The 58,259-nt window shown below is 37.3% G+C and overlaps 6 protein-coding genes and 1 long non-coding RNA gene across 8 annotated transcripts; 4 read left to right on the top strand and 3 right to left on the bottom strand.

Moving 5' to 3' along the window:
* The first annotated feature begins 3,202 nt into the window (after window positions 1–3,202).
* LOC125488742 lies at window positions 3,203–3,826 on the top strand. The gene is made up of 2 exons (XR_007266456.1): window positions 3,203–3,265; window positions 3,389–3,826. It is a non-coding gene; the product is annotated as an uncharacterized LOC125488742 (long non-coding RNA).
* Window positions 3,827–10,987: 7,161 nt separating this feature from the next.
* LOC105381664 (zinc finger protein 271) lies at window positions 10,988–21,948 on the top strand. Its single transcript, XM_048622117.1, has 9 exons — window positions 10,988–11,927; window positions 12,258–12,341; window positions 13,082–13,158; window positions 13,490–13,583; window positions 14,933–15,039; window positions 15,921–16,066; window positions 18,521–18,633; window positions 19,205–20,575; window positions 20,828–21,948. Exons 2-9 carry the CDS (start codon window positions 12,263–12,265, stop codon window positions 21,430–21,432), a joined length of 2,592 nt encoding a protein of 863 aa, XP_048478074.1. The 5' UTR covers window positions 10,988–11,927; window positions 12,258–12,262; the 3' UTR covers window positions 21,433–21,948.
* Window positions 21,949–25,580: 3,632 nt separating this feature from the next.
* Window positions 25,581–31,425, bottom strand: LOC105380570. The gene is made up of 4 exons (XM_011550155.3): window positions 28,544–31,425; window positions 27,746–27,908; window positions 27,100–27,220; window positions 25,581–26,629 (listed from the first exon to the last, which is right to left on the bottom strand). Exons 1-4 carry the CDS (start codon window positions 29,710–29,712, stop codon window positions 26,406–26,408), a joined length of 1,677 nt encoding a protein of 558 aa, XP_011548457.3. The 5' UTR covers window positions 29,713–31,425; the 3' UTR covers window positions 25,581–26,405.
* Window positions 31,426–35,301: 3,876 nt separating this feature from the next.
* LOC125488632 (histone H3-like) lies at window positions 35,302–35,855 on the top strand. Its single transcript, XM_048621698.1, has one exon. The coding sequence runs from the start codon at window positions 35,308–35,310 to the stop codon at window positions 35,716–35,718; it is 411 nt and encodes a 136-aa protein (XP_048477655.1). The 5' UTR covers window positions 35,302–35,307; the 3' UTR covers window positions 35,719–35,855.
* A 1,204-nt stretch (window positions 35,856–37,059) lies between these two features.
* Window positions 37,060–37,510, bottom strand: LOC125488629 (histone H4). Its single transcript, XM_048621695.1, has one exon. It carries the CDS (start codon window positions 37,442–37,444, stop codon window positions 37,133–37,135), a length of 312 nt encoding a protein of 103 aa, XP_048477652.1. The 5' UTR covers window positions 37,445–37,510; the 3' UTR covers window positions 37,060–37,132.
* Window positions 37,511–39,211: 1,701 nt separating this feature from the next.
* LOC105380598 (late histone H2B.L4-like) lies at window positions 39,212–39,758 on the top strand. The gene has a single exon (XM_011550190.3). It carries the CDS (start codon window positions 39,224–39,226, stop codon window positions 39,617–39,619), a length of 396 nt encoding a protein of 131 aa, XP_011548492.1. The 5' UTR covers window positions 39,212–39,223; the 3' UTR covers window positions 39,620–39,758.
* Window positions 39,759–41,735: 1,977 nt separating this feature from the next.
* LOC125490106 (steroidogenic acute regulatory protein-like) lies at window positions 41,736–57,151 on the bottom strand. 2 transcript variants are annotated; one of them, XM_048628293.1, is made up of 7 exons: window positions 57,031–57,151; window positions 50,179–50,426; window positions 49,081–49,233; window positions 47,549–47,653; window positions 45,047–45,261; window positions 44,353–44,465; window positions 41,736–43,424 (listed from the first exon to the last, which is right to left on the bottom strand). In XM_048628293.1, the coding sequence occupies exons 2-7, from the start codon at window positions 50,398–50,400 to the stop codon at window positions 43,312–43,314; spliced, it is 921 nt and encodes a 306-aa protein (XP_048484250.1). In that variant the 5' UTR covers window positions 50,401–50,426; window positions 57,031–57,151; the 3' UTR covers window positions 41,736–43,311. The 2 variants fall into 2 exon arrangements, with proteins under 2 accessions (XP_048484250.1, XP_048484290.1); XM_048628333.1 differs by having other exon boundaries at window positions 50,179–50,415; window positions 57,031–57,084.
* Window positions 57,152–58,259: the final 1,108 nt, after the last annotated feature.

Below are 58,259 nucleotides of genomic sequence, written 5' to 3'. Positions count from 1 at the left end.
TGCACATGCTGGTTTCGGCTTAGTATACCTACCTACCCTTTTTGCAACACCTTGTAGACGAAAGAGCATGAAAACTGAAGTTGTGAAGATGAGCAAAATTTAGATAAGTAATTGTTTTTCGCAGTATACATTTACCTACTATTTTTCATTTCTATATAGATCTGAAAATTCTGAAATGTACACATACATAGACATTCGTATACATACATAGTAGAAGAATTATATTCGACTGTCCTTACATAGCTAGGTATTTTAAAAAAGCTTGTACTTACAGTTATCTACCTACTAACTAGTTAACCTTTACCAACTAACAAAAAAACCAACTTACCAAATCTACTGCATGCAAAGCACTATTCTGAAAATGTTGACAATAAAAGTTTGCAAATGAGACGATAGAAGAAAACCTATACTTTATAATATAAGTTTTTGGAAACTATAAAAAACCTATTTATACCTATTTTTACATTAACCTACTCTGAATGAAGTGTCGATTTTTTTTCTGTTTAGTAATAAGATAATGTAGTTACCTACTTATAAAATGTTAATAAATGTAAATTGAGGCTTTCGATTTTAAATAAACTTTTTAAACATATTTCATTTATTTTTTTAACGTAAAACTTAAGGTAAACCCTAGTAAGTAAAATAAATCCATCGTAAATGTAGCCGATAAAAAGAAATTAGTTATACTTATGTAAACTTCAACCATTTTATCCAGTAAGTATAGGAATAGAGAGGCCTAAAGACATAGGGAAAATTATTATGCATGTGATTCAAATATTATTTTTAATAAATTTTGTTATTTCAAAATTATGCCTCCAACAATATTTTTGATTAAGTACCTACCTATAAAAAACCGACATAGCCAAAAGGATTGGCACGCTGAAGTGGCAATGGGCAGGCCACGTAGCCCGCAGAGCCGACGACCGCTGGAGTAGAAAGGTTCTGGAGTGGAGACCCCGTGTCGGCAAACGGCGTGTCGGTCGCCCCCCAACCCGTTGGTCTGATGATCTGCGGAAGGTAGCGGGAAGCCGCTGGATGCAGATGGCGGGTGACCGTTTGGGGTGGCGATCGTTAGGAGAGGCCTATGTCCAACAGTGGACTACAGAAGGCTGAGAGAGATAGAGACCTACCTATAATTTGTTTTTGAGCGAATAAAATAGTTATTGAAAAGTACAAAAAAAACTGCTGTATAAATTCAAATCTCTGTACCCTTAGCAGGAACATTTCATCGTTTCCGTATTTCATTACTACACGTTAACTTTGAACGTATTGAAATGGCAGCATAAGCCTTCGTCGTGTGCCGGTCGTTACAACGTTACCAGAGTTAAAATAAGGTTGTACCACACTGAGATTGTTAAGTTCAAAACCTTCATAATAATTTCAAAGTAAGCAGCGATTCCTTATAAACGCACTTTAACAATTGTCTATGGATGATAACTATGATTTGAACGCACATCCTAACTTTTTTTTTTGACATTTGTCATCTGTCAAATTATCAATCTATCTATTGACACTGACAGGTCGGCTTTCATAATTATTTGTTAAATGATGATGGGCACCAGTATATGGAAGCTGGGACCAGCACCAATATAAATGAGTGATACGTCGTCAAAAAGGTATTTTTTTGCAGAATATGAATAACGGAAGCGCTAGTCTTGATTTACTGTCCAATTAGAATAATCGTACCTTGAAAGTTTTTATATTTTATTTCTGTAATTTTAATGTTTTGGTTAGTTTTTCACATTCATTCTTAATTTTTATTACAAAATGATCATCATTCATATAATATTATATTTGTTTATTATCTCAGTAAATAAAACCAGTTAAAAGTAATTTCTCCAATTTCAATAATACGTGTTTACGTGTATTACGCCCTAACTGTCATCAGGAGAGAGAGTGCAATGCTATAGAAAAATACTTCCTTCTGACGAATATATTTCAAAATGGACAACTTATACGGATTTGTCGTCATAATACTTTTTTGCTCACTTGAAAAGAGCTATCCAACGATGTATGTCTCATCTTTATTGGACATAGGTCCCAAAACGCCCATTGTCATTTGTTTATTGTTTTATTGAATTCAACGCAGTGATATTTGCCTACGGATACCAACGCCAAGGCCCACGGATGGAGAGGTCGCCAGTGGTGCCTTAATAAGTGGAAGGAACTAGCCAAGCTCAATAGCGAAGGGACGGGACAAGGAGTGATAAGCAAAGGAGAAAATTAAACATGAAACATAACATTAAGGCCTAATTTCACACCATTCGGTTAGGTTAAAAATACCTCGGTTTGGTTACATTTTGGACCGTTAAAGTTAGTGAGTGTCCCACCATGCTAAATCACGGGGTTAACTCCCTTGATCGGGTGATAAACTTGATTGCTGCTGTGGGGTTCCGCTAAGACTTGGTTAAGACCGGTAACCAGGCAACGGGTTGTTTACTTGTCACTCATTCTGTCAAGATTCAAGATGGAAAAATGAACAGATCCTTTGATAAACAATATACGAACTAGATGTTGTGTGACATAAAAAATGAAGCGAAATACTGTCTGGGTTTTATATAATGTCAAACCGAGATAAAAGTTTTAATTTAATGTCCTAACCTAACTTGGAACCGCAATATAGAAACACAAATTGATGGCCCTACCTGGAAATCGAACCCGGGATCCCTGGGTGATGAAGCTGAGCTTCTACCACTAGACCACAGAAGTACATATAAGAAGTTAAACCTAATGACTTAATGAGAACTATTGAATTAAGTGAAAAATCTACTAACAAAATATTTTAAAATAAGACCTTACTTAGAAATGGAGGTGTTATTTGTTGAGTCCTTTCTATTGCACTGACACTCCATCTAGTTCGTTGTATTGTTTTTCAAAGGGCATGGCGTAATGATATTATTTTCAATGAAGGATGTCAAAAAACAACCTCGATAGAAATAGTAACCATGGCAACCTCAAAACCAAAAAGTTTGGTTGTTTGAGGTTGTTTGACATTATAGAGACATAGACACCAATTTCAATGAATATGACAGAATATTGAATGAAGTGTGAGTGAATGATTTACATAATGCTTGATTTATGAATGGTCTATTAGATTTTCGTCATGGGACTCATCCAATTAACAAGGGTAATAATCCTTAAACGCGTCGTCAGCAAATCCGTTATTGAGACTGTAACTAACAGAATCATGAGAAACCAGGTCTAAACATAAAAGGTTGTCATGACAGATTATCCCCTCGTCTCTCAATGATTTCCTAATACCTAGGTACTCTTTAAAAAGCATTAACTAGTTACCTTGAGATAAAGCATCGGCAGTACTCATGTTTCTTTGAAATAGTTAGTAGTTATATTCTTATTCTTAATGATGCAATTATCATTTGTTTTGCAGGTATGGAGTGATTATAAGAATAATACAAAGAGAAAATGCTCCCAAATTGCCTAAGGGGGCACAGTGAATGGTTGATGGTTCAGCCCTAAAATGGATATGTCAGATTGAAAGCTGCCGGTGAATGCTATATAATTGATGTGATGAGATATAGAATCAGCATGGAACATGTGCCTCGTACGAGGAGCCAGCCCAATCCAGCTATACCAGCGTATCCTGTACCCAGCATCACGGACCAGGCCACTGCCTGCAAGTGCACCCCCGTGAAGGCATAAATTATAAGTGTGCATTTTGATTGCTCGGTGAAGAATACATTTAGGAGAAAAGATAAATCATACATTTTGTTATACTATGCTGATGTTTGCAAATGTTACATGATACTACCTACTAAGATAAATATGTTTTTTTGTAAAATAAAGAATAAAAAACTGTTAAACAGAATGTAAATATTTTATTTATTTTGTGGTAATTTCATTTATCCAGAACTTTATACCCATTAGTAAGTGGGCCCAGAAAGTTGATGATTTATCATTAATGAAGTCTATTAATCCTGCCTACCAAGAGACTTATTACCTTTAGTTAGGTTAAGTGCCAATTTCTCCGTAGTCGCTTTGAGCATAACCAGGGAGTAGTAGTTGATTTTTGACACATCTTTCGTGAATTTTATATGGATATGACTTATAATTAATAAATCAATCCCTGTCAGTTAGATAACCGACTATGGAGACATTGGCACTAAAGTTTATGAATGAATGAATGAATGAATGAATATACTTTATTGACAGAAAAAATATGTAAAGTATACATAAGTTGAACAATTAAATAAAGAATTTACATTGTTACCTAAACTAGGCTCATCACCTGTGCTTTAGATAACAAGCTCTTCCTTTATAACTTAATGGTAGGCACTACAAAGAGTATTACAGTGTAGAATGAGTTTATAATATATACATTCATTAGAGAAAGTAATTAAAAACAAAAAACAAAAGTACTAATAATACATGGACTTACAGTAAAAACGTCCACATAAATTAAATTAATAAAGACTTACATTACTAAATAATATTTATCTGTTTATCTAATTTTCCAAATCGAAAAATCAAAACAATTTCAACACACCCAAACCATACCAAAAGTGACAAGATCAACCGCGGAGGGGGGAAGATAACAATTTTTCCGTTTCGTCATAATCGAGAGAAAATAACCATTTAATCAAAACACATTTCGCCTCAAAGGAATTACATTTGTAGATGAAGTGTAGCTTATAGTCAATAACTAACTGTCCTTAACTATTCTAGAGAGGGTAGAGTTCAAACACATCTAGACAGTAGCAATAATGGTATTTATTAATACAATTACACATAACTACAGTTAGGTACATTAGAATTTTACGAATTATAGCTTACAAAGCAAAACGTGAGTAAGTATAGGTGTTTGTGTACTGTGTTGCTACTTCTTACTGATATTGGTGCCATGGATGCCATGGATCTCATCCGTCACGATGGATTCTCGGCACTTCCAGTCTAGTAGGTATTCATCATGAGCTTCAATCACCACGTCATCACGGTCAGACACGCCAAAATTGAGGGCCACGTAATGCAACATACGGCACGCTGTACTTAATAGATTTTGCACACTGAACAGTTGTATAATGGTCTTGCTCCAAACAGCGCCATCGATTTTCCATCACACACATCACAACCCTACATTTCACATGAATTTTTGTAAATTTTGCCTCTGGGCTACCCTCCTCATCTACGTCTCTTGCTGCGTGTAATAAATACTAGTTTAGTTTAGTAGGGTATCTACGTGGTCGTAGCATATTGGTAATGAATAAAAAATACGAAAACCAAAAGAAATAAATGCTCTAACTTCCATTTTAAATAGTTGTCACTGAAAAATACTGAAACGTGATACACATAGAGAAAAAATAAATATTTGTGAATAGAGTACCATCTCGAGGACTTTTTTGTCATACTCTATACGTCATACTGAGCGCCAGCGCCATCTCTTTTTAATACACATCCTCATTGTACATACACATATACAGGGTGTTGCAATTTGCATATACAGGGTGTTGCAATTTGCAAATTTGCTGTATAGATATTGTATTGCGTAGGTTGGCATATTTCATTCGTTAGCTTAAAGATTGAAGTTAATAAAAGCAACTATCTGGTGTGTCACTTGTGAAATAAGGCAGTTTTGCCTTAGCATAGTTACTACATTCACACAACAGTTAGATTTATTAGCTTAATTAATGTAAAAACTAACAACAATAATACTTTAGATGCATGCAACAATAAATAAAAAATCAAATTATTATATAATATAAAATTTATTTAAATATTAAAAAAAAATTGATTTCAATAAATATTTACATAAAATATTAAAAAGTATTATAATTTCTTATTTTAATTTTGTATCTATTCTTTGTGGGGATGTTAGCAAGTACCAGCACCTGGCTCTCTCGAGTAGAACTTTTGTGCATATCTCCAAGGTCTAAACTACCTTCCTAAGCTTGGAACATTTACCACCACGGCCACGCTAGCCCACTGCGGGTTGGTGGTAGAGTTGGCAATAACTGCTGGTTAACGGTGATTTTAACAGTAAAGTTAATTGTTACATTTTGACTTTCGTTGCTTTTCGCGCATTACCTACGTTACGTTATGAATAGAGTTCACGACCCACTGACGAGTGTATTTTTCTGTATTTTTCGATGACGAGTCTCGTCTCGTGTTTCCGTATCGATCACCTGTTTTCAAAGCAGTTTCGTCTGGCACCGGTTTTATAATATTGCAATTCCCGTCTTTATCTATATAGAGATAAAGTTTATATGGATAGGATGCGTTACAACGGTCTCCCGTGACTTGTTTTGTTTCATGCAATTTCCGTTTTTATTGATACACAAGATAAAGTTTATATAATTTGTTATGGTAGCGAACAAGTGCCAGTGTCTTCGTCTGAACTACAATTTAGGGCCACTTGCAGAAATATATTAAATCTAGATTTAGTGTTAAATCTCGATTTAGGGCCACTTGAACAAACATTTAAATCTAGATTTAGTGTCAAATCTCGATTTAAGAAACGTCAATCCATATAAAATTTGACACTAAATTGAGATTTAACACAAAATCTAGATTTAATATGTTGGTGCAAGTGGCCCTTAGTGTCAAATTTTATATGGACTGACGTTTCTAAAATCGACATTTGACACTAAATCTACATTTAATATGTTGGTGCAAGGGGCCCTTAGTGTAAGTATTTTAACGTTACCGTCGCCAGTACCAGTCGTCTCGTGGCGTACTTGGCACGGGTTTAGTGACGAGTCTTCTTTTACCGGAATTGGGAAACGGTGCGTCCGTTCCAGGCAGTGAAACGGTATTTTGAAACGGTTCGTCTTTTTTAATTGCTTTCATCCTTCCTAACTAATATTAAAACTACCTACTGAACAGATTTGAATATATTATGCTGAAGCGATTGACATCAAGTAAATATTTAGTTAGTGTAAAACGTTTTCTCCTGAAACCAGAATTTCATCAAGAAAAGTATCTATTGTCAGTCGCGAGCTCCAGTGCATCTTCATCGCACCCGTACCCGGGGCATGAGAGCACAAGCGATAGCAAATGTTTTCCTAAATACCTATTTCGCTTGAATCGCGAAGGTATACTCTCCTCTTAAATTCAAAGAACTCATTGGTACATGTCAGCGCCGGGATTCGAACCAGCACCTCTAACGTGAGAAGCAGGCGCTTATCCGACTGAGCTACCGCCGTTTTTAAAATGTTTATGTTTATTATAATATTCTTGGTGATACATTTTCTTAGAGCGGATGTGACGTAAAATTTGTCGATATGTCAATCTCAGAATAATCTATGCCCATAGAAGTGAGCGTTGGCGCGACTGGCGAAAATCATTATACTGAGCTGTGAAAAGATACTGACGTCACACAAAGTTATGGGCATTTAGGGCGCCTTCAAATTAGTCGCTAAATGTCGCGCGGCTGCAGCGCTGCTGCAGCGCTGCAGCCGCGCTGCTGTCTAAATTCCATATAAATTATTAACGCGCGACTGCAGCGCTGCTGCGGCGCTGCAGTCGCGCATCTTTTAAATTACAAAATTTATATGGATTTTGACAGCCGCGCGACAATTAGCGACTAATTTGAAGGCGCCCTTACAGTGCCACAAACTTATCTGTTCCGGTGAGAGCTCACGTAAATGTCTAATATTTCTTCATTCTATACGATTTTATGTTTGCTCGTATTGTTAATTCGCTATTGCGGTGTTAATAATGGGTTTATTAACTTGTCATTCATATCAATGTCAATATATAATTCACTAGTAAGCAGGGGCGTATTTAAAGATTGCGCGCCCTGGGCTCCTGTAGTTTTCCGCCCCATCAAGAAATGAAAAAAAAAACAAAAAAAATAGGTAGGGTAAACCGTAGAGTGATTGCCCACTGACAGTGATTGCCAACTTTAAGATAGGGCCCCCTTTTATGATAGTTTACTTCATTATATTTTGACTGTGATTCACTATATGGCACTATTACTTATCTTTAAACCCAAAAAAAGAACAAGTGGCAAGACCGAAAAAATAATTAAAAAATATGGCGTGTTTTGTCAAGACAAGTATTCATGTTCTTCGAACAGGTAAATGTTTAAACCATTTAAAGTAAGGACGTCATCATTTTCGTGTGATTTTTCTGTGATTTTCATGTTTTGTAAAGGTTTTACCAAATCAGTATACTACTAATCTTTGTGTTTTTCAGTAATCATTTGCTATTGCCATATGTCAATGACTACAGTGATTGCCCGGGTAATTATTAATTAAAAGCATTATAATGTTGTTATTATAATTTACGGACGACCGAATGGCGTAGTGGTTAGTGACCCTGACTACTGAGCCGATGGTCCCGGGTTCGATTCCCGGCTGGGGCAGATATATGATTAAACACAGATATTTGTTCTCGGGTCTTGGATGTGCCCGTAAAATGGCAATAGGCCCGCCTCCTATTACATTGGGACTAACATAACACTCTGGCGAAAAGTGGGTGCAGCAATGCACCTCTGCCTACCCCGCAAGGGAGTACATTAGTACAAGGCGTGAGTGCGTGTTTTTTTTTATAATTTTTGAGATTTTTTTTATATTTTCAGTAGATGGGCAAACACTGTACCTTGGCTCGGTCAATAACTGTATTGCATGGGCAATTAGTTACTGTACTTTTATGATGTTTTTTTTTAACTAAGAATTTTTTATTAGTTTAGCGCATTACAACCACAAATGTATGCATAGTTAAGAGATAAATTCCTATTGTTAATAAAAAAATATCAAACTGGTTTATTATGAATAAATACCTATTTTTTTGACGTTATAGTGTTTGCAGTCCTTAAGTGGGCAATAGCTATATGGTTTACCCTACCTATAAAAAAAAATCTGAGCCCCAGAGCCTACCTATAGCGAAATTCGAAATCAAGTTGCAATTAATAAATACGTAACAAAATAAAACTAACTAAGCTTAGATACTAAGTAAATAAACCGCCCCGAGACATAACCGACGAAAATGTGCCCATGATGCTAGCGGCATTAACTCGCTGCAGAGATTCGCTGCAGAGCGGTTGTCATAGCCTCGACTCCTGAAGTGGCGACCGATCACCCTAACGAAGTCCCTTCCGTGTTCACCCCGGAACCCCGCAGTCTCCAACGCCAACGGGACAAAGATGTAGGTAGCCATCAACTGCCCATACTTATTGCATTTCTGCCTTGCAGCCGCCTCTGCAGCGGCACCAGCGGTTACTGCGGTTAGGCCTACATGGGATGGGGCAAATGTGCAGACGCACGTCGCATCCCATAGCACGGACCGGCCCCGCTCCCACGGAATCAAAGTGAGACCGTCCGGGCGCTTCCCGTCACTACGGCATAAACCCGGCGGTTCTAAAACCGTTGGAACGCCAGCCGTGACGAGAGCTCTACGGACGATGTCATTAATTGCTTGATGCCGGGAGAGCCTCCCCGCGCTGCGAACACAATGGAGGCCATGCTGGCCTGGCCGGTCCATTGTCGCTCCACAAACGCACGAGTGTGGCTCACAAATATCGCAGGCCAGGCACGCACGCCACCGCAACACGCAGAGAATCGTCATCTAGCAACGTCCCCATTTGCGGCGATGGCAATGCGTGCAGCCAAAGACCCGACTCCGGCTGCGACACCGCTCGCAGACGTGCGAGCTCCGCGCCTGTAGTCTGTGCGCATCCACCGTTTCCCGGCACATCTCCTCATCCCAATCCCGTTGGCATTGCGGTTGCTCTGGCACGGTGTCCTGCGTAAGGAATGTACAACTCGTCACCATTAAATGGTAGGATACGAGTGACTAGCTGTAACAGTCCCGACGAAGAGGCCAAAAAAGCCGGCAACTCAGTGTCCAGCAAACGACGGATGCCCAGACCACCGTGCCTAATTGGAAGCGCTGCTGCGATTACTGGAGGTCTGTCATATTGCTATTAATGATACCCCCCAAGAGATCCTTCAGTGTCTCATCATACATCGCTTATTCCACGCCATATAGCCATAAAGGTGATGTTCAAGTCATAAGTTAGCCGTGGAATGGACAAACGTGTCCGCAGAATCGCCAGAGCCACATGCGCCGAGAGCTGACCAAGGAGCGGTTTATAGTGTCCGCCAGTGCCCTCATTTTGGACAATAGGACACTCGGCTCCCCCTCTGGGAACACAGGTGCACCCAAAAGGGTAAAATGGGCCTTGTCCAGTTGCACAAAAAGTGGTGATAGATTTACATAGATAATGATATCTTCCAAACAAAAAAAAAACGTTTTTTCTGGATAGACGAGTACATTTTAGAACGTTTAGAAATAACTTGTGGGCGACTGAGTTTGGCAATTTTTTATTTCTTTAAAAAAAATACCGAGGCGGAAAAAAATTAGACTATTCCACCGGTTCAGAAAAGAACAAAGGCCGGCTTTCAAACTTTGAATTAAATTTCTTAAGACATGAAATCAACATCTGGAAAGATGGCTCAGGGCCGTTCTAGGCTTACGTCCTAAAATATTGTTCTGTACTTTTTTAATCCTCCAACCTAAAGACCTAGGGCGGCCTGCCAGCCGCCCCTGGGCCGCCCTTCGCCGCCTGCCGCCCCGGGCTGTAGCCCTTTTAGCCCTAGGGTAAATACGCCCCTGCTAGTAAGTAATGAGATATGGATCAATTTAGTTCGCTCTCACCGGAACAGAAAAGTTTGTCGCACTGTAAAGTGGTTGTGTCGGTTATAAATTTATAAATTCTTTAAAATACTTATCTTAAGATACTTTTTTTAGCGTTGATTTTTTTACTATAATAAAGCATACAGTCAAAAACTATTAAGTCCTGACATCAAAAAGTGCGATTTTGCTAAGACTTTTTATGATCATCAGTTATTTACTTAGTTTTACATACATTTTAAAAATAAAATACCGATTGATTATGGATTTTTAACGGATTGGTCCTTTAATCAATATAACAGATCGATTAAATACGATCTTAAACAATTAGTTAGGATCCACTTCCGTTTTCACGACTTTATAGTTGGACTGATGAGATATTTGAGCCGTTTTCCTTGACAGCTGTCAGTTGAGTTTTTGGACAAGCCGATAGATGTCGTAACAACATAGTGTACCGAACTGTCAAATATTGCACACTGAGAGCTAAGAGGTTCAGTATTAAACTCAGAATAAGAACTCACAACTTTTTAGTAGTAATAGTACTTCTATTTAGTCTAATTTACAAGTTCAGAATGTTTATTTTTCAAGCGTCGTTGCTGCAGAGAACGCATGAGGGCAGATATAGAATTTCCTCTGTGGAAATTAGATGTGAGCCAACACATTTGTGAGCTTACACAAAATCAGTGTTCTGAGGGTTTGACAGTTTAGTACAACTCAGATGAACTCAGACTTGACTCAGACTGACTCAGACAAAGCCATCTGTTTCTCCAATAATTTAAACTTTTTTTTAACAAACGCCTCGTTGGCGACCGAGCGATTGCGAAAGATCTAACGAGTTCGAGGAATTAATTCTGATTTCATTTTCGGGCTTACATATACCATGCTGCTCATGTAGGTTTCGGCTTATTTTACCCTTTTTGCAACACTCTGTAGTATAAATAAACGTTGGAGTGATGAAATGCGAAGATACTAATAGTTTTTTAAATCTGTCAAGAAATCTCTTTCGTCACGATAAGACTTATTGTGTCAGTTTTCAGGCACGATTAGTCCTTTCAGGCATGGTAGTTCCTTGTAAGACGTCCTTTAAATTCTTATTTGCAGGGCTGTAGAAAGAAGTTTAAACAAAAAAAAACCTTATTCGAAGGAGGCACAGCACTCTATGGTAAAGTACACAGAATAAAATATAAATATTTTTCCACGCGTGAGCAAAACCATAGAGAAAATAAAATACGAACGGCAAAACGGCGGGATTTTTTTGTCTTGTCTTTGAATTTGATAAATTTTGTTTCGTAATTTTTGTTGCAAGTTTTGCGAAAGAAATTAATTGCGTGCTTCAAGTAAGTAAAAAAAATGAATAAATAATGATATTAATAGATTATAGGTAGGAGTATGATGATAAAAGTATATAAAATGTTATACTCACGAAGTAACAAAGTCAAGTTAAGGTGGCCTCTTGTTCTTGATAGGCACTTTTAAAACTACTTACATGTTCTTGGACAACATTCGTTAATGAGTGTAACTGTAATGTTTACTTCTATGTACTTCGGTACCTCACCTTTTGATTACCTATTAGAAGAAGCTCGTCAATTAACTAACCTAGTTACTTCTCATTTACAGCTGCTATTTATCGTATCAACATGTCTGATACATTTTAAACTAAACTTCAGGTACAATGAGCCGCTTTAACCTCCGCAAGAAACCTCGGATAAGCTACTACGAACCGGACGAGCCCAACTTGGACGAGTACATTTGTAAGTTTTTCAATGTATTAAATATCTATTTACCGAAGAAACGGCTATCGTTAGGGTCGATGGGTTTTCCAGTAACTAAGTACCTAAGTATAGTTCACAAAATGGACAACCGTAGCGTGGGATACCCTCGGGGTTTTCCTACTCTACTGGGCCGGCAAAATTGGCTAAATTTCAATCCTCGTGATCTGATTTACAATAAAAATCGCTATAAAACCACTTTTGCAGAGAAAAGTTTTTTAAACAAATATTTTATTCAATAGAAACCTCTGGAAATTTTGTTTATTGTTACACCAGCACCACTAATCTGGGGGTGCGTGAGAAATAGGTAGGCCGCGTAAGTTGGTCCCGTAATGTATGATATGATACAATGACCCGCCGACGGGAACACTGATCGGTTTGCAACCCTGGACGGAAAAAGAGGGATGTTATAAGTTAAAATTGTCTGTGTATCTGTCAGTGGTAGCGTACGTACGTAACTAGCTCCCGAACGGGTGAACCGATTTACGTTTTACTTTTTACGGTCATAGGCTTTTATAGTAAGGTACTTAGTTACTTATTAATATTAGGTACCACTCGGTTCTTAGCCATGTTTCTTGAAGATCGGTTCAGCGGTTTAAAAGTTATGCGACTTTTTAACATTGGTTACTTTATTACACGACAGTCCTTCCAGATTTATTTTTATTTTATTTTGTAAGTTACAAAAACAGATTGTTATTAACCATTCTATATATTCATTAAAGATTGTTCGCGGTGCGGCGACTATGTGTACGAGTATTGCTCCATACACGGCGCGCTGCTGGTCGTGCCGGATGATAAGGTAATATACCTAATCTAAATCTATACAGGGTGTTGCAAACAGGGTATACTAAGCCGAAACCTACGTGTGCAGCATGGTATATCTAAGCCCGAAAATAAAATATTTATAGACTAAGTAGAATCAATGTTTAATAAGAGGCCTTATCGCTGATCTCTTACAGGCAACCTATTACGGAAAGTCAGTACCTAATTTAAAAATTAGAGGGCGGTCAGATGTTTTCAAGCATCTGACTAGGGTTAACGAATGCTGCCGATGCAGCAACATCTATATACCTACCTAACCTACTTATAATACCTTAATACAAACATACCTAATACTAGTTACTCACTAGGTGCCCCCGGACTGCCCCGCGCCGGCGTGGGTGCCGCGCGCCGCGCTCACCATCCCGAGCACCTTCCTGCACATCGCGCCCTCCACCATCCCGGGTTCGATCTATTGTACTTACTAACTAGGTGCCCCCGGACTGCCCCGCGCCGCGCTCACCATCCCGAGCACCTTCCTGCACATCGCGCCCTCCACCATCCCGGGTTCGATCTATTGTACTTACTCACTAGGTGCCCCCGGACTGCCCCGCGCCGCGCTCACCATCCCGAGCACCTTCCTGCACATCGCGCCCTCCACCATCCCGGGTTCGATCTATTGTACTTACTCACTAGGTGCCCCCGGACTGCCCCGCGCCGCGCTCACCATCCCGAGCACCTTCCTGCACATCGCGCCCTCCACCATCCCGGGTTCGATCTATTGTACTTACTAACTAGGTGCCCCCGGACTGCCCCGCGCCGCGCTCACCATCCCGAGCACCTTCCTGCACATCGCGCCCTCCACCATCCCGGGTTCGATCTATTGTACTTACTCACTAGGTGCCCCCGGACTGCCCCGCGCCGCGCTCACCATCCCGAGCACCTTCCTGCACATCGCGCCCTCCACCATCCCGGGTTCGATCTATTGTACTTACTCACTAGGTGCCCCGGACTGCCCCGCGCCGCGCTCACCATCCCGAGCACCTTCCTGCACATCGCGCCCTCCACCATCCCGGGTTCGATCTATTGTACTTACTCACTAGGTGCCCCCGGACTGCCCCGCGCCGCGCTCACCATCCCGAGCACCTTCCTGCACATCGCGCCCTCCACCATCCCGGGTTCGATCTACTTACACACATACCTACATAATAGACTCACGGGCAATGAAAAAGTTCCAGTGACAATAGCTAAAATTACCTACCTATATATAAACGGAAAAGCCTAGGATATAATGACGCCGCGCCGTCTGCAGTACTGAAGTACATTTAACAACGCACCAGAATACCAACTAGAAACGTAAATATTTTGATCAAATTCTTAATAAAATCTTTTAAAATTGGAGTATTTTGGGGTTGACATTTTGTACGAACTTTTCCATCGCTCATCATTCATGAGTGTAATATGATCACGACTGGAATATAATCCACGAAGGGGTAGTCTGAGGTGACTCGATCGTTTGTAAGCCTGCCACCCACTTTACATTTGCACTCACGTGATAGGTAGCGACTCACGAGCCGTGTTTTAGAATGAGTAGGTGCAATTCACAAACGGTACACATCTAGAAATCTAGATGTACAGGTTTCCCTCACAATGTTTTCCGTCACCGTAAGAGCACGTGGCATAAATCAAATTGTACTTGACTAACTACTAAGTACTTAAATTACTTGAATTGTATATAATTAATGTGCCTTTCGATTGAGAGACGATCATCATTACGCCACCACAGCTCTTTACAATCCTTGTGCTTTGTTCAGGCGCGGGTCTAGGCGTGTTCAGCTCGCTGACTCTGCCGGCGGGCGTGCGCTTCGGCCCGTACCGAGGCGCGCGCGCCGCCCTCCCCGCCTCCGACTACTGCTGGCAGGTATGACATAGTATTCTTTCTATGGTGGTCTAGTTATCTGGGGGGTCACTCTCTAAATCGACGAACGAACGAACAAGTATTGTCACGCAATCGGTACGGTTTCTATTCTATTCTCTGTGGGGGTGTAAGTACCTGCACCTGGCTCTCTCGAATGGAACCTTTGTGCATAGCCCCAAGGTCTAAACTGCCTTCCTAAGCTTGGATCATTTCCCACCACGCTGGTCCACTGCGGGTTGGTGGGTTCACATATCTAGATGTGCTGCTAAATCTAGATATGCAGGTAAGAAATAAATAAGAGCGATGGTATACATTGTACTTAAATTCAAAGAACTCATTGGTACATCTCTGGCGTGAGAAGCGGGCGTTTACCCGACTGAGCTACAATCGGTACGGTTAATGCAACAAGATAAAGTTGTGATTAGCGCAGCAGTTTTGTTTTGTCGGAGCGTTGCGCTAACCACGACCTTATCGAGTTGTATTAGGCTTACCGATTGCATGACAGCTCTTGTTCGTTCATTCGATTTTGGTAGTGACCCTCCTGCACCTCGCTTTCTTGAATGGAACTTTCGTCCCGGATGGCCCAAAGTCTAAACTGACTTCCTAAGCTTGGGCCATTTACGTATTGAAATCAAACGTACCTATCCCGTAACATATTTTACCTACAATAATGTTACCGAAGTTGTTTGCAAATTTTCAATGTTCAGGAAAAAAAAATGCTGCCCTATAAGGTTATAGTTACCAACTTGTGTTTTACGACTTAATAAAAGATGTAGAACAGAAGCTGTCCATAATGACGATCTGAGTCTTTAATACTTACCACATTTACAAAACCTTGCATGTTAACTCGCAGTAAAGCATTATGTCTACTATGTTCTCTACAGCTATACGACTCGCAGCGGCGTCCCACGGGCGTGGTGGACGCGTGGGACGCCTCCCGCTCCAACTGGATGCGCTTCGTCAACTGTTCGCGGCACTCGCTCGAGCAAAACCTGCTCGCCTTCCAGTACCAGGGAGAGATCTACTACAGGTGAATATTTAACTAATTACACTCTTTTTTATGGCTAATTAGAACCACATACAGTGGCGGATTTACCTATAGGCCAAAAAGGCCAGTGCCTAGGGCGGCAGATTGAGAGGGGCGGCAAATTTGGCAAATCTGGGGCACGGCAGTGCCCCAGCCAAGTCTCGAGCAAAACGGGCAGGGCCGTACCATCTTTTCTAGAAGCGATTCGCGGCAGTTTCGCACCTATATCTTCGATGTGGTTGTAGACAAAGCTAGTTTAGGTTTTCGGTGAAAAATAGTAGGCATTATAAGAAACTTAATTTCGAAATTAAATGCCAATTGAACTGATAGTTTTATAGTTTAGGAGTTACGGTCGATCAAAGTTACTCCATTTTGTCACTCACTAACTCACTGACCAACTGACAAAATGTTATGAAATCTCATAGAAGCCAAGTCCTAGTCAAATTATTTTGTAGTTATAAATCAACATTTAGTAATTTTATCATTAGTTTTCTTTATATTACAATTATAGTGTTTATCATGATGGCCACTACCGACTTACCGACTACACATGCTCTAATACAGTAATTAAGAATACTAATGTTTACGTATGCGGTTTGCGTAACCTAAAATGCCGTTTTATTTGTTTCATTGCCAAGGCACTGTAATTATAATATAAAGAAAACTATTGATAAAATTACTAAATGTTGATTTATAACTACAAAATAATTTGAATAGGACTTGGCTTCTATGAGATCTCATAACTTTTTACGATGGAAAGACTGTATCGAGAGACTTGGCTTTTTTTACATTTAATGTTTTGGTGGGATAGCTTTTTTTAGTTTTTTTTAAATAAATAATTATACGTGTACACAATCCATGTATAAATTACGATTATAAAATACGAAAACGATTAATTAACGCTTTGTAATATTTCGATTAAACCAGATTCTGGATCATAACATATCTTTGATTCTGCGAAAACAGAATTTAGAGCATATTATTATTTATCCAAACTTGGATAGCACTTCGCATAGCACACAGCTGCACTGGTCACAAATTGTTCAGGCTTTTATTGCTTAAAACGGGTTAAAACTACCTACGATCTACTTGAAGTTAAGAAAAGCTTAATGCTTCTTCTTCTTTTGTGCATAGAGTCAGAACTTATGAAAGATATTTCATACGAAAATATACTTAGTTAATTGATGATTAGCTATGCAAATTTAAAATCTCGAAAGAAAATAATGTAAAACTTATTTGATCTCATTGTCTTTTTTGTATTGTTTTTAAACTGTGAAGTGCAATATTTTTTTTTAACAAAAGCCATTTTTAATGACCACTCATTATTTTTAAGTTATGCCTTTCCCCATCGTATGATTAGTACATGCTGCTGTTTTTAACCTTCTACGCAAAAAGAGAGTGTTATAAGTTTGACGTGTCTGTCTCTGGCATCATAGCACCTGAACGAAAGAACCGATTTCAATATTCTTTTGTGTCACATCATCACATGTGTTCTACGGGAGAGTGTTCTTAGACAATATGTTTGCTGATAATCGATTGAGCCGTTTAAAAGTTATAGTGCCACAAACTTATCTGTTCCGGTGAGAGCGAACTAAATTAGTCCATATAATCTATGTCAATATGAAATTCATTTAGTAAGTAATGAGGTATGGACCAATTTAGTTCGCTCTCACCGGAACAGATAAGTTTGTGGCACTATACAGATGTTTTACGCTTTAAAGTGGGGTTTTTTTTTATTTGCCTGTCAAATTAAACTTGTTAACTATGTCAACATTATACTCTTTAGTAGGTTCATAGCGGGTTGCAAAAATTATCTAGTAGTCTGTCATTTAAGACAGAAATATCATTAAGTTCACTATCGTACTAATAACGGAATTAAACTAACGTATTGAATTTCAGAAGTCAGTAGGGGCGGCAAAATATGAATGGCCTACGGGCGGCAAATTTGTAAATCCGCCACTGACCACATAGGCTTTGTCGAAGAAGGCATAATTTTTTATCGTGTATTATGGGGAAGTCTAGATTGGCTAAAACAAATGGTATGGCCAATTATATACCTATTATTATGTATAATGGGTGTAGCAAATATCTATTCTGGAATCATAGGCCATCTACTTAGTGTTACGAAAATCTGCAAGATAATGTTTAACTACTTACTTACCTACATTTCCACCTGACAGCATGTAAAATCATCGTATTATTTGGTTCATGTAGAGAAGGTACAGCCGGCGACGGCTGATTATTTATGCCTACCTAAGTAAATGATTAAGTATACAGGTTCATAGCTAAATCAATATATGTACCTATTTTTTAAAACGATTGTAGAATCAGTCAGTGCAGTCGGCATTTGCAGTTGAATCAACCCATTTAAGAAATTCACCAACTTACCAATCATCGTCTATAAATCTATTCAAACTAAATAAGCAACCTACTTAATGTATGTAATGTCGTAACCAGGACAATGACAATAATCCCGCGCCACACGGAGCTGCTGGTGTACTACGGCAGCGAGTTCGCGCACCGCCTCGGCGTCGACGTGCGCCGGTACAACGCTCCACGCGCTGCCAGCGGTAAGGACTTACATACATACATACATATGCTCATGACTGTAATCCCCGAAGGGGTAGTCATAGGTCATAGGTAGTCATAGGTCACTCGCAAGCGTAAGGCACCCACTTTTCGTTGTACATTTGTACTCACGTATCGCTGTTTTTGAATGAGTACAATGCACTGAAGTTGTCGGGTAAGTGGGCAACCAACACAGTTAGAAAGCAGGGACCCATGGAGCAGTGAATCTAGCCACTGAAGCGAATGCCTCAGTAGTCTAGGAGAGTTGCCTAAAAAAGTTTCAATGGAGGAGCAAAACTATAGTTTTCTAATTTTAGTAAACTCTTTCCTGTAATGGTGCGTACAGACCGGCCCAACGAACGCCAACGAACGGGTTTCGTTAAGCTTCGTTGCTGCAATCTGCCCTGTATTATGTATGATAAATATCCATTGTTGGGCGTTCGTTGGCCCGGTCTGTACGCAGCTTAAGCGAAATGCTGGACTTTTACGTGTTTATTTGTAAGTACTTACATAATAAATACAATTAGTAGTACGTACTTACCTAGTTTAAACTAATTAGGATTGTTATTTTAGGGGCTGCGAACATAAATAAACAAACTAAGCCGGCAGAAAGTCCAGACGAAAAACCAAACAAAGAACAATCCCAAAATACACCTACACTCTCAAGGGATAAAACTTCTGAAATTGAAGTTGGTACGAATGAGAAATACACAAGTAATGCTGAAATGTATGCATCAATGAATGTTTGTAAAGAAAAGAGTATCAAACGAGGATTCTTTTGCGATGTGTGCAACCGAAGGTTCGTGTCTAAACTGATATTAATTAAACATATAGCAATACATAGCAATGTATCAAAATATACTTGCAATAAGTGCAATACTAGGTTTCATAGTGAAGTACTTTTGAATGAGCATTGTATTAAATGCCCATTAAACAAAAAAAATAATAACACTGGCCGAAAAAATAACACTTCAATAAATTTACATAAGAGTGAACATGCAAAAAATAAGAACCAAACAGACGAGAACTCCCACCAATTTACAGTGTGTGATAAGAGATTTTCTGAAAGTAACCATTTAGCGCGGCATATGCGAATTCATACAGGTGAGAAACCATTCCAATGTACCGTGTGTGATAAAAGATTTTCTCAAAATGCTCATTTATCTGGACATATGCGACTACATACAGGCGAGAAGCCTTACCAATGTACAGTGTGTGACAAACGATTTACTGACAGTGGTACTTTAGCTAAACATATGCGAATACATACAGGCGAAAAGCCATACCAATGTACCGTGTGTGACAAAAGATTTACGGAAAGTGGTAGTTTAGTGAAACATATGCGAATTCACACAGACGAGAAGCCTTACCAATGTACCGTGTGTGATAAAAGATTTTATGTAAGTAGTCATTTAGCTTACCATATAAGAATACATACAGGCGAGAAGCCTTACCAATGTACCGTATGTGATCAAAGATTTAATGGAAGTAGTAGTTTAGTGGCCCATATGCGAATACATACAGGCGAGAAACCATTCCAATGTACCGTGTGTGATCAAAGATTTACTCAAAGTGGTCATTTAGTTAGACATATGCGAATACATACAGGTGAAAAGCCTTACCAATGTACCGTGTGTGATGAAAGATTTAATGTTAGTGGTCATTTAGCTACACATATGCGAATACATACAGGCGAGAAACCATACCCATGTACCGTGTGTGATAAAAGATTTACTAAAAGTTGTAATTTAGTAACACATATGCGAATACATACAGGGGAGAAGCCTTACCAATGTACAGTGTGTGATCAAAGATTTACTCAAAGTTGTACTTTAGCTACACATATGCGAATACATACAGGCAAGAAGCCTTACCAATGTACCGTGTGTGATCAAAGATTTAATGTAAGTGGTAATTTAGCTACACATTTGCGAATACATACAGGCGAGAAGCCTTACCAATGTACCGTGTGTGAAAAAAGATTTTCTCAAAGTTTTGAATTAGCTAGTCATATGCGAATACATACAGGCGAGACACCATTCCAATGTACCGTGTGTGATAAAAGATTTACCCAAAGTAGTAGTTTAGCTAGACATATGCGAATACATACAGGCGAGAAACCATTCCAATGTACCGTGTGTGATAAAAGATTTGCTAAAAGTTGTAATTTAGTAACACATATGTGAATACATACAGGGGAGAAGCCTTACCAATGTACAGTGTGTGATCAAAGATTTACTCAAAGTTGTACTTTAGCTACACATATGCGAATACATACAGGCGAGAAACCATTCCAATGCACCGTGTGTGACAAAAGATTTACTGAAAGTGGAAAGTTAGTTACACATACGCGAATACATACAGGCGAGAAGCCTTACCAATGTACAGTGTGTGACAAAAGATTTACTGAAAGTGGAAAGTTAGTTACACATACGCGAATACATACAGGCGAGAAGCCTTACCAATGTACAGTGTGTGACAAAAGATTTACTGAAAGTGGAAAGTTAGTTACACATACGCGAATACATACAGGCGAGAAGCCTTACCAATGTACAGTGTGTGACAAAAGATTTACTAGAAGTTATGATTCAGCAAAACATATGCGAATACATACAGGCGAGAAGCCTTACCAATGTACCGTGTGTGATAAAAGATTTATTGAAAGTGGTAATTTAGCTACACATATGCGAATACATACAGGCGAGAAGCCTTACCAATGTACAGTGTGTGATCAAAGATTTACTCAAAATTGTACTTTAGCTAAACATATGCAAATACATATAGACGAGACGAAGCCCTAACAATGTACAGTGTGTACTCGTATTAAAGAATTTATTCATAGAATTCAACTAACTAGTCACAGGAGAACACATACTATTAAATAATTATATCTATGTTCTTGTACCTAGGTTAGCCCTTCCCCCGTCTTCTTAGCATGTCGAGTGTCGACGAAAAACTAATAAAATCACTAAAAAGTAAGCGTCCACCTATCGCTATCGTACGCAACGGACGCATCGCATTCGCATTCAGTATTCTTTGTACCTATAGAAATTCAGAGCATTGCAGTGATTGTTTCAGAGCTGTTGATGACTTTATACTCGTGTATGAGCCTACACAATACCTACAAACAAAAACCCGGAAATTGCTATCATAAATTCGTTGGTGCACAGTGTACCTATTTGTTTTCGCATATACTTAATTAAGTCTACCGTATGAATTAAAAATATAATTAAGTTTAAATTCATACGGCCATAGTGGCGATCGATGGCGAAGCATTTAATAAAGAAATAAATGATAGGTTCCGGGTTCGCTTACCAGCCGAGGCTGTGCCTAAGTAATACCTAGTAGAATTACCATATGCGAAAACTATTAAATGGCTCTTAGATGCATCATATAAATGTAAACTAGTTTAAGATAGCTGTAAGTTTTCCGAATACGATAAAAAAAAAAAAAAAAAAAAAAAAAAAAAAAAAGAATACAAAATGGAAAGGCATCTAGGTAATGTAACTAAAGGCATACAGGCAGTTGCAAAAAGGGTAAGTATACTAAGCCGAAACCTACATGTGCAGCATGGTATATCTAAGCCTGAAAATGTAGGTTTCGGCTTAGTATACCCTTTTTGCAACACTCTGTATATGTTTTAACATGAAACAGAATTTCGGTGGCTGTATGTTATGTGATAGAATATAATGTATATTATTATAGGGGATAAGTACCTTAGAACCTATAACAGTCCATGTTTTAATTATTTTCGGCTTGTAATAAAATAAGTACTTTTAACTAGGGCTGATTTTTCAATGGCCAGATAAATGCTATGTAAGGAATAAAATTGTTGCTGTCGCTGTCTAATACAGTAAACATTCAGACGCGACAGCATTATTATTTATATTATTTATAATTATTCCTCAGATAACTTTTATCTGACTATTGACAAATCAGCCCTAATAATACTAGGTTTAATTTATAATTCTATTTGTAGTTTGTTATGTAAATTTTGATAAGTACCTACTACCAGCCTTGTAGAGAGTGGGAGAACAAGACAACAAACTGTCCGTTGCTCCTCCTTATAAAGTGGTCGTGGCATGTGGTCAACCCGTGCCATAAAGATTTACTAGGTATAGCGTATTGCGTACTACCTATTTATAACATTGTACTTACCTAATTAATATGCATAATGTTATTTTAGAACAATTATTAATAAATAAAATCTTAGAAAATAAGAATCTGGGACGTTTTTTTTCATTCAGGTAGATTTGTTGATATGAAGCCCGTACAAAAGTCATACCCCCTTATTCATAAACTGTTTTGTCCCTCTCCGACAAAGAACAATTTGTTATTTGACAGAGAGGGACAAAACAGTATATTAGTTAAAACGTCTTGTAACTTTTCTATGAATAAGGGGGTTAATGTTTAATGCTAATTAACAGGCCGTTAATTAAAATTTGGTCAAATAATACCTGATAACTACATCTATGGTCAAAGAACAATAGTAAAGTAGAATCCATAAATATCTACACACAGTCATATATTTTACATATTTGTGCCGACATCTACAATAAATACCTACGGGCAAGCTTTGAACTCAAGATATAGATCCTACGAAAAGATATCGAGAACGACCCAAAGATGGCATAGAAGCGTGCAAGTCATACATCGCGGTATCAAAGAATTACAGTTAGTCAGTAATAGTCAGTATATACACATGTAGCCGTCAAGCTAAACCGCCCAGCTTGGTCGGAGAATCCTCCCTTTTCGATGGAGGAGTGACCATAACTACCCGATATTACCTTTGTATGTTACCAAAAATATATTTTATTTTACAGATATTTGTTCTCGGGTCTTGGATGTACCCGTAAAATGGCAATAGGCCCGCCCCCTATTACATTGGGAGTGGGACTAACATAACACTCTGGCGAAAAGTGGGTGCAGCAATGCACCTCTGCCTACCCCGCAAGGGAGTACATTAGTACAAGGCGTGAGTGCGTGTATTTTGACAAATTACTTGTAGTCCCGTCGCAATACGGTATTTAAGTAATTTATATTCTGGAGTTGCATTTTTTAACCGCATATTCTATTGAGTTTTGTTTTGATTCTTTAAAAAATTTAATGCGATTTTGTGCGATTTAAAAAATGGGGATTAATTACTTGGTAGGTACCTAGTTTAAGAAATAAAACACATAGAAGAACATGAAGTTAAAAGAGGTAAGTACCTATTGAAAGTTTTTATTTAATTCAACACAGTAATATATTATTTTCATTATACAATAAAAATCATACCTACATCATCTAATAACACACAAATAAACACTCACGTCTCGCCTTGTCGCCTTGTAAAGGTAGGCATATTTACTTTAATACACTCCCGGGCAATGAAAAAGTTCCATTCAAAAAATCAACAAATTACTCCTATACGAAAAAAACGAACTAAATTACGCCTTCTGCAATATGTAAGTACATTTATTGGTGCATCAAAATATTAGCAACTAAAAACGTAAACATTTTGTTCAAATATCCGAATCAATGTTTAAAAAAATTGAGGCTGTTTCGTGTCTGCATTTTGTAAGTGGCACTGTTTCTTTGCCCGTCAGTGTAATAATAGGTACCATACATCCACATTTTGCACGTTTATGTTATACCTGGATCTTTAATTCGACGGAATTCTGACATCTCAAAAGTGATGCTACTTAAAAAGCTCTTTACCGAAAAAAGGAAAAATTTGGATCCATTTCTGGGCAATAAAAAAATAAAATGACAGATAATGTATCGAATTCATATAAATTACTTTATTTTATTCTTTAGCTGGCATCACTTCCTACTAAATTCAGGGATAGTAAACCTTTTTAATCGATTTCAAAAAAAGATTCTCTATTCGGTACATACCTACTCGTATGTACTTATGTAAGATTATTGGAACTGCACAACAAACAAATATACTTGCAAAATTTTATAGATGTATGTATATTTATAATGTTTGTCCACGCATACCTCCGAAACGATTGAACCGATTGCCACAATTTTTTTTTTAATGGCTTACATTGAGCAGTCCAAGTTTCATCATAATCGGTTAGTATCAATAATGATTAGATATTCTATTCTATTCTCTTTGGGGATGTAAGTACCTGCACCTGGCTCTCTCGAGTGGAACCTTTGTGCATATCCCCAAGGTCTAAACTGCCTTCCTAAGCTTGGACCATTTCCCACCACGCTGGTCCACTGCGGGTTGGTGGGTTCACATATCTAGATGTGCTAAATCTAGATATGCAGTTTTCCTCACTATGTTTTCCTTCACCGTAAGAGCGATGGTATACATTGTACTTACGTTAAAAGAACTCATTGGTACATGTCAGCGCCGGGATTCGAACCCGCATCTCTTGCGTGAGAAGCGGGCGCTTACCCGACTGAGCTACCACCGCTCTTATTATTATTTAATAATCGATTAGATATTTTAATAATCAATTATATTTTTTCTTTATATATTAATTTATACTTTAATTAAGTATATTATTTTTGTGATGTAAAGGGACGTAATTATTATTCACCGTAGGTAAATCCCCTTTTAATTTGGAGCGCCGCACTTAATAAAATGGATAAATTCACTAACAAATAAAATGTATAGAGTAGTTTAGACTTAGATGTTCAAGGGGGTCACTCTCTAAATCGACGAACGAACGAACAAGAATTGTCACGCAATCGGCACGCTTAATACAACGAGATAGAGCCGAGCTCTTGTTCGTTCGTTCGTTTGATTTTGGTAGTGTAGTGGCCCTCCAGACTCGTATTGAAAAAAGGGCTCAGCAAAAAAAGGTTTGTGATCTCTGACATGTCAAAAGTAGATAACTGTCAGAATTCCGCCGAATTAAAGATCAAAGTATTATATATAGATTATAGATAGTTAAAATCAATAACTTAATTATAATACCTAATAAACATACGCTCAAAGTACCTAGACTTTGAGCGTATGTTTATTTGTTTTACACATATATTTTTTAGGTTAGTTATAAAATTCCTCTTCTTTACAATGTTTCTACGACTAAGAAGACCATGTAGGTATATTTTTAAGTACTTACAGAATGGATTAAGTGTATAATAACTCTAAATAACTATAATAACTGAAAAATTGTTTATGGGTTTTGCTCCATAAAACGACTCAAAACAGTTCCCAATCTAACTAGGTATGTATGACTCTAGTTCACGAGGGTTAAGTACTCTATATTGACGAAAAACGAACGAAAGAGTAATCGGCACGTTTAATACAACGAGATAGGGTCGAGGCTCACGCAGAAGCGCTCCAAACCTTAGATTTTCGTCATAAGAGAGTGACAATTGACACTTGTTACTCGTTGGTAAACACAATTGCTACACTAAGGGCCTGTTTCACAATGTCTGGATAATGGCTACCTATCGGTTAAAAGACATGCTGTCACTGTCTAAAAATATTGACAGAGTGTGACAGCTTTTAGCCGTATTTTAACCGACAGATAGCCATTATCCAGACATTGTGAAACAGGCCCTAAGCTTATTTATCACCGTCTTAGATTAAACAAATACGAACAAGATGATGTATCACATACAAAACCAAAGCAAAAACTCTCCGCATTTTGTTTATCAAACCCTTAAAAGTTCAAACTCATTATGGGGTATATATAGGGTCACAAATCTTCTGACCTAACTAATTCAAAATAAGAGATAAAATTGTTGTGTTAAGTATTTATCGATATGTTTCTTTTGACACTCTATCGACTTCGTATATTTTTAATCTAAGATAACCTAACCGCTAATACCACCTAGCATTAGCAACTCTATTATCCGGCGGTGGATGCTTGCAGCAGTAAGAAGTGACGACACCCAGCGACGCGACGGCCAGCGACAGGACGCTCAGACCGCAAACCGCTCCCGACGTCACGTCGCTCAGAGGGGTGCCTGGCCGCGGCTGTAGAGACAGCAGGAGTAGGAGCCCGCCAGCGCTCAGGATGGAGAATGTTGAGAGTAGTATGTAGCCTGTGGGGGAAATTTGAGGTTAGGAAAGTTAGGCGATTTTTGGGGATGCATCCATATACCTAGACTACCTAGAGGGATGTTAAATAAACAATGAAACCTGGATAAGTGGCACTTCAAGGTAACCTCATTGTTGTCCCACTTACGCTGCGTTGCAAAAAGTAACTTTACGCGAATGTCGGACTTATATGTATACTCGTACCTATTGCTGCCTTGCTTTGACAGTATTACGACAGAAAGATGTACAGTATTGTGTATAGATTTAATGCCGAAATTAGCTGAAAGTTTCTATCTGCAACTCGAAATTTTAGAGGTATTCCACTTACTCAGTGTCTCAGATATCGATTATGCCAGAGTTCATAAAGTTTTTCAACGTGTAATACTTACAAATATTTAAAAAAAAAATTGCCTATCTACATATTTTAGGGTAGGTATACAATACAGTTATAATTATAGGTTACAATATAACTTACCAGAGATATAATTCCTGTTCGGCAACAGCTGGTGCTTGCGCGACCTGAAGCCCAGCAGCCCCAGCAGAAGACACGTGAACCCCGACAACACTCCAAAGTCCAGGTAGTACACGCGGCCGATCTGGAAATTGTTGGAAATCTTACGTTAAGTTTTTGTTTGACAGTAGGTTGTGTGTGAAAAAAGAAGAGCACTCTTTCTATTCTATTCTATTATAATATTTTGGTAATATTCTAATGCGCTGATAAATTTACTTTAATATTGCAGAAGGCGTATTAATTTGGTTCTATCGTAACTAGAACTTTTTCATTGCTCGTCAGTGTATTTTTAGGTTTCAGTGCAAAAAAGGTAAGGGTACCTACATTGATTATAGATCCAGAAGGGCTACTACGGGGCGCATTTAAGACGTGACAAAAGTTTTGCATCGCTGTCACTCACATCGAGCAGCCGCAAGAGTGTGCGCGACGGAGAGCTTTTTTCACGTCTTATTAGCGCCCTGTGCTACAGGGCCAGGATGAGTCATCCCCTCAAAAATTTTTGTGCTCAATTCGTACCATATAACAGTAAACAAAATTCGAACAGTATTTTTATAGCTCTGCTTTTGTGTGTGACACTACATCCTGAGGACAAATCTGCTCTGATACTCACACTATACATCATGAAGAAGCTCAATCCAGAGGTCAGGGCTCCGCACAGGGTCATCATCAGCGCCGCAACAGCCAGGGTTGCCGTCGCGGCGCCACCGCCCTTCACTGTGGACCACGACTTGTAGGTGTCGTCCGAGTATGTGGATGCTACGGGAGCGGCAACCCTGGAAAATTGAGTTAGTTATCATCATCACGTTCCCACTGCTGGGGCACGGGTCCCCTTCCAATGAAATAAGGGTTTAGGCCTAGTCCACCACGATGGCCTAGTGCGGGTTGGTGGTGCGGCTGGTTTGGATATGTTTGGTATTTATTAACCCCCGAATTTATAGGACTAAAGCGTCATTCGGTATTGTACAAATCGGACCAAAATGTAAGGAGAAATGGCGTCGGCAATACCGATGAATGGACACACTTGTGTGAATTTCTATACATATTCTTTGTATAGAAATTCAATTCTTAATGCGATGCGACCGTTGCGTACGATGCCGAAAAGTGGATGCTTACTTTAACTGTCAGTTTACTAGAATGTTGAAAGTCAAAATTCCTTAGTCTTGGTTTATAGTATAGTATTCACCGGGAATCGAACCCACAAGTATCCGGTGCTCAAGTCAATAACATAACACTAACAAACAGCTATCCTTATCGGTGTGGGGAGAACCCGCTTAGAAATTTAATGTCGTTTGAATAATAAGGGTGGCGCATACCCAGCTGCCTATTATGGATGTACTCGATATCTAACTATAACTTTAATAAAAGTATACGAGTATAATAGAAATAAAGCAGGTTATTTTTAACTTACCTCGGAACGATAACAGCCGTAGATTTATCTGGTCTCTTGCTATCTCTTACTCTTCTATCGTAATCCCTTCGACTCTCCCGTTCTCTCCTATCCAAGTCCAAACTCCGATCATGACTCCTTTCTCTATAACTCCTGACGAAGATGTCACTCCTATCGTTTTCTTCAAGCTCATAGCTTAGTTTTTGCTGGGCTTTAGGGCTTATAGGTGATGTCGTCGCACTACCTCTAGACAATGTTAAGTTAGCGCAGCTTTTAGATGGTGTAACTCCATGAGTAGGTGTACTGGTTGCTAGTTTTTTCGGTGTGCTAACGTATCTCGGGCTATCTTTGCTTGGGGTCATTCTGACTGATGGCTGACTCGCGTAGCTTTTCAGTTTTCTTGGCGTTGATAATAACTCGTGCAGTTTTTGCGTTGCAATAAGATTCTTCTTGGACATCATGGGGGAAAATGTCACAGTTGGTCTTCTAGGTTCCGGATCATCGTCTTCTAGAGGCACTATCGCGTATCTCAACGTCTTGCCGTTAACAGTTTTCACAATCTCTGTCGGTATTTCTTTCATTTCATTCTCGTCAGGTCCATCAACGTTGTATTCATTAATCTCTTCCTCTTTTGCTTCTACTATCCGTTTCTTAGTCGGACAGTAATCTACTAAATCATCGAAATCATCTTTGATGACTTCGTACCTATGTTTTGAGTATCTACTATCTTCTAAGCCGTCATCGCTTTCAGCGTTCCGGTCGTATACTATTTGTTTTTGTTGTCTAAACTGTGCCATTTCTAAGTCTTCACTTCTTGTTCTGGATCTGAATGAGGATCTGACTGTGGGTCTCACGATCATAGAAGATTGTCTGTGGAATCCGCCCGAGTAAGTGTTATTCAGGCTGTATTTCGCAGGTTTCGGAGGTAAGGCTGGTGGGATGTCTTGGCTTCTGTATGCACCAGCTGGGGCCATTCTTAAAGGGTTATCTGATATATCTGTTCTGGTAATCCTGTTTCCTCTTTCGACAGTTTTCCGTGGAGAGTTGGCGCCAAGAGGTGGCATTCTTTGTCGATCGGGCGCGATGATTTTTGAAGTAATACATGGTGATTTCTGCGCGAAGACGACCTCTGATTGCGCGCAGAATGCCGGATTCGAATAGTATTTGTAGACGATTTTTGGCGAATCCATGGTTTATTTCTAAGGTATCTTTATGGGTTTTAAGCGTATCGTTTCCCCTTATTTTCCTTGTCGCTGCGCACTAAGGCATGTTTCCTGTTTCGTAAGGAGGGTGACCAGTAAGCATAACGGTCAAGGAACTAAGTATAGTCTTCTTAAGACCTAACTTTAAGAAAGTTTTCTTATTCTATGGTCAGCGCTTTGATTTCCGTGTTTGTTTCGTTTTTTACTAATAATTATTTTCTTAGAACACTAATAATAGCATAGAAATGAATAGAAATTTTCCGTTACACAACACACACACAATTACACACATATCACCAGAGCTGGCACTGCAGAAACTTAATTTAGATAAGTATAAGTTATTATACTTAATGAATAACACTAAAACAAATGAAACTAACACTCTAATAATAACTTAAAATACTGGCACAAAACTTAGTAGTTCCATGCGTCTCAACGGTCAACCGTCAACTGTTTGAAAATTCCATTTTCAAAATCGAGGGGTCGGAAATGGCGCGTGTGCACCCCGCTCGGCGCGTGCCCTTTGCATTCCAATTTCAAACCATTTTCAACTCTAATCCTTTTAACTAAAACGTCTATTTTATCTTAAACAGCGAATTCAATTGCTATCTCTTACTTATAGTCTGAAATGTTGTATGTGAGCGACAGTTGTTTAGAGATTTTAACCCCTATAGGGAGAACATAAAAAATATTTTGCTACGTGTTTATTGAAACTCAAACGACATCCACACAAAAAGTTTTTTGTGCAATTATTGAATGAACACCGGTGGAACGGAAAGACGAAGTATTATTATTATTTATAGGGTGAGAATTTAGGGACCAGTCATACAATGTAGGTACATACACGCTTTTATGATTTTTCCCCGGGTTCTATTCTCGACTAGAAATCTTCTGTTAGACTGGCAATAAGAACTCTAGGGATTACGTTGACGTTACCTTTTGACTGTTTTAGAAATATTATATTATTTTGCAATTACTGATGTAATTATTTAGTGGTAAGATTTATAAACAAGGCAGAGGACTGAAGTAGACGCTTTTTGGGTGGTACTACACAGGTCTGATGAAGACAATATTGATGAATTTTAACTTGGTCTTAAAACCACATTGATCCATCCATGCTAGTACAGTCAGGTACAATAAAAGCTTATCAGGTTTCTCTGCCCTGACTGTACCAGTATAGTGATCACCTGTCAAAGGGCACGAGACATGGCAGCTGCTATAGCTGTCTCTTTCACACACACGCAGTGCCATTTCCTATCTCTATCCAAGATAAAATGTAACTGCTGAGTCCGAAAAATGGATGTTATAAAGTTAGAAATGTATCTGTCTGGTTAAATTTTTCATACAAAAGAGTTCAACGAAAAGAAAGTTCTTGTTTAGTGCATTTATTATATGTATGCACTAAGGTAGTTATTGGTTAAATTATTTATGTAGGTGTTAGTTTCCTTCTGGTCTTTATCATAGCATAGGATTACCGCGAGAATTTTGTGATAAAAATTAGCTATAGATCGCTATCAGGGCAAAAAAATATATTTTTTAAACTGTCCTAAATTTTTCGACTAATCAAAAATTACCTACCTACTTAGGTAATAGTAAGTATACTTTTACTAAGTACGAAAAACACATTAAATTGTGAGATGTAGTTGACATCCATAAAAATACTGCTTTTACTGAAGTTTATCTTCGTTTATTGAAGACGAATTTTATGAAAACCTATAAGACTCCTGTATTATATACAGTATACACTCATGGGCAATAAAAAGGTTCCACTGAGAAAAGCACCAAATTATTTCTAAACGGCAAATACTAGCTTAATGAAGTCTTCTGCAACATTGAAGTACATTTAACAGAGCATCAGGATATTACCAACTAAAAACGGTTAAAATTTTGTTTCAATTTTAAATTAAATCTTTGACAAAATTGGGGCCGTATGGTGTCGGTATTTTTTGAGTGGAACATTTTCATTGCCCGGGAGTGTATTTGTGTCGTTGTGCGCGCCACCGCCGAGACCGCACGCGTACGTAACGGTCGCGCACAGCTGCGCAGGCGCACAGCTGTTTACAGGGGTCGCACACATGTGTGTGGGGTGAAGATAAGTGATAGTCTTCTCAGTGTGCCAGAAACGAAGAAGAGCTAGACTATAGTAGACTAGCTAGACTATCAGTATGCTGAAAGGATTGGCCAGACAGATTTTAGACTCAGTTGCTAACTGCCCATGTATATAAATGTAAATATTATGTGAACTGTACTTATAGAATGTATCTAAGTAGGTATGTATTATTTAAAATTTTCATACGCCTTCCTAATCTATTCTTCAAGCCAATTCCTACACCCAATAAATCGCTTCTTGCATTATTTGTACTACATAACATTATTATGTTTGTGTTTGGTTTTATCAACAAAGAAGTAGGTATTATATATTCTATTCCATTTCATGCACTGACAAATTTATTTATTTTTAAAACTGCTGCTCCTGCGGTCAATAGTTCACAACCCCTGCCCTTCTTTTGAAGCTTCAGTTTGTAAACACAGGGTGAGTTTCGAACTAGAGAATACACCAGCATATAGCCGCCATGTCTAATGTGACTCGTCAATCGATAGCATTGACCTTGCAGCTTGCCAATTTTGTGTTATCTCAGAACTGTTATCGGTCAAATTTAATAATCTATAAATAGGTACTTACTTCAATGATCTAGAAATATTGTAAGTATAAGTCAATGACTTAGGTATCTTCGCAGTTAGGTACGTAGTCGATCTTATAACAGTTATAACGTAGTGTTTTTTTAAAGTATATGTACTTATGCTGTAAATAGGTAAGTATCTATAGTACTTACCGAATAAGTATATTTATATATTATGATTTAAAGGTATGTAGGTACACCTATAACCATAAGGTAGGTACGTACGGTAAATAAAACAGGTATTTATTGAATTAATTCATTGTTGTGGTTTAATAAACCAACGTTCCGCCTCATCTACCCTCATAAATATCTTATATTTTACTTATTTAAGGTAAACAGAACCTAACATACAATACGGTAAACATTACACAATACACACATACCAACAAAAACTCATAAAATCGTAAGCATCATCTAAAGAAACACAGAAATATTTGCAGTCCCAACCGGGACTTTGTCAACCACCAAACGTTCACATCTTCATTATTCTGACGAATTCTTCACAGTTTTCTTCGGCAGCAAAACTGGATGAATCGCTGGCAGCACACCTCCTTGGGAGATGGTCACACCCGTCAGCATTTTGTTCAATTCCTCATCATTTCTTATAGCCATTAATATATGCCGTGGTACGACCCTGGTTTTCTTGTTTTCTCTTGCCGCGTCACTGGCTAGCTCCAATATTTCTGCAGCTAAGTATTCTAGCGTGGCAGCTAGATAAATAGGAGCGCCGGATCCTATCCTAGGCGCGTAGTTGCCTTTGCGTAGTATCTTGTGTATTCTCCCAACAGGAAAGTGTAGTCCAGCTCTTGATGACCTGGTCTTGTTCTTCTTTACTATTGCACCCTTTGATGAAGACATCGTTTGGTTTTGTTGGCTATTTTAAGTTACAAAGTTACGGAATTGAACGCGTTGTTATTTTTAGTCAGTGATTCAGAATGGCATGGTTATGTAGGGAATTTTAGGTGCGCGGTAAGTGAATAGTTAGGTGAGTGGGGCAATGCTGGCTTGTGATTGGTTGATGGGATTTGATTGATGAATCATGCAATGCGAATCGTGAGTCAGGTGTATGTAAAGTCTGACATACCTATTTTTTTTTTCTGTGTAAAATTCAGTTTGTTTTATATGACTATAGTGCCACAATCTTATCTGTTCCGGTGGTCAAAATGTGCAACAACGAGACGTCATTGTCAAACGTCATTTCATACTCTGTGCGTTATTTGAGTTGTCAATTTCTGCGAATAAGCTGACGCTACGTTATTTAATTTGTTTTGTGATTTTCTGGGTGAAATACTGCCAAAAACGCTGTAATGTGATGCAAGAAAAGTAGTACTATATATATTGGCTTTATGCAGGAAGAATAACGTATTCAGGCGCCTTTAATTCCGTTTGAAAAATTGGAAGAACGAGTTGCAGCGGCTACAGGTTAGTGTTGCCAAATATGACGAATAATTTTACCCAATTATACTCCATGTAATTTTATGAAATATTTTCCCGAGAGGCCCGTGCCCCAGCAGTGGGGACGGGATGGGTCGTGGTACTCGTGATGAAAAGTATATAATCTTTATTTTTCTTTGGTTACAGGTGTGAGGACGTGACATGATACTTTAAATCTTAGGCAATATACCAAGAAGAATTTCGCGCACCTGCAGCGATTTTAGACGAAATAATGATGATTTATGACATGTCATTGTTTTCCCAACTTATCAAGAGTTGGCTGAAAGAAATTGCTTTTTAGCAATTAGCCTTTGGAAGGAGACCCGTGCCCCAGCAGTGGGGACGTGATGGGTCGAGATGATGATGATGATGATGATGAATTAGCCTTTGCACACTGTCTGAATTTCTTTTAATTGTATGCTTTTGTTTCTTGTTACTTTAGAAAATGTAAAATAAAGTGTTCAAAAATAATACTTAATTAATAGTTTTTTTAAGTCTATCTATCTCGTTATTCTCACGACCCACATATATTACCTATACCATTGTAATCTAGATTTAATCTCCTATATCAGAAGCAGAACATAATCAGAACTAATTTTATTTCTGTTCGCCGTGGACAAATTTTCCATACAACAAATGTCGTTTGATATATTATATCCACTTTCATTTACTATCGACCCTATATTTTGATTTATCTATACTTATGAATGTATTAAATTTTGCCTATTTCTGGTTTAAAATTATAACAATAGGTAATAGCACAAATGCATTGTCGTTTAAACCAGAAATAGGCAAAATTTAATCGATGGCATCACTGGATTCCATGACAGCGACGTCGCCACCGGAACAGATAAGATTGTGGCACTATACTATGAATGAGGTTTACCTAATAGACAGATAAAATATGAATGCAGTGATAATATTATTAATAAGTTTGAAAAACTAATCTTGACCACATTAGGAGTATTGATTTGTATGAAATCTCTGAATTCTAACTGGTTCTAAACCAGAACTATCTATAGTCTACGTTTTATAATAAGAGGGTGAAAGTTTAACTTATTGTTTAACCTTCTAAAGATATTACACTTATCTTGTTAGGTAGTAACTATATTATGTATTTAGTTTAGACTTTTGCTCAAAAGTTCAAAATCTATTTGTATAAGTACTGAAATTAAGTAATTTAAATATTATGCCTCAATAAGTACCTTATAAAAATTCTCCAAGGATATTATAAACTTTTCAATGCTGGGTATATGGCAAAGAAAATAAACCTATGTTTCATGATAAATTCGCCAAGTGTAACTTAACTAACCTACCTACGCTACCTACAAACTACCACAAGTACCTACGCAAAACGTAAGGTCCTGGAGGGGATACCTCATAAACTATAAAAGCGGCCACGTGCGCTCATAAATCGTATTTAAAAGAGACATTATAGTTTAGTTTAACTTTAAGTTTGACAAGAAAAATGGCGCGAACCAAGCAAACCGCTAGAAAATCGACCGGCGGGAAAGCACCTCGGAAGCAGCTCGCTACAAAAGCAGCCAGAAAAAGCGCTCCGGCCACCGGCGGCGTAAAAAAACCACACAGATATCGTCCGGGAACCGTCGCTTTACGAGAAATCCGAAGATACCAAAAGAGCACAGAACTGTTGATACGCAAACTGCCGTTTCAACGTTTGGTTCGAGAGATAGCTCAGGATTTCAAAACGGATCTACGTTTTCAGAGTTCAGCGGTCATGGCGCTTCAAGAGGCTAGTGAAGCGTATTTAGTTGGGCTGTTTGAAGATACGAATCTTTGCGCGATTCACGCGAAAAGAGTCACGATAATGCCGAAAGATATCCAGTTGGCGAGAAGGGTTAGAGGCGAGAGAGCGTAGTTTACCGCCATTTTTTGATGACGCACCGATTATACGAAGCAGGCATGTAAATAGTGTGTTTAATATATCTAAGTTATTTATTAATGAATGAGGCACTTAGTGAACAGTAACCGACAAAGTCCTTTTCAGGACTGCAAGTTGTTCTTGTTTCTTCACTTTCAAACGATTGTTAGAAATTCAAGCTTCAAGATAGGTACCTATATTATTTGCATAAACACAGGTTAGTTACATTCATCTTATGTGTAGGTTAGGAGATGCCATGCTTTGCCATCAGGCGTAGGTACAAATAGAGAGGTATACAGGGTGGAGCTACAAAATCATTTTAAATATCAGACTAACTCCAAAATTACTTACGTCTGTTTCTCCAGTAATGAAAGTTAATTAAAGTAAAACAGTTCTTTTTGGTATGTTACTTTAGGTACATTTTGACTAGGTGTATGGGTGGATACTAAGTTCGTACTATAAGTCTCGTCAAAATTTCTCGCAGACTTTTTGTCAGTTTAGTATATACCTACACATAAACTACCGATAAATCTATAGGTATCGAACATTGCATGCTTAAAAGGGGATTCCACGAATATTTCGTCCATACTATTAATTCGTCCTGATTGTAGGTACTTAACCACTGGTTTACCTACACTACATGGGTTTCACATTGATAAGTTAGATTAGATAAATAAGGCCGGAACATAACTACATATAATATATTCAATAAAATAAATCGTATCAGAACATAAGAACCATTTTTTTCGGATAAATGCATTAATTAGTATACTTACAATACAATATGACTTTACAACACAACATAAATTACGTAATAAACTAAGAATAAGCACAATAGGCTTAGTATACCTAAGTAGTAGGTAAATCTAGATAAATATATACCTATAAATATGTAATATGGTCAGGACTAGTCAGGAGTAAAAAATCATGTCAAAGGAAATTATGGTAGGATTGATTATTGCTAGAACTTTTTTCGTTGAACTCTTTTGTATGGAAACTTTGTCGAGTCATTTTTTACTCTCTTATAAAAGAGGTGTTATAAATTTGACTTCTGCAGGAACAACGAGGATTTTTATCAAAAACGACGCAACAACCTTTAAACTTTTGTCTCTAAATCAATCATCATCATCAGCCCGTAATAATCCACTGATGAACATAAGCCTCTCCCAAGGAGGGCCACAAGACTATGTCCTCGGCTTTCGTCATCCAGAGGTCAGTCCAAGCTAAATCAATAGATGAGATAGTATAGGTACCTACCTACTAACCTACGCCAAATCAAATCGCTCTAGGTAAGTACCTAATTAGTCAAATCGTTTTAAGTCAAAGAAACAAACAAAATGCGGTCCTGAAAAGGACCTTGTCAACCAAAACAAATCAACAACAAATCTTTATTAACATTTATTCTATAAACCTAACCTCCAAAACCATAAAGCGTTCTTCCTTGCCTCTTCAACGCGTAAACTACATCCATAGCTGTGACGGTCTTCCTTTTAGCATGCTCCGTATACGTCACAGCATCTCTTATAACATTCTCCAGAAACACTTTTAAAACTCCTCTCGTTTCTTCATAGATTAAACCAGATATCCTTTTGACCCCTCCTCTTCTGGCCAATCTTCTGATGGCAGGTTTGGTAATGCCCTGGATGTTGTCTCGAAGTACTTTTCTGTGCCGCTTAGCACCACCTTTGCCTAAGCCTTTGCCTCCTTTGCCGCGGCCTGTCATTATTGCAGATGTAGTGTAGGTGTTTACTTCGCGAAGCGTGAATTGATAATGCGAGTGGGATCGCGAAATGTCGGTATTTATACCTTTTTGAGGCGGTCGGTGCAGTGGGTTTTATGCGAAGATTATATTGTTATGATATTTGTTTATTTTAATATTGTCGGTTCACTAACAACTATTTATTACTTGGTAGCCACTATTATAGAAACAGCGGGTCATTTAGAAGTGACCACTGTTAGGGCAGATATCTGGTTAATGCTGTTAGTGTTTTGAAGATAGTTTCTTGTTTTTAACTTAGTTTGAATCATAGAATAACGAGACTAGCAGACCTGTACTTCTTATTCTATGGTTTGAATTCTTCCAACGCATGTTAATTGAGATTTAATTTACGAGAGGCTTACCTACCATAAATGTACTGAGGTTAGGTGTAATTGTTTATTTTATAATAGAACACTTAGCAACGAGAATGATGTAACTGTTTTTGTTTTAATTAAGTAGTAATATAATGAAGTAATTATTTAGTTTATGTGGATTGTTACAGGTAGGTAGTAAGTATACATATTAGGTGCTATCACACTCACTACTTACTACTTAACATTTAATTTTGCAGAAATTAACATATTTTTATGAATTTGAGATTCTTATTTCCCCTAACTTTGTGGGGTGTAAGGGGTAAGCAAAACCAACCGTATCCGCTACCCAACTGTCATACTCACCTGCCCGTGGTGTACCCTGCTGATCAACAAACGAGGCTCTGACGACCGACCCGTGGCGGTATAACCACAACCATCTAACCTACGCGAAAATCCCGTGGCTGACGACGGGCAGCAGCGTCGTTGGCGCGAGGTGTAGGTTTCTGCGAACGTTAACGTCAGATTTGATAAGGTTCTGTAGAACATTGTAAAGACTTCAGAAATTATTATTTATAATTACTTATTCCTGGACCTTGGCTATTAAGTAAAAAAAAAACTCTAAACACGCAGTCCGTAAGTAGTCAATTAGGGTGCTTACATAGAGAATCGAGCTCCCTGTATCTACGTGTACCGGTAACCTGATTATGCGAAAGCGCTCACTCACGGAGCATTTCCCGGATTTTTAAATGTCGTGAGCGCTTTTGCATAATCAGGTTACCGGTACAGGTCGGTACAGGGAACCCGATAATCTATGTAAGCACCCTTACAGAACATGAACCTCCTCTAAGACTTGCTATAATCTCTACGCTAGGCGGGTTGGAGATATCTACAAACACAACCGAAGACCTAGACATAAATAGAGTTAGGTCTTTAGCATATTATTATATGGTCTTTATTATTATTATTTTAAAACGGCAAAAATTATCATTCTTCGAGGAAATTAATGCTGGTGCTGGGTTCTCAAAATAGATAGATAGATAGAATATTCTTTATTTGTACACAATAGATTATACAAAGCTTAAATATAAACACATAGGTACAAAAAAGGCGGTCTTATCACTAAAAGCGATTAATAAATAGAATAAACGCGATGGCAATTTTGTATTCACACTTTTTGGAAAAACGCTTTTTGAAAAGACGGTAGTACCTAGTACCCTAGTACTACCTAGTTAGAGCTAGCAACTTTAATGTAAAGAAAATCTAAATGAACAATGCGTCATCCTTCACATGCTTACTCGATTGTGATTGGTCGACGCCTTAACTACTCACGCGAACCGCCGCTCGCCGCGATACTAGAATAACAAACATAACTAGTGGGAACACACTCGTCTCCAGTTCACATTGAATATAAATAACCTCTACTACCACCATGGCGCCACCGAAAATGACCAAGAAACCACCGAAGGCTATAGAGAAACCAATCGAAAAACCCATCGCGAAATCCAAGAAAATGAAGAAAAAAAGTTTTCAGAGCTTCTCCATCTACATCTACAAGCTACTTCGAACAGTCACACCGGACAACATTCGCATATCACGAAAGTCTATGCTAATTATGAACAATTTTGTCAACGATATGCTGGAAAAAATTGCTTCGGAGGCGAGTAAACTGGTGTCCCATGGCAAGAAGAACACTTTGTCTAGCAGAGAAGTGCAGACAGCTGTAAGACTGCTTATTCCAGGGGAATTGGCTAAACACGCCAACTCTGAAGCTATGAAAGCTATCACGCTTTACCACAACAGCCAAGCGAGCCAAGCGAAGTCATGAGGAAGACAGAATGCCGACAATATGGAATTTTGTAAATAAAAACGTAGTTATTTAGACAGTAGGTATGAATGTTATATTGTTTTTGATTAGTAAATGATTATATTCTTTGACATTGTTCAGGTTCTTTAAGAACCGCAAATTTTTCATTGTTTCTTTGGCTGCTTACGAACGATTTTGTGGTCAACCATTTGTATTTTTTTTCATTAAATATCTACCCTCGTAATTATTGAGTCAAGTTTATTTTAATAGTGTTTGCAGTGATTACTAAGTTATAGTGTAATATTAAAAGTGATCATGTAATTTTGAGGGCTGAATGTTAGTGGTTAGTGACCCTGACTGCTATGCCGAAGGTCCCGGGTTCGATTCCCGGCTGGGGCAGATATTTATTTAAAGTCAGATATTTATATTTAGTATGTACCTATCTATCTATGTATTTGTGTAGATATATCAGCTGTCCGACACCCATAACACAGGTTCTGCCTAGCTTGGGGTCGGATGGCCGTGTGTGAGATGTCCCCACATATTTATTATTTATTTATTAATTTCATCATCATCATCATCACGACCCATTACGTCCCCACTGCTGGGGCACGGGTCTCCTTCCAATGAAGGAAGGGTTTAGGCCTAGTCCATTTATTAATTTATTCTCTTTTAATTTGCAAATCGCTGTTTACTAATAAACTAAATATACCCAGATATTATGCACCGCCCGTAACAACTATTTAGAGAAACAAATATATAAGTTGAATATAAAAAGTGATTTATTTCCCTCTTAACACTAAGACAATTCACTTACTTAGCGGTTAACAAGCCATGGTATAAAAAACCTATATTAAAATATGTTTATATACATTTTTATATGTTACAGATAAATACAGCACGTTAAATATAGTAGTAATATAAATTCTACTTATGTCAAAATAATACAATCCAATATTTGTTTCAGTGTTCACTTTTAAATTTTACTTTTTTACGTTTTTTTTAGAAATATGTTTTATTTAAATTAAATACAAAAAATACGGTGGTATTGAATTAATTATTTACTTTCATTGCACCTAAAGTCTCATATTTACAAGTATTTTGTGAATATTTATTACGGGTAAATATTAAAAATATTATGTACTTACTTACTTATGTATTTTGACTTTCAAGACACCATCATGAACACTTATCGTAAAATTTTACATTCAAATACATTATATACTCGTACTTACTTTAACTTATAGATATAATTCACACTTTTTTCGATGATCGCATTAGTTTAGTATAATATACATATACAATTATTTATACAGGATGGAAAATATATATGCCAACTTATATGTAACAGAGAGGATGTGTTGTGTTTGTGTACTATTACTGTTGTAGAAACTACACTCACGGGCAAAGAAACAGTTCCACTTACAAAATTCAGACACCAAATGGCTCCAATTTTTTTAAACATTGAATAGGAAGTTTGAACAAATTATATCTGTTTATAGTTAGTAATATTCTCATGCGTCGTTTAATGTAGTAAAATATTGCAAAAGGCGTAATTAACTTAATTTAATACGCTTCGGAGTAATTTGGTGATTTTCTGAATGGAACTTTTTCATTGCCCGTGAGTGTATTTTTAGAACAGCAAAAAAAAACCTCTTATACCAGGGCGTCTAGCACAGGTTTGATAGTTTGTGGAAGACTATAAAAGTTTACGTTTTCTCGCATACAAAGCGCCTCAAGCGGAAACTATTATGAAACTTTTGACAGATAATGTCAGAAGAAAACGTAGGTAAACTTATTTCGTTTTCATAAATTGCAAAACCCGTACTAGAGGGTCTGACTGAACTTTTTGAATGTAACAACAGATGTAGTTGATCAAATTATGACTTTTATCTTAACCATGTTAACTACAAGTTGCTGACATAAATTTCTGAATAACATAAAGTAAAAACTCACCTATATAAATCATTTGTAGTTTCAGTATTTGAACTATAGTAGTTATCTAGTAGATATTTTTGGATGAACAGTTTGTTTATGTAACAAAATTCCAGGCTCATTCCATTAAAAAAAATGTTATTCGCTCGCAATAAAAAAAAGTTCAAGGAATTAGGAATGTAAAAACTGGAAATAAATTAAGAAGTTTTAAATTATTTGTATTCAAGTCTGGGTATATAAACACTACAAATGCAATTGTTATAAAATATCATTAATCGAGACGTTATAATTGTTTGTCATACGGTCTACACATTAGCTCATGTTTTTTAAGGATCATATCAAAATGCACTGATCCACTAAACGTAAAAATATGCAATAAAAAACGAATTCATAGAAAGAAACTGTCAGTTTTCAAGAATCTTACAAGCGTCATCGTGATACTAGGATTTCGACTGTTTTTGACAGAGAGAGCCCCTTATCCGAACGGAGAGTAGTTTGTAAAAATTGACATTCATCAGAAAATGTTATATTTATACGATGAATAAAAACATTTGACTTTGTTTAGAGAGAAAGTCCAAATTCTGGTACTTACCACGATGACCCTTGTAAGTCTTGTGAACTGACTTCGTTATATGAATTTGGGTATCCTACCTATTTACTTATTATCTAATACACTTTTACATAAATCTTAATAAATCACATAGTTATAGTGAGTCTTAATTTCATTAAAGTGAGTTGCAGAGAGCGGCCGTTTTCTTGAACGTTGAGTTTAGTTTAAAAAAAACTATTATATTATTCTAAAAAAACTAAGTGAATCTGTAAAATCATTAAATAATGAATAAAATTGTTGTCTCAGTCGTCAATATCAAAATATGACTTTTAAATACAGTCAAACTATAAAGTCCTGACATCAAAGAGTGCGATTTTGCTAAGACTTTTTATGATCATCCTTACTTACATTTACATACATTTTAAAAATAAAATACCGATTGACTATGGATTTTTAACGGATTTATTCTTTAATAAATATAACAGATCGATTAAATACGATCTTAAACAATAAGTTAGGATCAACTTCCGTTTTCACGACTTTATAGTTGGATTGTACTATCCATTTCTTTCTGACATAGATGAAAATTAATCTATGAGCTCATAGATGGCTCAGATTTGTTATATCAATAAACAAACTGGAAAACTTACTGTTGATCTTTAACTGGTATAAAGAAACGTTCAACACAATGATGCCGCCGTCTGCACGCTGAGTGCAAGTTTTTACACCGTTCGAGCAGTGAAAAGTAAACGCAAAAAAATATTAAACGGTCAACATTGAAGTATAATGTACTAGTAATATTAGTTCAATGAGAGTCACCACATAGTTGTAAAAAGCACCATACTAAAGTGGAACTTATAATTTTGTTTGACAAGATACCGCTTTTTGAAGAAAAAAATATATAAAAATTACCTAACTATGTGAGTAAGTGAGTAATTCATTGAATTAATGTTCAGTTTGACTCGGTTCATCACGACCTATCACGTTCCTACTGCTGGGGCACGGGTCTCCTTCCAATGAAGGAAGGGTTAGGCCTAGTCCACCACGCTGGGCTAGTGCGGGTTGGTGGACCCCAACACAAGCAAGCTTGTGCTGAGAGAGTTGTCGGGTAAGTGGGCAACCCGACTGTTAGATGTTTCCAAGCTACCCAAAGGCCTCTGACTTTAAACTTTTTTTCTTACTTCTCAAAGCTCAAACAGTGACAAAACTCGCACTACAGCTAAGCTATCTACTTGACTAGTCCCTTAGCTTTGGCGTCGGCGACGTGTTTCCTCACGTGCACGATGTAGTCCAACATCACGGTCGCGAACGCCGTGTCTAGCACGAACTGGGGGATTTTACCTGAAAGCAAAGTAAAATAAAAACTTAGTGCCAATTTCTCCATAGTCGGTTAGAGCATAACCAGAAAAGAAACATAAGAAGAAGTGGTTGACTTTTGACACATCTGTCATGAATTTTATATTGTGATGACGTTTAATTTATAAATCAATCCCTGTCAGTTAGATAACTAACTATTGGCACTTAGTATTATTGTTTATAAAAAAAATTCACGGAAAGGTGGGTTTTGCGTCTTGCTGTGACGAAATTTAAAGATCGCGTTATAGCGAGCTATAGCAAGAGTAGTGGAGGATATAATCTGTCTAACTAACGTTAAAAACATAGGCACTAAAAGTAGCATAGCTCTTGAACGGCTAATCCGTTTTTGACAAAATATGGCTGAGAACCCTCTCTAAAACATCCGAAAAATCGAAACGAAAAGCGTTTTCAAAAGTCCTTGAATAAAACTCAGTTAAAAATGCACCCTCGACCCATTTTTACATCCCATGCTCTTTTTTAATATCAAAGAGTTTCTTTCACGGACGATTTCACAGACGACCGAATGGCGTAGTGGTTAGTGACCCTGACTACTGAGCCGATGGTCCCGGGTTCGATTCCCGGCTGGGGCAGATATTTGTTTAAACACAGATATTTGTTCTCAGGTCTTGGATGTGCCCGTAAAATGGCAATAGGCCCGCCCCCTATTACATTGGGACTAACATAACACTCTGGCGAAAAGTGGGTGCAGCAATGCACCTCTGCCTACCCCGCAAGGGAGTTCATTAGTACAAGGCGTGAGTGCGTGTTATTTTTATTTTTTTTCTTTCACATTTCCTTTAGACCTTTGTGAAATGGAGGTACAGTAATATGACTATCGACAATTTTATAATTCAATATAAGGCAGGGGCCTAGTTTGGGATCGGATGGCCGTGTGTGAGATGTCCCCACTCACCTTTTAGATCGCAGCACATGAGCCACTGGAAGACAGTTTTCTCTTCAAGTTTCCCCGAAGACGTCTTCACCATGGTGGGCTTGAGGCACCAGCAACCCACCTTGTTGTGGCCTCTGGTGGGGGAAATAATAAATATGTTAGTACAATGATGCTATGCTCTGGAGAAGTAAGGGCTTGTACACAAAACTGCGTTGCGACGTCGGACCTCAAACATCTGCGACTGTTTTGACAGTTTTTCATGGCAAATGCCGTAAACGTATCACTGGTAGGTCAAGACGATACTTTTATTTAGTCTATGCTTTTATGTATTTATTTAATATGGCAAATCAACAGTACATACTTTTATTTATATTGTAATCTTGCATTGAATTGTAATTTAATATGGAATTCCTCCCTATTCCAGCCAGATTCAGTATTCTACACTCGTAACGCTCAAGTGTTGTTAGGTCGCGCACCGTATCACCGTTTTGAATTCGTATCCGTAAGTCTTGACGGGTATGATAAGTATGTTAATCTAGGATGGAATGTGTATTTTTGTGATTTTAGAGTTGGTCCCATAATAAAAGTCGAAATGGATGACGGGGTGGGATTTTATCAGTGACACGTAGCAACGCGTGTCCAGTTGTCCCTTTGTGATGACTTGTCCCTCGCTGTCGACGGATATATCTATATCTACTACAGGCAGTATTCTCACCTGACCATATCCCTGTGCGGCGGGTACCCAGGAACGTCCACACTGGTGCCACTGCACATGTAGCAGTGCGGGTCCGCTTGTCCCTCTGGGATGACTTGTCCCTCGCTGTCGACGGGCGCGCACCGCCGCAGGATGACGAAGTCTCGTGGCGCTATGATGCCGCGGCCGCCGCCCGCAGTTACTTGGTAGGATAGGTCGATGCCGTCTGCTATTTGCTGGAAAGAAATGATAGTTAATTGTTAGTCAAATGTCGAGTTGAAGGAAGGAACGATAAGATCGCCATTTTTGTACATATGTGTTACTATTTCAGTTATGTATGTTTATTTTATATGTGTTTACTAATAAAGAATATTATATCTAACTTTAAGCTAATGTCGGCAGTTAATCTATATATCTCTTTCTGTCTGTATATTGTCAAACCTAGGCAGAATTACATACAAGGTCGGTACATTAGCGTAAAAACTAAGGGAAAAGGTGGAAAGGAGGGGTTTGTGGAGCGTAGCGAGGACGCTAATAGTCCGAGGGACTAAAGAGGTGATTTAAACACTGTGCTTTTCATTAACGACCCAAGAAAAATTGCTTATACATATTATGTGGACAGTGATGGCATGAGCCGGTCGAGGATCGAAGCCGGGACCATTGGCTCGCATCTAGCGTCCAGTCGTCCGGTCATTGGTTTATAACTTATATTTTCCTTATGGCAACAGCATCGACTCAATAATTACATGATAATGATAAGAAAGTACGGAAATTTTAGATAAATTATCAGTTTTTAATCTTCGACAGCGGTGACACACATTTTGACTTGTATCCGTTAATCCACCTAAGCTTTAATATGTTGCAATTTGTTGATTGATTGGAATTATCGTCTTTTTAATTAATACTCACTTATATTGTAAGTTGCCGATGTAAAATGTATTATCATTGCGTAATTAAACACTCACGCCCTTTACTAACTAGTTATGTAAGTAATTATCAAAATTATCTATGTATATTATACATAGGTATGGTATGACAGTAAGAACGCCCCATTTATTCATTTTCAAATCACCGCTGACAAAATTTGTGCATAAGTGCACCTCTGCCTACCTATAAAAAGAAATATGTGTATCTCCCCAGAAATTGATCTTGAGACTCATCGGTGGAAGATATAAATGAATCAAATAATATTTTTTGACAGACAATTTAATGACCCGTCAATGGATGTTTCAGCGTTGGGGTGGCCATTGTAGTTATTTGGTTGACTGCATAAGAACGGTTGTTCGGTGCATTTGCAACAATCCGGATAGCAATGGACAACATTTCATTTTCTTTACCCTATATTTTTATTAGTTATTCGGAAAGTTTATAGAAAATTAGTGGACCCGTATTTTTTTTATTTTGTATATACATAAACTTTGCATGTTATTTTTAACTTTAAAGTTAATTATTTTAAAACCGGAAGTGACGTCACATATTAGGCTCAACTTTTATTTTTGCCTATTGCCTGAGTCTCGAAAAAAAACATAAATGACACTGACAAGTGACATTTAAACTTTGTTTACATGCCAACCAACAAATGGGTCATTTTCAAATGACCTTGATATTTCTAATGATGGAAAGTAGGTACTTATCATGTAAAAAAATAAGCAGAAGCATTTTTTCAGCTGTGTAGGCGAAGGCATGCTCTGGGACATATTATATAGAGGTCATCTCTTAATAATAAATAAAAAAAATAGTCAGAAAATGTCAGAACAGAATTAATGAAAATGACCCAAATAAACAACAACGTCACGATAAAACGTCAACGTCAATCAAAAATGAAAGTGACAGTTACTTTGTTTTTAAATCTATAGGCTTTGATCATCAAAATGCATCGCACCTGATGCATGACGTCATCAGTAAATTTACTATTTTATGATTTTCTCGAAAATGATACATCAAAAAATACAAAAAAAAAATGTGGTCTTTAGAGCTAAATCTCGAAATGGTTTTCGATTTGTAGCAGCTTTAGTTTTTTGAAATGTTGTCCATTACGCCGCGTGTGCACCAGCATATCAATAATTAACATTGTTCACCATCAGTCCATTCTAGTTATAACATATTGAAGGGAAATAAACTATTATTAATTAATCAAGCATCTTATCATTTGAACTCTAGCACTTTAACGCCTACATGGTACAACGGTCAGTGTGGAGAGATTGAAGATATGACAGAGATTAGGGTAAAATTTATTTAGGGAAGAAGAATGGTCAGTAATATTATATTTTAGCCGCGTACTACCTCAACTCACTAGTTCTGGCAGAACCAGCGGTGTATAAATTTTTGTACAGCACATGCTGAGTCAGAGCCATTTTACTGACATAATACACACCACAATTATTGTTATTCCTCATGTCACTGTACCTATTGATGTTGTTTTGTATTTGTGATGTGTAATGTATTTTTTTAGTAAATAAACGATATGTCTATGTCTATGCCTATATCAGTTTCATTCATCACCTTAAGTTACATGCATCTTACCTTTATAAGGTCACTCTTCAATATGGTGGGGTTCCACTCGGGTAGCCTCGTGATATTGTTCTTGAACTCTTCGTACAGGAACTTCGCTGGACAATCCACTATGCCCTGAAATAAATAAGAAAACCATTTCAATACTAACACACTATGAAGAAAAATATCGAGGGGAAACCTGTAGATTCTAGATTCTAGATGTGTACATCACGACCCATCACCTCCCCACTGCTGGGGCACGGGTCTCCTTCCAATGAAGGAAGGGTTGAGGCCTAGTCCACCACGCTGGCCAAGTGCGGGTTGGTAGACCCCAACACAAGCAAGCTTGTTCTGAGAGAGTTGCCGGGTAAGTGGGGAACACGGCTGTCAGATGTTTTCAAGCTGCCCGAAGGCCTCTGACGAGGATTTAGGACTAGACATTTGATTAGCTACTAATTTTAAAAAGTACAAGGATCAGCATTGTGACTGTGACGCTATTGTCTGCACATGCTGAGCTGGTACCTTTTTCAAGCTCTGGACAACAACATTTTTATATTACTCTTTGTTTTATATTTGTTGTTGTTATCACTACTTAAAATAAACGTTTCTATTTACTTTCAAGAAATATACATCAGTTGCAAAATAAAAGTCATTAGTTAACAGCTAAATGTGTGTGTTTTTGTTCTTATCTTTGTAAATAAAATGATTTTCTTTTCACCGAGAATAGAACTCATCGTTAACAATTATCTAATTACTTTATAATTATTATTGTAATGAGTAAATGGCAATCAAAAATCTAGTTTTATTTGTTGTTGGTTTCTTTCAATTGATTAATAATTAAGAACTCATAAGTATTATATAAAATCATAAATTTACATAAATGAGTGGCAGTAACGATATTATTAATTCTAGATTTTAGATGTGTACTCAAAGTGCATTGTACTCAATCTAAAACGAAGATAATCTATCACATGAGTACCTACATAAGGACTGCGAAAAGCAAGTGGGTCGTTAGCGAGAGAGCGAGTAACCTCTGAATACCCCTTCAGGAATTATAGACATCATATTTTGTACACTTATGTTATATTTGTGCAATAAAGTATTAAATAAATAAATAAAGGTACTCAATTTAGACCATCTTCTATCACTCACTACCAATCACTTTTTCAACATCACCAAAGGTTAACTGGTAGAAAATGCTGCTAGCATTAAGTTCGCCTTTGTAACAATTTATTTTGTTCAATAAAGAGTTTAATAATAATAATAATAAATAAATATTTATATGTTTATGTAAAAAAAGAATATATTAAGCTGAAAGAGGGTTACTTAGGACGTCATCCTGAACTACTTTTGTAAATTCGTTTTTTGGAACACCCTGTAACAGCTACTCACAGTGAACCGGTACACCTTGCCAACGCCATAGCATACAGGATGTTGCATGGAAAAGTAGCTACATAAGAGCGAAAGAGTGACACAGAAGGTCATCCTAAACAACTTTTGTCCTACAAATTCACAAAAAAATACATATATTTTTTAGAACATCCTGTACACCAGCCACTCACCGTGAACCGGTACACCTTGCCGAAGCGCTGCGTCTGCGTGGACTCCACGATGTCCCCCTTGGAGCCTTTCTTCTCCACCCTCCAGTTCGGGGACGCCACCACCCGCCACGCCGCTTGCAGACCCGCCTCGGCTGAGGCTATGTACTCGTCTATCTGTGGAAGGAAAGATGAGGTGTTAGTGCCTATATTGGTCGATGGAACGGTGTAGTGACGATTGGACGGTGTAGTGACGATCGGACGGTGTAGTGACGAGCGGATGGTGTAGAGGAGTGACGATCGGACGGTCTAGTGACAATTGGAAGGTGTAGTGACGATGGGACAGTCTAGTGAGGAGCGGACGGTCTGGTCACATTCAAATCAAATATTTTGTTACATTTGGGCGATATAGTGACAATCGTTCATCCGATTGTCACAATCATCATAATTGTTGCAAATTAAAAACTTATATTGTATTAACTTGAGGGCCGCCCACTAGTATAATTCATTGAATGTATAAATTAAACAATAAAATAAAAGCTGTAAGTATGTGCTTGAAATACAATCCTTGACCTATTACATGAGGAACAACAAAAAAAATATGCATAAGAGGAAATGTAGATTCTAGAATTCAAGATTTAATAGCTGTCACACTAAAGATGTTGTCTAGACTTGCATTTCATACATTTTAATAGGAAAAAACCATCTCATGAATAAAAGTAAATTATGTAATCTGGAATACTTAATAACGCTATGGAAGCGCGGTTTGGACTTTAATATAAGTACATTTGTATAAAATATTAAAATCTTGCACATGCAGTATGCTTGCAACATCTGTTCATACATTTACACATAGGCCTCCTACAATTTTTGTTGCTAGTCTTAAATCACTGGAGCTTGGCCAGCAAAAGATGACCACTGAAAAAGGCAGCAAATTACAAAAATATCCATGTGCACTGTAAATATCCGTGTACATTAACCAATGTAGATTTTCTAAATTTTCCATTCTTGTCAGTGGACATCTTTTGCTGGCCAAGCTCTTAAATCTTTCAATTAAATTGGCCGCCGAACTCTTAATTCTGCCAAAAGAACATTATTTTAATCATAGATTACTTTACTCACCGTCAACCAAACAGCATTAAACTCCTCACGACTAGTATCTCTATTGAACACATACTTCATCCAGCCAGAAATCGAAAGACCGATTTTCGACATGCCACTTAGTTTCTCATCCAACTCTTGGTCTGTCTTAGCTTTTTCCAACTCTTCAAGATGTGGTTTGAAATTTTCATCGTCGAATTGCTCTTCGGTTGAAGGCAATTGCGTTTGAGATGATGATGCCATTTTGTTTTGGCTGGTTTATAATTTCACTGTGATAATGATAATAGAAAATAAATATATTGAAGGTAGTAATACTTTGAGGGTAGTGTAAACCCACACGTGTAGGTTATCATGTATACAGGATGTACAAAAATGGTATTCAATAAGCCGAAACCATAGAATAACTAGCACGTACTTGTTATTCTATGCCGAAACTAAGAAAAACCACCAGTACTTTTGCAACCCCTGTATACTGCCGCAAGGGTATACGGTTTTTTGCTCTCTCTGTTTGGTAATTTATACCTAAGCAATCCAAAGTTTTAAATTGGTTAAAAGATAATAATAAGCCGTATAAGCTTCATAAGCTCTGCCAATAAATATTAATTAAAACGTTCACATTATCTTAAAGAACCGATAACTACTATGGAATAACGTCCTAGATAAAAATCCTGATAGTGCCTAATAGATGAGGGAAGCCTTTTTAATAATTGCGTCATCTGTGGGGTTACCATCACCGAACATTAACAATCCTATAGCAGCATCGATGGCTTGTCAAATCTGACGTAACGTGTATTGATCTGACAGATGTTTGACAGGCGATCGGCGCTGCAAATGGATTGTTAATTGCTTATGTGTCGCTGTTGCTTTTAACGTCTGGCGCACTCTGGGCAGTCAGCGACTGACAATAATCTGACTGACCAATCATCTCACTACGGTGACAAATCCTAATTTAACTGTTGTGTTTGTCACCGACATGCTAAGAATAAAAAGTCGGAAGACAGTCCTTGGTTTCTTCTGGGAGAGACCTATGTCCAGGACCTATTTTAGCTGATGCTGCTATGATCATGACGTAAAGGATCACGACTATGGCTGGACAAAAAACGAACGAACGAGAGCTGTCATGCAATCCGAAACTTAGTTTATCCTAAGCTATGACCCTCCTATTAAGTAAATCACCTCTATCTATACCCGTTTTAATAAAATATTTTTATCAACCACTTTCAAATTAAGTATACTTACGAGTATTTACTTGAGGATAAGCAAATGAGACATGCATTGTGATAATTATCTATTTATACAACGTTAAAAGTTCAAAGGCTGAACAAACTGACGTCAAACGATTATATTTCTTCTATTAACAAATAAGAAGAAGCATTTTGCATTGGCACGGAGTAGTTCATAATGGACAAAGACTTTAAGAATTTATAATATAGTCTATAAAAGAACTGAGAAACAGCATGAATGAATAACAAAGTACTGTAGTTCGTAATTGTAAATTAAATAAATTCTGCTGTAATTATTGGTTCCCTGTGCTCAAAGGTTATCTAAGATAGTGATTCACCATATACAGGATGGAAAGATTTTACGGGTGCTGGAGGGTAACTAGTCTGTTTTTTAATCTTAGATGCTAAATTGACAGATTCTGAACGGCTCATCTACAGTCGATTGTCCCGCCAATAGAACGATACGTCACCTAATCGCGGGACAACCGACATTTGATGAAAGGAAAGGGATTACAAATTATCGGTTACATAATTATAATTAGCTCGGGTTAAAGTAACAATGGTTGAATTAGGTAATCCCGAATACCTAATCATAATCATTTAATCTAGAACACGTTTAGATTTCATTAGAATATTACTATTAGGTACTAATCCTAGAGCTTAAATGTTTGATTAGTTAGGGAGAAAGTACAAAGTGATACACATTACCAATCTATCTGATCGGTCACGTATCTAAAGTGTGTCTGTTATAGGTAAGCGTCCGCCTATCGTACGTATCGTACCAAACGGATTTAATAAATGTAGGGACAAGGAGGGTACAACAGTCACTCGGATTTTTCAACGGGCTATATTATGAAAAGTATAAGCGCCTGAAATATTTTTGTAGGCACAAAACAACGTTCATTAGGTTTCATATACTGTATTAAATAGATTTCGGATTGCTTTCACCAAAAAATAGATAACAACCTTCTTTTAGAAAATGGAAATGGAGCCACTGTGTACTACTATAGTCTGACTATCGACTAGCTGACTGCCCATAAGGTACAGAGGCGCGAGCATAGGATTCGATACTGAATCGAATTACTATTTTCGAATCTACACGAAGGGTCGCTTTTACCAAACGCTAAACGTATTTAAATCAAATTTTAAATGGGCAGTTCTTCTTTTTAACCTACATAACTGTGTCTCTACCAGTTGTGAGGAAAATATCATGAGTTTTACAAATATTTATTTATTTATTTATATTTCAACGTGCATTGTCATCGGCTGTGCACGTTTACAAAAATATAAATTTATATTTTTGTATTTAAAATTACGTTACAGAGTGGTAAATCCGCGTGACAGAGGTGTATTTCATACGAATCTTGGCTGTCTCCCGCCACTTCATCCTGCGTATATTCCATAATGTTACAAAAAAAATATATGACGAGATAAAATATAATATTTTATTTAAACTCCAGAAGATATAACTTATTTAGTAAAACAAAATATATATTTTTAAAATATTTCCGAAATATTTAAAAAAATTGTTGAAAAATTGTCTCTCACTACCCAATGTTTTAGTCAAAATCAAAATCAAAATCAAAATAATTTATTTGTGAGTCACAGGTTAGGTTAAGGTGGATTACAGTATATTATATAATTTCTCCGTGCTCAGCCAACATGGCGTACAAATATTTCAAATTAAGTACATTAAACATGCAAAAACTAAAGATAACACATTCATGTTGTATAAGTACCTACATTTAGTTATATTAATTGGGACTTACTGTGTATCGGATAGGAATTCATTGACGCTGTAATAAGTCTTGTCTAATAAATAGTTTTTAAGTTTGGTTTTAAACATTTGGATGTCCTGTGCGTTTCTAATGTCCTTTGGTAGTTTATTGAAAATAGAGGGTGCCATCCCAAAAACATTTTTACTAAAAAGTGCGGTATTGTGTTTAGGAGTGCTTATCTTATTACCGTAACGTAAGCTTCTAAAGTGCCCGAAAATATTAAAGTTTAGTAGTTACACTCTGTCACGTAGGTTGCCATTTAAAATATTTGTTTGAGCCACTCGTCCTTATTGCCATCGATCAGAGTTTAAGGTCTCCTTTTCCCCCTTGGTAAGATTTCCCTTCAGAGATCCAGACACCGCGTATCGGCAACCCGCAAAGTGTGACACGAGGTGCGTGTGTTTATTCGGCGACAGCTTCGTCACGTAGGTAATTGTTAAAATAAAATATAATTAAATTATTATTTTGTTATTTACTCATTGGTAATAACGATTACTTTGCAATCAGCATGTGAATAATACATTTGATGTTACTGTTTAAATACTATTAGACTTTGCAATACATTTTACCCCTCTGTCACACGACAAATCTGTCACATTCTTACCAAACACTCCAACCTGAGGATATTCATCAACGAAAAATTGAAGAGAAACTACACGTTTTGGTTAAAGTACGAAGCGAAAGGAACGTCCAATACACTTGCGCTGCAATAATAAAAAGTTTCGTTAGTGAAAAAGGTGATTTCGTGCTATTGTTCTCAAGAACAGACGATGAATGTGGTAGACTGTTTAATATGGTAGAGATTGATTTTTCGGATGTTTGATGATTACATTAAAGTCCTTCCAGCTTCTTAGGTAATTAAAAAAGGAAACAATTTAGTTTTTCAAGTTCTAAGAGCCACTTCTGTATTTTCGAAATATGGCTGGTTAAAACTTTAAGAAATTACGTAATTTTTCATTATATTACTTAAATTTTAGTTTGTCGAAAATATTATTTGTGCAGTTAAACATTATTTTATGTAGTTGGAACAAATTTGTCCTTTAAGTTCCTGAAATACGGATGTTTCAGTCTCCAGAGGTTCTCAAGTGTGATTTTAATTAGTTACACTAATTATATAGATATCTCCAGTTAATTCTTTGACTAAATTGAAACCATAATGATTTATATGTAAGTTACTAAATTATTTTTATTAAATAAAACTGTTTTATTCCAAAACTCTGCCTAATATTTAATAGAATAACAACTCTGTCACATCGTTTACCACATTGTAACGATTGGTGTCTCCTGGTAGTCAACTTATTTTTGGTCGTTTATATGTTATGTTATAAATAGTGCAACTTTGGAAAAATCATATTTAATTTAGTCATTGATGTTAACGCCTATGCTGTTAATTTTTTACTGTAATTTGCAGCGAAAAAATATTTATAACAAAAACAAGCTTCATTTTAGCTGAAATTGTGACATAGTGGTAATAACTACTTAATAAATATTTTGTTATTACAAAAAATCCATTCCTTCCTATGTTTTTTAAAATGGTATTTTGTTTATTAGCGTATCAAAAAAGTTTCATTTCAAACGACGAAGACTATCTCGTTAAAAAAAATAAAAGATAATGTGACGAAGGTGTAATTTTTTTTGCCTTATCCACGTATTATGTCCTAAAAATATTGAAAAAATAGGTAAACTACGCGGCTAACCACCTTTTTCGATAGAATAGACATGAAGCTATCATAAAAATGGTAAGAGTTCACCAAAAAGCTATAGTTTTTTTTTTCGAATTTGGGATAATTTTTTATTCATTATGTAGGTTAAAAAGAAGAACTGCCCAAATACATTTTGTACTAACTGACAGACGTATGACAGGCTACTAAATACGTTTAGCGTTTGGTGAAATTCCACCTAACATGGAAAAAACAAATGCCACTTTTGGAACTAAGAAATTTGCCTTACATTTTGACAGTGACATTTGACGATACGCAACGTAAACGGAGGTTTCGAATCCTATGCTCGCGCCTCAGTTGTCCTATCATTCCCTACACCAACAGACTAGAAAAACACAACAATATAGCCTTGGCCTTATCGCTAAGGGCAATCTCTTACACTCATGAGTTTATTTTCCTTACGCTAAAAATATGTCACACACGTGAATACTACTCGCGATCTTTCAATAACATTGATAAAGGACAGTGATAATGATAAAACTATGCCAAAATGTACGTGCTATCGTAATTTTTTGTCTATCTAATATTGCAGTGCGAAAAAAGTAGATAAATTAGATTCTATAGGTCATTGCCGAAAAATAAATGACCGTTGGGGTAAACAAGTTCTCGAATGGAGACCACGAACAACAAGCTTAGTGTGGGATACCCTACGTCCCGCTGGATCGACGATCATAGACAGGTGGCCGGTAGTGGCTGGATGAGGAAGGCCGAGGACAGAGTGCTGAGGAGAGGCCTATGTCCAACAGTGGACTATTACAGACTGATAATGATGGGAGTTTAATAAGGAGCTTCGCTTTAAAAGGTTTTAAAGGTCCCATTAAAAAACCTGCCAAGTGCGAGTCGGACTCACGAAGGTTTCTTTACGATACAAGTCAAGTCTAGTCTAGGTATCCTATCGATAACTTCCTAGGGATCCTTTAAGAGACCCCAATGCACATTGTATGCCTCTCCGTATTGCAGGCAATAATAAAATGAAATCACTATTTCGATAATCGTTCACAATTTACAAGGTTATCTTGAAGATTAGTTTGAGATTTACCTTATCTGTAATCCTAAAGCATAGATTTGTACTTTAATTTAATTTTATTAAAAAGGCGTGCAAAAGTCAAATGGTCGGGGAAAATTATCTTATATCAGTCAGCCTGGGCAGTCAGTGAGCGACTTTTTCTTCGAGTGTTTATTTATTTATTTAATCCTTTATTGCACCAATATAAAAATAAGTGTACAAAGGGTGGACTTAATGCTACAAGCATTTCCTACCAGTCAACCCACAGGAATAATACGAACTAAATCCCATTCCACGGGGAAAGACATCTGATACAAACAAAAACTACCCTTATTCGAATGTGATAAGTAAGTAATAAGTCTGTCAGATGTCTTTCCCCGTGGAATGGGATTTAGATGGAGTGTCAGTGCAAAAGAACCGGCTCTGCAAATAACACACCACTTCTACCACTGAGTTCATATTTTAAAAGCTGTTCCCGCGCGCTTCGCTTCGCCTTAAATAGTTTTCCCGTGGGAATTCCGGGATAAAAAGTAGCCTATGTATTTTCCCAGGGTCTAAATCGTATGTATACCAAATTTCATTCAAATCCGTTCAGTAGTTTTTGCGTGAAAGAGTAACAGACAGACAGACAGACAGACAGACAGACAGACACAGTTACTTTCGCATTTATAATATCAGTTAGAAGACTGACTTTATTCATTGATACAATGGTCGGCTAACTAACTGAAAATGTACTTACCTACCTATTGCATACCTACTCTAAATTTCAATTCTATAATTGATTACAATAAGTAGTAACTACCTATACTTAGTAAATATTTCATTAAGTATTTTTGAAAAGAAATAACCAAAAATCAAACACGACCGGTTCGCTAATAGCAAAGAAGAATCCAAACAATTAGTAACATACAACATTTAATCGCTTCTTTAAAGTTAAAACTGTAAACAGTTGCCAATGTTACCGACCGACCAGCATTTCACGAGATCAACAATAATAACATCTAGGTACCTATTTAGCTAACTCAATCTTCAAAATTACAAACCACACTAATACAAGAGAGAGCATAAAACCTTATACCAGCAATAAGATACACTTTTTAAAAAAAAAACGCGATTCAAATCACAATCATAAACAAAATACAAACGATTATATTTGAATTCAGAAAGAAGCGTGCGTACCGCTTCAAATATAAACCGGTACTGGCATACAAGACTGACAGTTTTTTTTTTACATAAAATGATGAGCGATTACGTCACACTCGATGGGTGTAGCGGCGACCGATACGCGTATTCAAGAGTACACACTCGATAATAATAGTACAGTGGCTTGCAGGTTATTACACAGAGTTTCACATAATGGACAACATTTCAAAAACTAAAGCTGCTATAAATCGAAAACCCTTTCGAGATTTAGCTCTAAAAGGCCACAAAAAAAAAGTTTTGTATTTTTTGGATGTATCATTTTCGAGAAAATCATAAAATAGTAAAAACGTGCTGATGACGTCATGCTTCAGGTGCGATGCATTTTGATGATCAAAGCCTATAGATTTAAAAACAAAGTAACTGTCACTTTCATTTTTGACTGACGTTGACGTTTTATCGTGACGTTGTTGTTTATTTGGGTCATTTTCATAAATTCTGTTCTGACACTTTCTGTCAATTTTTTTATTTATCATATAAAATTGATTAGTACGTATTAAGAGATGACCTCTATATAATATGTCCCAGGGCATGCCACCGCCTACACAGCTGAAAAAATGCTTCTGCTTATTTAATTACATGATAAGTATCATCAGAAATATCAATGTCATTTGAAAATGACCCATTTGTTGGTTGGCATGTAAACAAAGTTTAAATGTCACTTGTCAGTGTCATTTATGTTTTTTTTCGAGACGAAGGCAATAGACAAAAATAAAAATTGAGCCTAATATGTGACGTCACTTCCAGTGGCGGCTGGTGCCTCAGATACCCGGTGGTGCACTTTATGGGTTTAGTAAATTTTGGAAGAAAAATAGATTATTACAATTAGAAGTTTAAAAAATTATAAGTATATTTTACCTTATTTATATTTTAAATCAATTCTGAATTCCTTTTTTGACTCGAAATTGCTTCTCCGCCGAAATGAAAACAACACACGGAAAGCAAAATAAAGCATTTAGTCTCTCACATCCACATAACCATTTCATTTTATTGTAGGTACATTTTCACTTTTGAAAATTCAGGTACTTATAAGTTTTATTTTTTGTTTTGCACTCCTGTTATAAGATGAGAAATGCCGAGGCGGCCCAGCAGATTTAATGTCCAGTCCATTTTGAAATGTCCTATTGCTTTTTATAAGTCAATATTGTATTTTGCACTCATTTTCACTCACACA

Source organism: Plutella xylostella, chromosome 2, assembly GCF_932276165.1.
Source record: "Plutella xylostella chromosome 2, ilPluXylo3.1, whole genome shotgun sequence".
Lineage (NCBI taxonomy): Eukaryota > Metazoa > Arthropoda > Insecta > Lepidoptera > Plutellidae > Plutella > Plutella xylostella.
Note: the sequence above shows the minus strand (reverse complement) of the source record. Positions and strands in the feature narration are given on the sequence as shown.

What these genes read in the sequence shown, in the direction of transcription:
- LOC105381664 (XM_048622117.1), top strand. Translation starts at nt 12,263, where the DNA reads ATGAGCCGCTTTAACCTCCGCAAGAAACCTCGGATAAGCTACTACGAA. An exon ending in CAACTTGGACGAGTACATTT is followed by an intron (nt 12,342 to 13,081) that starts GTAAGTTTTTCA and finishes TATTCATTAAAG; the next exon opens with ATTGTTCGCGGTGCGGCGAC. An exon ending in CAGGGAGAGATCTACTACAG is followed by an intron (nt 16,067 to 18,520) that starts GTGAATATTTAA and finishes TGTCGTAACCAG; the next exon opens with GACAATGACAATAATCCCGC.
- LOC105380570 (XM_011550155.3), bottom strand. Translation starts at nt 29,712, where the DNA reads ATGGATTCGCCAAAAATCGTCTACAAATACTATTCGAATCCGGCATTC. An exon ending in ACGGCTGTTATCGTTCCGAG is followed by an intron (nt 27,909 to 28,543) that starts GTAAGTTAAAAA and finishes TCAATTTTCCAG; the next exon opens with GGTTGCCGCTCCCGTAGCAT. An exon ending in GAACAGGAATTATATCTCTG is followed by an intron (nt 26,630 to 27,099) that starts GTAAGTTATATT and finishes TTTCCCCCACAG; the next exon opens with GCTACATACTACTCTCAACA.
- LOC125488632 (XM_048621698.1), top strand. Translation starts at nt 35,308, where the DNA reads ATGGCGCGAACCAAGCAAACCGCTAGAAAATCGACCGGCGGGAAAGCA.
- LOC125488629 (XM_048621695.1), bottom strand. Translation starts at nt 37,444, where the DNA reads ATGACAGGCCGCGGCAAAGGAGGCAAAGGCTTAGGCAAAGGTGGTGCT.
- LOC105380598 (XM_011550190.3), top strand. Translation starts at nt 39,224, where the DNA reads ATGGCGCCACCGAAAATGACCAAGAAACCACCGAAGGCTATAGAGAAA.
- LOC125490106 (XM_048628293.1), bottom strand. Translation starts at nt 50,400, where the DNA reads ATGGCATCATCATCTCAAACGCAATTGCCTTCAACCGAAGAGCAATTC. An exon ending in GCAAGGTGTACCGGTTCACG is followed by an intron (nt 47,654 to 49,080) that starts GTGAGTGGCTGG and finishes TATTTATTTCAG; the next exon opens with GGCATAGTGGATTGTCCAGC. An exon ending in TGAAGAGTGACCTTATAAAG is followed by an intron (nt 45,262 to 47,548) that starts GTAAGATGCATG and finishes ATTTCTTTCCAG; the next exon opens with CAAATAGCAGACGGCATCGA.